The 72,089-nt window shown below is 37.8% G+C and overlaps 1 protein-coding gene across 2 annotated transcripts; it reads right to left on the bottom strand.

Annotated features, from left to right (window-relative positions):
* Window positions 1–18,461: 18,461 nt before the first annotated feature.
* Window positions 18,462–71,405, bottom strand: VN2R644 (vomeronasal 2 receptor 644). Of its 2 annotated transcripts, none has more exon segments than NM_001099586.1 (6): window positions 18,462–19,366; window positions 24,422–24,545; window positions 26,491–26,771; window positions 37,859–38,609; window positions 43,497–43,825; window positions 71,243–71,405. In NM_001099586.1, coding segments are annotated over 6 exon segments (2,553 nt in total).
* Between the last annotated feature and the right edge of the window lie 684 nt (window positions 71,406–72,089).

Raw genomic sequence — 72,089 nt, 5'->3', positions numbered from 1 at the left:
CAGCTGTGGGCCTGAGAGGTAGCTATGAGAATAGTAGCAGTGATTTGGGGAGATTATAGTTCAGAGACAGTAAAAGGATTAAGAAACTACTCACAAAGAGATTATAGAATAGCACTATGCTAATGCCAGGGAAAAACCTATGGACTGTTTGGGAATTTCATTGGAAGTACCCAGTTGTGGGTCCTAGTTCCAGGATGATGAAGAGTGTTTGCAGTTGAAAGGGAACAAGAGAATTAGACACAGGTCCAGGACAGAGAGGAGAGCTGATACTTCTTCCTGAAAGTGAACAAATGATCATGGAATCACCCCTGCCAGGTAAGTTTAGTGCCATACCCATTGAACTGCCCAAAAATTTATTTACTGATTTAGAAAAAACCATAACAAAGTTCATTTGGAATGACAAAGGATCAAGGATATCCAGGGAAAGTTGTGAACTGATCCAACCATTCTGGAGGGCAATTTGGAACTATGCCCAAAGGGTGATAAAAGACTGTCTGCCCTTTGATCCAGCCATAGCACTGCTGGGTTTCTACCCCAAAGAGATAATAAGGAAAAAGACTTGTACAAGAATATTCATAGCTGAGCTCTTTGTGGTGGCCAAAAATTGGAAAATGAGGGGATGTCCATCAATTGGGGAATGGCTGAGCAAATTGTGGTATCTGTTGGTGATGGAATACTATTGTGCTAAAAGGAATAATAAAGTGGAGGAATTCCATGGAGACTGGAACAACCTCTAGGAAGTGATGCAGAGTGAGAGGAGCAGAACCAGAAGAACAATGTACACAGAGACTGATACACTGTGTTACAACCGAAGGTAATGGACTTCTCCATTAGTGTCAATGCAATGTCTCTGAACAATCTGCAGGGATCTAGGAGAAAAACACTATCCACAAGCAGAGGACAAACTGTGGGAGTGGAAACACCAAGGAAAAGCACCTGCTTGACTACAGCATTTGAGGGGACATGTCTGAGGAGAGACTCTAAATGAACACTCTGATGCAAATACTAACAACATGGCAAAGGGTTAGAATCAAGAACACATGTGATGCCCAGTGGAATCACGCGTCAGCTAAGTGGGGGGGGGGGGGAGGAAAAGAAACTGATCTTTGTCTCTAATGAATAATGCTTGGAAATGATCAAATAAAATATTATAAAAAAAAAGAAAGTGAACAAGTGAAGAAAACAACTCCTTTAGAAGTAGAATTGGCCAGATAGAAAAGGAGATACAAAAGCTTAGTTTAAAAGAATCCTTAAAAGTTAGAATTGAACAAGGGGGAAGCTAATGGCTCCATAAGGCATCAAGAGACAATAATACAAAACCAAAAGATTAATAAATAGAAGAAAATGTGAGATATTGTAAGTAAATTAGGAGAATATAGAATAGTTTTGAAAGGAATTGGGGTTGCACTGTGGCCAAATGAACAGTTCCTGGACAAACTGCAAGGCCACAGTTGAGACAGATATCCGGGAAAAACTGTAAGATGTTCTACCCAAGGCCACAGCTGTTGAAGAGGGATATCCTGCTTATCCTCCCTTTAAGCTGCTCTCTCTATATATGCCCTCCCGGTCTTGCCCCTGTGCGGTTTTCCTTGGGTAACCAGCCTAGTGCGCACAAGGAATAATCCTCTCCCTGTTGTCTTACATTGTCTCTGCATGTTCCTTTGCGGGGTTCTTCCACTCGGACCCTAACATATGGGGGCTCATGGGGACAGTAAGACCCGCCCCCTACCCCCCACCCCCAGGAAACACCAGTGCAAAGGGAAAGCTCTCCCAGCTCTTGTGCTGAAACCCTGAAGGTGAGTTGATTGACGAATGAATGTGAGAGTGACTGTGAGAGTGATTGTGTAAGGGGGGACGTGGGCACCGGATTGGCATATGACTTAGTGGACAAATAATAACCGTGTCTCCTGGGCGATATAGGGACCATAATATGTTAAGCCACTGGCTGACCCTGCCTGACCAGGCAGAGGTGACAGCCCACCTCCTCGCCCCTTTCTGAGTAAGGATTGGTGAGGTTTGTATTTCCTGCCTCCTGCAAGGGAACAGAAAATCGGGAAGTGACTTGGCTAGAGGGAGGGAAAGGGTTTCACATGAGCTGAGAAACCAAGAAGTGGAACTTCAGGGTGTTGGAGTCCCCCCCCCCCCCTCCAGAGAGGCCAGGGTTTGAGTCCCTGGTGGGGAAATCTATTCCCCTGGAAGGAGGTCTCAGGGTGGACGCACCCGAGGCCCCTAGAGCAGAAGGACACTGGGCCTTTTTGGCAAGGCACCAGGAAGGGCAGGGAAGAGTCTTGAACAAGCTCCTTCCCCATTCCAAACATTGTTTGGATCAACTAAAAGGATTTTTTATCTGTCTATTTTCTGTGTTATTGGCTTTGGGTTGCCTGCCATTCTCACAAGCAAGGGAACGAAGATGGGTCAGAATCAAACTGCCCCCTAGACCTTGTCCTGAGCCACTACACCGACTTCAAAACTTGGGCGCAGAATTTGGGAGTCTCAGTTAAAAAAAGGGGGGGGGACTACAAACCCTTTGCAATTCAGAATGGCCAAACTTCAGGAGTGGATGGCCCCGGGGAGGGACATTGGAGAAACCCCTCATATCTGCCATCTCAGGCCACATCTTACTTCCTGGCCCAGAAGGGCATCCCGATCAAATGCCTTACATTTTAACGTGGCAAGACCTTGCTTTAAACCCCCCCTCCTGCCTCGGGCTGATTGTGGAGGCATCCAATGTGGGTAATGGTCCACCCCCCCTCCACCTAAGCCTTAGTCTCACAAGTTAATTGGGTACTACATCCTGATGTTAGTCCCGAACCTGACAAAAATCGGGGCTCGCCTGCAGTCTTGCCAATTTAGGATGAGCCTCCCCCAAGATCCTCCCATACCCCCTCTGCCTTCTGCACTAAGATTCCCACCTCCACTTTACCCTCCGCCACTCCCTCAAAATGAGGATAACAAAGCCGCAGTGGCACCTTCCACGGCCCCCCTCTTTCCTTCACCCCCTACCCACCACACCAGAGGCTGCAACCAACGCAACCACCAAGCGCCTGAGGCCCCCTCCTCTACTTCCTCCACTCTCCCAGTATGCATGGTGGGCCCCATGGTCCCAGGTGGCCCTTTGGTCCATCAATACTGACCCTTCACTTCAAGTGATGTCTATAACTGTAAACATCAAAACCTGCCATTTTCCAAACAACCCCCCAAAATTGATAGAAATGTTAGCCAGATCTTACTGAGCACAAAAACTCATGGTTAGAGGTTTGTTTTGCTAAACTTTGTAATGCATGATGGTTTCAGTGAATTTGAGAATTGTCTAAATGTGATTGCTAGCCAGCTTGACACAGAGAGGAATGTTTATTCTATATGGATGGAAATTGTACTGGCTACTTTATAGATGTAAAAGTCATTCAGAAGTTGTTATGTTGTTGAGAAGAACTTATTCTAGAATTTAAAACTGGGAATCCTTCAAATCAGATTTGTTTAATGTATGTGCTGTCAGAATTAACAGCAAGAAATCACATGACACAAGAAGTTTTATGAAGTGGCTAATCTGTGCACGGGATTTAATAAGGTAAGTAATAAGAATTTTGGTATTTTGCAAAGGAGAGAATTTCTAAACGGTGTTGTCTTTGACTAAGGTTATATGACTGCTTTTTAAAAAGAAGAAGGAAAAATTTGCACAATGTATAGAAAGGAATTTATGATCCAGAGATGAACATGTATCCAGATAGAAATTATGTGTGAATTCCTACTAGAGAGAGAATTAAGTTTTACACCTCAATAGGTTAGGGGTATTTGATATGCAAACTGTATGTCCTTAACAAGACAACTTTGACCAGCCCCGAAATCAAGAAGGGCTTGTCATGAGGATTCAATACAATTCAGTATTTTCCTTTCCTTTCCTCTACTTACAATAATGGCAAAGAGGAGGAGCCAGAAGAAATAAGACTAAGGAATAGAGTTACTAGTTGATACTTTGAATTCTGGTGTGAAATAGACACAACAAATTATAAATTGGAATGAGGTTGATGGACTTTAATTAGGAATGTAGCAATGTTTTGAGTTAAAAAGAAACTAATTGAGAAGTTCTGTTATACTTTAGATAGGTTTGAGATGAGTACAGGTAAATACTTTGCACCTCAGTTTGGTTACACTGAAACATTGCTAAAGGACTTAATCAAAATTATTTGGAAGTGTGGAGTTCAAACTGAAATCCACTGAGAGAAAAATATGTGTTTTAATATTGTTTGGATGTGAACAAAAGCTTATTGTAAACATGTGCCCTAGATTTTGTTCAATACTCAGTGGTTACCTCAGTTTACCAATTTGTACTATCAACTGATATTCATAATGGATGAGCACAATGCTAAAAACAAGTGTTTCAATGATGTTTAATGTTGATATTACTTCATTGTCAATTTCTCCTCACCAAGATGCAATTCCCTTCCTCATCTCTTTTAATTAGATCTATCTTTTGCTTTAGGTATATCTGAGAACTAGATTGCTAATCTTGCCTTATTTATACCAGGTTAAAACATTGACTCCAGCCTCACATCTACTCTCTTTCTATATCCCTGCTCAAATGTGTTATTATACAGTACATATCGTAGGATTTCAATTTTAATTCACTTTTTTATCTGCTTCTATATTATTTATGAGTTCATCCCATTCACATTTATCATTTTGATTACAAAATGTGAATTTCCTTCCATCTTATTTTCCAGTTTTGATTCTGCCCTTCTCTCCATTCACTCTTCTTTATCTGGACTATTTGATTTGAACTACTACCTGCCTCATTTCATCCTCCCTTCTTTACTTCTCCCTATTTATCTCTGATCCTTGGTGTGATCTTACTGTGGAATAACCTCCCTCTCACCTCAGTGTAACTCACCCTCTCTGTCTATATTCCCAGATGTTTTCTACAAAAAAATAATAAATAAATAAAGGTTGTTTCACTCTGTTATCATATTGATTGTACTCCACCAGAATTCTTCTTAAGGTCCATTTCAAAATTATTTTGAGAATATGGTCAGAGAGGTTTGAGGTTTCCTTGCCTCTACTCTACCATGTAGGCTCCACTTCTCAGCTGTAACTTCATAAAAGAATATTTCCTTTTATTTAAAATGGAAAAGAAAGTAGCCCAAATTCTCTAAAAATCTTTTAGAAGACTAAATTTTGTCCATATGTCCATATTTGAATTTAGATGCTTAAATTTTGTCATACTCTACTACAGACAATAGTCAAGTCATTTTGTCCTCTTCCAATCTTTCTTTGAGAACAAGAAGTCAGCCAACATTTATTCATCACCTGTTACATATAAAGCACTGTTCTAGACATTGTGAATAAAATGGTTGGTCATGTGTCAATGTAAGTGAAGGTAATCATGGCCTAAGAATGAAATTGTTCCTATGTAGATAATTCAGGATGGGTCACAGCAATGAGTTGTTAGAACATTACAAAGAAAACTCTAATTCTTTAATGAAAAGACTGATATTTTAAAAATAAGTAGTTTTAATATTAATTAATAGTAACAAAATGGGGTTTGTAATAAGGGCCATATAAATGAAACTAGTGTACAGTTCTATATTCCTTATATTCAGGTAAAAAATGCAAGTATACCATATCACGTGATATCTGTAGCAATAAAAGATGAAGTGATAGCATACTCTGTGGTTACATTTCCCTGTATTGAGAAATCAGGGTTTTCTCAAGGTTACGTGGTAGTCCCACAATAAGAAACTGATGGGAAGACTGAAAATAGTGTCTTCCAGAATGGGCAAGTATATCTGGATTATGATCAAAATCTCTGGCAGAAAAAAAAATGATGGTGAGGGTATCATCAATTGTTGAAATTCTTTTTATTACTATTATGAATATATTAATTCAGGGTTGATTTAGTGTATACTTTCACTGGTCAAAGCTTTCTGGTTAATGTTTTCAAGACTAGATTCAACACTGCCTAGGAACTTTGGTCCATGTCATGGAAACTATCACTCTCTCTTCCTGCCTTTTCATCTAAAGCTAGAATCTACCTGATGTAATATCTGAAAATATTGAGCCATTGCAGAGAATTAGTTTGGTGAGAGTAGAAGTATCACTCCAGAAGTCCTTAAGCACTCAATTAAGACAGATAGGACAGCACTTTGGACATCTCAAACCCCAGGGAAGCTGCTAATACTGCAGGGACTGAAACAAGGAAGCAGGTGACCAAACTTATTTTATCACTTGAGTTGTTTAACTCAGGAAGGAGGATGCAGGTGAAGAGTTGCAGGTCAGGACGGTCCCCAATGATCTCACTTTCTGACTCTGGTCAACATGTTTTTTTGACTAACACTCCAGAGGCATAAAGATGAGACCATTTTCACTCCCTATCCATAGGGAACAAAAGGAATAATATCCAGAAGGCAAAAAGTCCGATAAATATACCCTATTTGGCTATCTTTTCTGTTTAACCAAAACAGAGGTCTGTGTCATATCTCCTATTAGGAATTCCCTAATATGAGGGACTGTTCAAAATAGAACAGTCTAAAAGATTATTAGAAAAACAAAACCTTTAGAAACAGAAAATGTGCCGATAAATTCTTGAAAACATATCCGCAATCCTATTATACTTCTCTACTGTTAAATACTTCATAGATTTTGGAATCTGGCCATGGATTTTGGCAAATTAGGGCCATTTTCTCTAGATTACTTGTGATCCTGCTTTTTTAGTTTTCTTTTCCTGAATATCAGAAGGGAGAGCCTCCTTGTCACTTAAAAATGGATTACAGGCCCACGTATAGAAAGGAAGGAGACAGTTATAGGGGCCTTCCTCTCTATGTATCTGAAGTGTGAATTGCTTATTGACAAGTTACTTTTCAAAAAACCTCCTGTAAGGAAAGCTCCAGAAATAGGACAGGTTGTTATTACAGTATTATTTTTCTCATTGGTGAAATGTCATTGATATTCCTGACTACTTGGTCTTTCTGGTAGAATTGGGTTTTTTGTGCCCTCACAGCATTGAGTAAAGAAAAGATTTTGGTTTGATGTTATAAGGAAAAAGGTATTGAGGAAACTGGTAAAATCATAGGCTTTTACATTGTGTATTGTGCAGCAAGCAGCCAGATAGAAAGTATGTATACACGGTATGTGGTAACATAGATAGCGAGAAATGCATCACCATGAATGGAAGCAACTCATTGAGGACAATGATTGAGGAGACATAGCAGGGAGGGAATATACTCAATGTTGGGATCCAAGTGGCAGAATTTGGTTCCCCAAGAATACCCTTATTTGAGAAAAGGCTGCGAGTCCCAAATATAGAAAGACATTCTTATCAGACACATAATTATGGAGACATTTTGGGGATCACTTACTTATATTAGGCTGTTTGGATAAAATTTGCCAGGGGCAGAATCTGAATCTGATGTAACAGACTGAAAGAAGGATCTATCATTGGCTTACTAAGGCATCAGAAAATAGAACTAATTCAGAATTCGACAATCACTCTACAGCTTTATCCAACCAAAACCTTCACATCTCATCTGTCTGAAAGAGATTTAGTGATGGAAAACTACAAAATGTTTATCTTTCCCTACAAGCTTTTATGGGGTTTAGGAGAACTTGGTGAAATTGACTTTCTATGGAGTTTTATCATTATAATATAACAGCAAAAGATAAATAAAATATCAAATAATATTAAGCTTTAAATGACCACAAGTACCATGTGTTTAGATGCCTGAAAAAACTGTCAATTAAGAATATTGCAAAATAAGCTATATTTGGGATTATTTTCTGGTTCAATTATTCCCCTTTTGCACAAGATTGTTTTCTTGGAACCTTTAGAGATTGAATATATATAAAATCCCCTCATTTCTTTTTATAAACCACAATCGCTTTACTCTGATTTCCCAATTTTTCTTTAATACTCTTTTTCAAATTTCTGATGTTTAGGTTTAGGAGAGAAAATAGTGATGTAATCTGATTTGATAATTGCCACCAGATGGTCATCACAATGTCCTCCAAGAAAATGGCATCATGCTGTCTTCTAGGATATATCCAGCCTGAGTTGGGTTAGCTGCATGATATTTCTTATTCCTCCTGCATGGTCAGCAGATGGAATTTTGCTAAAGCCTTGGCATGCAAAATCTCTCACAATTATTTTCCTTCATCTCAGTTAATTCTTCTCCATTACATAGGACAAGATATTATGGCTCCTCATAGTCTTTCTTCCCAGTTGTACTCTTTTTTTAGTCCTTGCCTTCATTGTTGATTGTTTTCTTTTTTGCCAGAATTCCTTCATCTTGTCTTTATGCTGAAAATACAACTCTGAGGATGGAGAAAGTATTTCAGCAATCTCATTAGGTTTTGTTATGACTGAAGAATTTCTTAAAACTAATAACTCTCGGGATTCTCTTTCTTAAAATCTTCAAAGTTAGTTACTGACTACTCTTCTGCATATAATGTGAAGGAGCCCCGTCTTTTCCATCAATGTGTCCCCCAAATGCAGTAACTCAAATCCCACCTTTTCTAAGGGCTTGGTGAAGTACAAGAGAGCAATCCAACCTATTTTCAGATGGCACAAAGCTAGAAGCACTTAATAAAACAATGAATGTAAATTCAGGTCAAAACCCATCTTGTAAGATATGTCAACGGTGGGGGCAGCTGGGTAGCACAGTGGATTGAGAGCCAGGCCTAGAGACGGGAGGTCCTAGGTTCAAATCTGGCCTCAGACACTTCCTGGCTGTGTGACCCTGGGCAAGTCACTTGACCCCCATTGCCTAGCCCTTACCACTCTTCTGCCTTGGAGCCAATACACTGTATTGACTCCAAGATGGAAGGTAAGGGTTTTAAAAAAAAAAGATATGTCAATGGCAAAAGAATGAAGCAAAGAGAACCTTGGCTATGTTATATGCATTCTTTACTTTTTCTTTTAAAATGAACAGCACAAAGCAAAACAACTGACATGGTTGCAATGAGAAAAAAGTATTGAGAGAAATTTTTTTGAAAAATGAAATGATTGAAAGAGAAGAATATTCTTACAGTAAAAAGAATATGAGGGACTCTCAGTATAAAATTCTAGTCACAAAACTTTTGGTTTGTTGTGCTATATTCAACATTGTAGAAAATCGCCAGAAGGTTCAAGAGGATATGGAAACCTAGGGGAAATCTATAAATGTTACTGTGTACAAAAGATGATTGATTTGGACAACTCACTTCATGTTTTATTCTTTTGAATCAAGTCCATAAATAGGAGAGTTAGTTTAAATTTGCCAACACAGAAATTTAGAGTTATTAGAATTAGTGACCTCCTAATGGTTAAAATGATATAAATATTGAATTATTTTTTTTAGAGATTGTGGAATCCTAAACCTTAAAAGAAAGCAGAAGACCTGATGAATTTTAGAAAGATTAGTTATGGTAGGGATGTTTCGGTCTCCACAAAGCTGATAGAATAATATTTGATAATATAAGTGTTTGTGTCCATATTATTCCTTGGTTCCAGGGACAAAGGAACAACAATGGCTCATTTTGGTCTACAGTCCCAAATTAGAGCTCATCTGTTGCAGGTTTACAGCTTGTCAGGCGCTGACTCAAAACTACTCTTCCTTTGAAGGTTTATTGCACAACACTCCTTTTCAATTTATTCACATTGAATCTAAACTCATTTTCTTGCTCTCTTTCATTCCTGAAATCCCAACCCGTTCATGCTATCTAAACACAGGCTGTCTGAAAGACACTCTCAAATCTACTCTGCTGCTCAAACAAATACCTTTTCTTCCTTTAAAGCTCATCATGGACACTACTAACTATGAGGATTTTAATTTGAGTTTTCATGTTATTTTAACACAATTCCTGAAAATTCTTCACAACATTTTTGTGTATCTAATTTTATTACATGCATATATCTATGTTTATAAGCAATTTCCTATGAATCAAATATAAGGAAAAATACACATTAGGACTTAGTTTTCATATTTAGATTACTAGCTCCAAATATGGTGTTTGGCACAGAAAATATATTTTGCAAATAAATATGTAAATAATACATGAAAGTGAAAATTAGGGGAATGGACAAATGGCTAATCTCTTTCTCTGTGATAGGATGATCAATCACTTATTTAAGTATTGTCAGATACCTACACCACATTATTCCTAGTAATTATTGCTTTTCCTCCTACTCAGGTACTATTAAAAAATTGAGAATATCACAAAACCTTGCAGATTGATTTCATTACAGAATTGACAAGTGTATTGTATACTGCTATGAGGAATTACATTTCCTTCTCACAACACCTATTCTAAATCTATCCTTGTCTTCGCAAACTTCCAATATCTCATTATTCTCCTAAACTTCAGCTGTGGTCATTGCCTTAAAATATCCTGAAAACAGAAGTCATTAAGTTTATTTGATAATCCTCAAACTCGATTGCCAAAACACAATTCTTGTAATTGTCTACTCATTATTTGTTGATTTCAAATAATAAATAAATTGGTGAACATAGAATAGCATACCTGTCAGGTCTGTGGGAATGGAAGGAATTTAAGACCAAGCAAAAGATAGAGAAAACTACATAATGTAAAATTAATGAACTTGATTCTATTAAATTAAAAAGTTTCTACACAAACAAAACCAATGCAACCAGAATTACAGGGAAAGTAACATACTGGGAGAACATTTTTATAACAAAACTCTCTGAAAAAGGTTTAATTTCCCAAATATATAAGGAACTAAGTCAAATATACAAAAAATCAAGCTATTTCCTAAATAACAAATGATCAAGGGATATAAATGTGTAGTTTGCAGATGAAGAAATCAAAACTATCAATAAACACATCAAAAAATGTTTTAAATCCCACCTGATTAGAGAAATAAAAATCAAAACAACTCTGAGATACCACCTCACACCTAGAAGAGTGGCCAATATGGTGGCAAAGGAAACTGATAAATGTTGGAGGGAATGTGGCAAAATTGGAACACTAATACACTGCTGGTGGAGTTGTGAATTCATCCAAACATTCTGGAGGAAAATTTGGAATACTGCACAATGGGCTTTTAAAAAAATCCTTTCCTTTTGATCCAGTGATACCACTGCTGGGTTTCTACCACAAAGAGATAATAAAAAGAAAAAACTTGTACAAAAATATTGATATCCAAATTCTTTGTGGTGGCAAAAATGGAAAATGATGGGGTGTTCATCGATTGGAAAGGGGTGAACAAATTGTGGTAACTGATGGTGCTGCAATACTATTGTTTTCAAAGGAATGATGAACTGGAGGATTTCTATGTGAACTGGGAAGACCTCCAGGAATTGATACACAGTGAAATGAGTAGAACCAGGAGTACATTATACCCCAGTAGTGAAACATTGTGGCAAAATCAAATGTAACAGACTTTTCTAAAAGAATAAGATCCAAAAGGAAAAGATAAGATGAGGGGAATATACACGTGGTAGTCATAACTGTGAATGTGAATGGGATGAACTCACTCATAAAGCAAATAGAAGAATGGATTAAAAAAACAGAAACCTACTGTGTGCTGTTTATAAGAAACCCATTTGAGGCAGAGAGATACACACAAACTAAAGATAAGGGACTAGAGCAGAATTTATTGTGAATCACCTAAAGTAAAAAAGCAGGAGTAGGAATCTAAAGTAAGCTAAAGCAAAAATAGATCTCATTAAAAGAGATAAAAAATAAAATTATATCTTACTTTAAAGGTACTATAAACAATGAATTAGTATCAAGACTAAGCATATGTTTTCCAAATGGTATGGCCTCTAAATTTTTAAAGGAGAAAGTAAATGAACTTCAGGAAGAAATAGACAGTTAAGCTATACTAGTAGGGAACCTCAACTTCCCCCTTTCAGATCTAGATAAATCAAACCATAAAATAAATAAGAAAGAAGACAAGGAAGTGAAGTTGCAACATACAAAAGATCAATAGCATTTCTATATATTACCAACAAAAGTCCCCCAGCATGAGTTAGAAAGAGAAATTCCGCTTAAAATCACATTCAAAAATGTAAAATATTTGGAAATATACTTGTCAAGGAAAATACAGGTTTTATGACATAACTAACACAAACTATTTATACAAATTCAGTCAGATCTAAACAATTGGGGAAATATTAATTGCTCATGGGTAGAACAAGCTAATATAATAAAAATTATAATTCTACCTAAATCAACTCATTTATTCAATGCCATACGAAATATATAGTTGAAAAAAATAATAACAAAATTCATTTGGAAGAAAAGATTATTAAGAAAATTAAGGGAACTGATAAAAAATTTAAGGAAAAGACCTAGTATACCACATTTCAAACTGTACTGTAGAGCTATAATCATCAGAACAATCTGATACTGGCTAAGGAATAGAATGATTGATCAATGGAATAGAATAGGTATACAATAAACACTTAGCAACCTATTGTTTGATAAACCACAAAATGCCAGCTTTACAACAAAAACTTCTGGGAAAATTAGAAAACAGAAGCTATGTATAGATCAATATCTCACACTCTACATACTATTTGGCCATACTAAGGTATGGCCAAAATGTATATATATATATATATATATATATATATATATATATATATATATATATATATATATATGTGTGATTTAGATATAAAGAGTGATACCATAACTAAATTAAGGAAAACAAAAGGTACCTGGCAGATCTGAGAAGACAAAAATTTATATCCAAATAAGAGATAGAGAGTATCATAAGATATGAAATGAATAATTTTGATTATATTACATTAAAATGCTTTTATACAAACAAAACTAATCTAATCAAGAATAGAAGAGAAACAACAAACTGGAGAAACACTTTTATAACAAATGTTTCTGAATAATGCCTAATTTCTCAAATTTTTAAGACTACAAACCATTCCCCAACTCAGAAATAGTCAAAGGATGTGAACAATTTTTAGATGAAGAAACTAAAGCCATAAAAAATATATGAAAAAATATTCCAAATCACTTTTGATTAGAGAAATGCAAATTAAAACAATGCTAAGATACCATTTAATGCCTATCAAATTGGCCAATATAACAATAAAGAAAAGTTTTCAATATTAGTGGCAATGTGGCAAAATAGGGTCATTTATTGTAAAAATTGAGATTTTGAACCCTAGAATTCAATCCTCAGAAGTCCTTGGTATTTCCCAGAATTCCCTATAATCTCTCCTGAATCTCCACATTTGTAAGATCACAATTGGTATTTAACTGGAAGTAAAGCCTCCCATGGACTCTTCCATTGCAAAGATGTAGAAAGTACAGTGGTAAGCAAAGCCTGGTGATTCTGAATGGGCTAATCAGCCATAGACATGTGGTTTTTATTTTGTATCTTCTTTATTCCTTGATTCCTAATAATCCTTAATAAACTTCATTAAATATAATATTTTTATTATTAGATATATGATTTATTTTTTACAGTTTTTGCCATCTATAAGTCAGACAAGAACATCTTAATTTTTTTTAAGATAGCCTAGATAATTTTTTTAAGCTACATTTCTACTGCCAAGGCTCTTTGCCCACCCTTGCAAGTAAAGCTGCTTCTCATGATTCAGATCGCTCCTGCTGCTCCAGTCTCCAGCCATCCACTTGACCCTCTTGATTCAGACCGCTCTCAAGGTCTGGCCCAGCCCTGGCCTCAGCTACAGCCTCAGGCCCCAGCAACTCCTAATCTCAGACTTCCCAAGCCAGAATACACCAGGCCAGCCCCAGGACTCAAGCAGCTGGTAGCTGCCCCTGTGTCTTCAGAATCACAAACTAACTGGTTAAAAGATGTGGTATTCTTTCCTTAGGCTACAATTAGCCACCACATGCCAGGGGACCTGGGGGATGGGGGAACAAGGAGAACAAGAGACTTTTCCATACAGGAAATTGATTACAAGTATGGCATGTTCTATGAGAGAGCAGTGCATTGTCTATTTCAAAGGATTTTTTTTTTTAGTGCAGGGATCCTTTTGCTTATTTTACCTGAGATTCAGGAGAAAGATTCATCCCCCTGCAACTCTTTGCCATTTGGGCCTACCCAATTTAGGATACCTAAAACCCATGCTTTTCCTGGATATGAGGCATTCCACAGTACTGGCAAAAGGAATCTCAACAGAAAAGAAAACAAAGCAAAACAAAACAAAAAAAACAAACTTTAAAAAGACTGGAGGTTATATTTTTAAGACTTTTCAGACTCCAATGTTTTATAAAACTCTGTGTTTTATTGCATTTTGCTGTTTTGTTAAAGATTTAATTTTGTTGGTTTTATGTTCATATATTAATGTATTCAATACTATTCTATTACACTGAATCATTTTAATGAACTGGGTTTTAAATACTGTTATATTCTGTTGCTTTTCCCCTATAACTATAATGAACAAATATTATTGAATATGAATAAGCCCATATATTAAAACAGCCTTTTTTTTTTCTATTTTGACTGTATTTCCCAGAATTCCCTATAATCTCTATAATATAGGTACACTAATTTATAATTATTTGTTATCAAAAGTATAGAGAGAGAATCCACCCCGTCAGCCTAAATTACAAACAAGTCTCCAAACTGAGCCATACTTCTTTGGTACCCACTCCTAGTCAGCTGAGGAAGCCTGTTGGAGTCAGCAGACATGATTTTCTATAGATCAGTCAGTCAGATAAGCCTCAGTCTATACTCCCAGCCTGCTATGGCCCCACCACTTTCTTTTCAATATCACCCTGTCACATTCAATAAGGTCAAACGGGCTGGCCAAATAAATAGAGTAGCTCTGGTCCTAGAAGAAAAAAGAGAGACTCTCTTGATTCTCCATCTGTCTTATATAGTTCATCTTTTCCCTTCTTCTTGGAGTCTCTAATTGGTCAGGTTTTACTTCAGTCCTCATCCCAGAGTCCTAAATTCCAGTCACAATACTAATGAAATCTTGCCCTAGTCAAGAACTGAATTGACACGCAGCAATTCAATCACATGCCTCAATGGCATCCTAAATGGTGGAATGAGGGGATACACTTGAAATTATACTCACACACATGGAAGAGAATGCTTTCCCACTTTTTTGTATCTCCCATTTTGAGAACACTGCTCAAAACTTCTTGATTACTGATTCCCTCTCAGAACTTCGTGATAACAGATTCCCTGATGGAACAACAGGACATATTATAAAGTATTGGCTATCTTTGACAAAAAATATATATAGTGTAAATTGGTTGAAAATGTGCAGTAGTTCCTGATCTGTGGGACTTCAAAGAATTCTAGCATGGGCCATAGCCATGACCAGTGTAGATAGCATCCATCTAATGATAGCCAGACCTGTGCTATACTTAGAAATGATCGAATCAGTCCCATACAAGCATGTCAAGAAGTTCTCCACAGCTAGTTTTTTATACTGAGCAACTGGATTCTAAGAATCATGTTGGGAAACAAAAGATATTTCTTGTCTATTTCATTCCAGCATATTGAAAGGAGAAAATGTTGGTAATGTTTTAACATTGACCTAAAGTGACTGGAAGAAAGTAAAGAACCAGGCAAAACTCAACATGCCCAGCAATAGCAACGTGTCAAACTGGATAGGGTGTGGGTCATTAGGGTAATTCTTTCAAGGTCACATAATAGAGGTTACTAAAGCTTAAAATATAGTTAGTAAGTGAGGGAAAAGGGGGGACACATTTAAAAATGTATAGATTGATAAAAATTATGAGTGTACAAGAGATTAGATATTTCTCTTTATATGCCATTGGATTAAAAGAAGATAGAATGTGTAAGTGTGTGAAGAGAAGAGAGAAGGAACAGATCAAACTAATGACTTGTTTTCAAAGCTTATTTTAGGTAATTTCCTCACCTGTGAAAGGGTAGAATGAGATGATATTGGAAGTTTGGAAAGGCAAGTAAAGATTTTGATTGGCTTCAGATACTTAGGAAATATCTTTTGCTTGACGTGACACATCAAAGGTGTATTCTATCACTTCATCTTTCAAAAGGAAAAGAGGAAATGAAGAGAGATAGAGAGTTTAGGTTAAAAATGTAAATGATTATTAAAATGATTTTTAATTGAAAGAAAAAAAACTGCCAGTAACTGAATTTCAAATTTGTATATAAATCAAAAGATTTTTAAAGGAAAGGAAAAGGGGTGGTTCAGGGAATGTAGGAATGTAGATAAGGGATAGAGTGAATTTTATAGATTATCTTTAGGATAAAAAGAGGAGAATTTGGATACAAGCCCTGGTAGAGGATTCTGAAAAGGAGAGAAGAATTGTGGGAGTTTTTGTACTGGAATTAACTATCATTCACTCCCTGCCATGTTTCCATTGAGCTGGAAGGAGGTTTTTCTCTGAAAGATTTTCCCTTAGTTGTCATAATCTGGTGAAGAGAATATTACTCCTTCATTAAGAATCTGCTTTGGAATGAACTGTTTTCCCTGAGGTACAGAGACCATCTATCAGTTATCTAACTACCAGAAATCCTCTTGGCCAAGTTAATCCAAAGATTGTCAACTGGGGCTTTTCTTGTGAGGTGGGCCAGCTTCCCACAGGGGATTGGGTCTTGAGGTGGGATCTTGTCAGCAGAATGATGATTGGGACATAGCTTTTGTATTCAAACCTCAGCACAGATTTCACAGGAAAAACTGCTCCACTTTGGATGACTTGGCTTTATTTTATACCCTCATGGTCACACATTTACATGCACACAGTTTCATTCTCAAAATATGTTTCCATAGATCCCAAAAACAGACAGGAAGCCTAAAAAGATGTTCAACAAACCATTGTTGTTAAGTGAGAGATCAGAAAGTAGAATCAACATGTCCCAGATTTAGGTTGGGGAATTCTGAGCACAGATTTGCCATAAGTTTCATGCCTAGAAAACAGGGTCCTCTCTAAGTGGGTACATAAGAATCCTTAGGTTTAGTCCTATAATAATAATCTTTTGGTGATATTCTCAGGGGATAAAATGGGACATGAGTATTACTGCTGCAAGAACTTTGCTCTCATCTATTTTTCCTGAGGCTAAGTAAGAATAATAATCACAACAATTCCAATAATAAGGGGATGTCAATAAGGGAAGTCACTCAGGGGGCTTTCAGTGGGTGTTCCCATCCTTTCTAGGAGCCACTTTGTGACCTCCTGGTTTTCACAAGTGACCCTCTCAAAATATCTTGTCTTGATGACCCTTAGAAGACTTTGGGTTACCTAGTGCAGCCAACCCCAGGTTTTAGGTAAGGACTCAAATTCACCTGTGAGTCCTTTCCTCTTCCTCTTCTTTGTTACTCCCTATTAGGGACATTAGGTTTGAGTCAGATAGCTTTTGGGTTTCTTAGATTAAAGCAGAAAGATATAAGAAGGGCTTGACAAGAGCAGAAGAGTGAGTCCCAGGAGGGGAGGTAGAGATTGGCAGGAGGGGGAAAGGAGATTTTATTTAAGAGATTTAGGGCTGTATTCATCATTTCCTTACCCTTAATAAACTTGGTTTTACTATTTTTAAGGTTTGTGCTTTAATAACCCTGGGAAGGTTCCTAGGGGGATTGTATCATCTCACATCCATCTAGGAAGGTTTCTTAATTCAAGGGGTTTTAGATGCAGGCCTAGAGTCTCGAAGTTCTGTTTTCAAATATGGCATCAGACACTAACTGATTCAGTGACCCTGAACAAGTCACTTAATATCAATTACTTCACCTTTGCCTCTCTGCCTTGGAACTAATACTTGGTATTGGTTCTGGTACAGAAGGCGAGGGCTTAAAAAAAAGAAAACTGAATAACTATTGATGCACAACCATTTTTGTATTTTTATTATGTCTTATAATAACACATTACTCATATATTCTATATGTTATTCATGAAAAAAGTCAGAAAACAATGAGGATATTATAAAAGATTGTTTATAACAGATCAAGATGCTATAATGGAACAACTGATAATGATTGGAGGTTTACTAACTCCTATTATTTATTGATGACAAATCATCTTAGTTAAATAAATAAATGAAGTGGCCCTAAAATTTTCCTTAACAAATTAACTCCAGTGTATGTTTAATTCATTAAATAATAGTATATAAATATAATGACTCATATAATTCAGTTACACAAATTAGAGACAGCATAAACTTCCAAGTTTGTAAATAAGATATCTTTCAATCAGAATTCTGCAAGGAATCATCCAGGGTTAGAAATATGATAGATAGTAAACATGAATTAGAAGCCAGGCATTCATATTTGTAGTTCATTGATTTTTATACTATTGTTTTTCATCTTCATCTATATATTAAGTGTCTCCTCTATATGAGGTGTTTTATATGATTCCTGCTTTAATTCTGCCTGTATTCAGAAATCAGGAATTTTTTTTTCAATGCTGTTAGATTCAAGTGTAAAAAGAAGATATGAGTGCAAAAATGAAAGCTATAAAAGTCCCATTATTTGAAATCATTGACTAAGAAGTCAGGGGAAATCTCTCTATGATGGGTGAGGAAGAACTTAAGAACACATTGCTCCTCATGGATTAGCTTTGCTTTTCAGAAGGCTCAGAGTATTTCTGTCTGACCTCAGAAAGATCACATAGCATTTGGGAACAAAGATACAGGTGAGAATCCCAGCACCGGAGACCAAGATGGAAAAGATCTCCATGGCCACCATGGCCTTCCTTTTGGTGCTCTGATATGCGGGCAAGAAGGAAATCCAGACACTGCAAAACACCATCATGCTGAATGTCAGGTACTTGGCTTCATTGAAAGTATCTGGCAGTTTCCTTGCCAGGAAAGCCAATGTAAAGCTGACCAAGGACAGAAAGCCCATGTAGCCAAGGACACAGTAGAAGGTAACAAGGGAGCCCTCATTACACTGAATGACAATGAAGGAGAACTCAGAGTGTGTATCCTTCTCAAGGAATGGAGGATAGGTACCCAGCCAGATGCCACAGAGGCACATCTGGATAAGGGTACAAATGAAAATCAGAAAATAAGATACTCTTGTTCCCATCAACCTCCTAAGCTTGCTTACTTGCTTAGTGGCCCTAAAGGCCAGAACCATAGTGATGGTTTTGGCCAAGATGGAAGCAATAGTCACTGTGAACACAATGGCAAACGTGGTTTGTCTTAATAGGCAGGTGGCTGGAGTAGGACGACCAATGAAGAGCAAGGAGGAGAGGAAGCAAAGGGTGAGAGAGGTGAGCAGAGTGTAGCTGAGACTGCGGTTATTTGCTTTGACTATTGGGGTGTCTCTGTGCATCACAAAGATTCCAAGGACCAGAGTAGTCAGGAGGGAGAGGGAGAGAGCTACAGCAGCCAGAGCCATTCCCAGAGTCTCTTCATAAGCCAGATAAGTCACTGTCTTGGGCAGGCATCTATCTTTCTCTTTGCTTGGGTATTGATCTTCAGGGCATTTTAGACACTGCTCTGTATCTGCAAATATAACAAAAATGAATCTCACTAGAGCTTATGAAGAGCATAGTTTTCTTTTTCTAGTAAATAACACTTGTCTTAATTTCCCAAAAAGCTCAGCTTCTTTTTGGACTCTTTCTTCTCAGTCAGAGAAAAAAGAAGTGTAGCTGCTCAATAAACTGAACTCTTTTTTCAGGTTCTCCATATCTCCACATATGGATGAAAATATTTGGTAAATTATTCATTACCTGTAATATGTTTATTAAACAAAAATTATCTATAGCTCATTCCAAAACTAAACCACCCACATTAAGGATTAAGTGATCATTTTAGATATAAAATCATGATTTCTCACAATAATAGTAAGACCTAGAAACAATTTATTTTGTCATTTCTGTTATAGATGAAGACCATATAATGATAAATAGCATGAAAACTCCTTTTAAAATAGGATTCCTTAAAAGCAAGTTCATAATTACAAGACTTCAGGGTTCTTTAGAGTCCCTAATTTTTCTGATGGAAAGCAAACATTCTTCATTTAAAATTGTTATTGAAAATTTTAATATTTTGATTTTTAAATTAGAAACTACATAATGCATCTATGACAATGTCTCCATAGTTTTCTCAGTTTAATAAGTATAGATTTCACACCTCTCTTCTTCCTGATTTTCATTCATCAGGGTGACACAAGTGTATACATTTGCATTACTTCAATAACAGGGGCCATTGCTCTCAGAAAATTTGTTTATTTTATATGTACATTAATATTAAGTTTTTAGGTATATTTTTATCTGAAATATCAATAAATTAAATAATTTTAATTAGGTATTTATTGAAGAGCATGAGATTGTTGGACAATGAAATTCGGAGCTATATAAGTGAAAGCTTTTTTGGAAAAGAAATTTGATTCAATAGCATTTATTTAAACACTGTAGTGGTTTGGAAATGATTCACTTCTCAATAAGAGGAATGATGTCAATTTAGTCATTATGTGGAAATGTTAGGAAATAAAACGCCTTTCTTGTCACCAAAGCTTGAACAAGAATGATTATTTAAGTTTAAAAAAGGTTAATTTTATGGTTGGACTGTATTTAATTGGTGGCTGCCAGGTATTTAATTTCTAACTCCCAAAATGAATTACTAAAATAAAATGTAATTCATAGTAGTTTACTTTTACAATAGAGGGAAGATGTTAAGGAAGACAGAAAAGGGAACAGAGAGATAGAGACAGACAGAGAGACAGAGAGAGAGAGACAGACAGAGAGAGGCAGACAGAGAGAGAGAGACAGAGAGACAGAGACAGAGAGACAGAAGTAGAGACAGAGACAGAGAGAAAGGTCAAGATTCCTCTGAACCAGTTAGAAATTCTAAGACACCACTCAGTGTAAGGGAGTCTCAAGATGATGGGACTTTCTTAGAGGTTCACACCTCCAGAAATGGCAGGGAGCTAAGTCAGGTTTTCCACTAACCACAGTGACTGTCTTAAAGGAAAGCAGTCTGAGGTATCCTACACCAGCTCCTCCAGGGGTCCAGTTCCACAGGCAAGTGTCTTCACTCCAAGTCTGAGTGTCTGTCTTTCAGTCTCTCCTCAAATGATTGTCTTCCCTCCAGGTCTGAGTGAGTCTCCCTCACTCCAACTCTGAGTGACTGTCTTCTATGTGTCTCTGTTTCCACTTTTAAAGGCCTTTTTCTCTTGTGTCACCTCCCCTAAATTTTATGTCTACCAATCACAGCCAGTTCTCTTCTCCAGTACTGCCCACTCTATCACATGTGGGTCATAGACCTCCCACTCAATGTATTAAATGGGTGTTCATACATTTTTGTGGTTAGTTCATGCCTTTTTGTAGTTAAAATCCAAAATGAGTAGATCTACTTTAAGTACTGGGTTTATACTTTGGGGATAAAAATCTAAAAATAGACAGGGGATTACAATTTAATCTTCACAATAAATGAAGAGCTAAGAACCTTCATTGTTACCATCAGGGGAGAGATAAAATCAATCTTCACAATAATCAGTAGAAGGTAGAAAGAAGAGTGACCTTAAATTAATATATATTAGTCTATTAAAGTGATTTCCTTCCCACATTATGGCTGACCACACGGGAGTCTAAAGAATTCTCTCAATAAACTTCTGAAATTCCTCGCCTTTTTACTCTACCATCTCACCACTTAGTCCCTTCATGGTCTCCACAATGTGGGAAGGAAATCACTTTAAAAGACTGATATATATTAATTTAAGGTCGTCAAGGAATTCAGCTATGTAATTCCTAAATGAAAACTCAAGTCAGCAGTCAACCTCTTATGGAGTTTAATTACAAACAGGAGGAAGAAAGGTACTAGAGATAGAGAGAGAGAGGGAGAAAGAAAGGGGAGAGAAGGGAATAGGGCTTAAATACCCCCTCTGTTTAGGCTGGGCCAAAAGGCCCAAGCCCTTAGATAGCTGAGGCAAAGAAATGAGATCAGTCCCTATCACTCACGTGACCAAAATGGAGAAACAGTCTCAGGGGCCTCCACCTCCAGCTTCCTTCAGAGCAAGCTTCTCAGAGCACAACCTCTCCAACCAACCCCCTATAGTCCTCAGACCCCACTATCTTTAAGGAAACCATCCAAGTTCCCTCCCTTCAGTTCTCACATCTACCAATCACTGTCCATGTCTTCCCTGTGCCAATGGTGGCTCTAGCTTAACCCAGGACCGCCCAGAGGTCTGTGGCTTTGCACATGTCTGTTGAAGGTCATATTCTCAAATAATTAAATCTTGATCCTTTACTGCAGCCCTTCCTAAATCCTGTTACCCTGAGTAGGGTGGAGATTGGAATAATTAAATTTTGATCTATGCTGCAGCCCTTTCCATTGTTCAGCAAAAGGTTTCTGTCCTAAAGTAATCTCAAGAATGGAGGAGGAGGAACCTCCCTTGCCAATGGGGTTCTCATTCCAATGGTGAAATTTCCAACATTCACAAGTCTAAGAAATTTTAAGGTTTATACCAGTCACCCTCTGATTTATACATGGAATTCATCCACTCACTATTTCCATTTCACTTCTAGATTAGCAACACAAGATTTATAAGATTTTCATTCTTTTTGCCATTAAGAAATGGAGGCAATCATGGATTCTCAGCAAGTCATGCTCCCATTATTTTATTCAAGAATGGCAACCACAAGGGGAAAAAATATAATATAAGAAAAGCAAACATCCTAAAATATGAGCTTCAGTCTTATATACTCAATCCTATGTATTCACTGGAAATAACAGGGAAATTGACTGGTGTAAGTCAGACAGTTTATTCATAAGTTAAAAATTATTAAGTATTCCTTTAATCTCTCTATTTTAAATGTGAAGTACTTATCAGGGGACTAATGGATTGTTGTTTTTGTTCCTCTTTCTCATCTTTCATTTTAAATGTATGATATCTTGAGTGTTAATACTGTATTTCTATCATCTCTCATGTTTATAAAATTTTAGAAATCTTTCTTTCAGAAATACAGGGAGAAAAAATATATTATTTACTCTACATGTCATTAGATTGCAAATTGAACATTTTACAAAAGTGATAATAGGAATAGATATTTCAGAACTATTGTGTAAATAAAATCTGCTCCCTCCCCCCCCCAATTCATCCCCATCTCACTGCCTGACTGGAAATCACCTGAACCCTCCAAATAGAGGTCTCAGGTGAAGAGCTCTAGGCCTAGAGGAAGGATAAAGTTGTGGTGCAAGACAAGCCTGCTAGCTCTATTTCCTTGGAGGTGGCAGTGGAGCACCATGGCTGAGGGAGACAACCATGTGGTGGACCACGTTGTCAAGGTTAGGCTAGATTAGGCTTAATCTATCTATCTATCTATCTATCTATCTATCTATCTATCTATCTATCTATCTATCTATATATATATATATATGTTTTCTCTATTTCAAGTGATTATTAATAAACTCTATGGAAAATAAGAACCTGGAGTTATTCATTTAAATGTAACAGAGGTTAGAACCCTTAATTCTCTTCTCATGTTGTAGAGCAGTTTATTTGTTCTTTTAAATAGACAAAAGCACAGATTAGCCTCAAGGCCACAGTCTTTGGTCTGATACTGTAAAGCTTTGGAAGCCTGGCTGCCATTTTTCCTGACACTGCCTGAGGGCCCTTGCCAGGACTGCTAAGCCCCTTGCTTTACCTGAAAAGCTGCTGCCCCTGCTTCTTGCCACTTCACTCACTACCTGCTTCTCTCCCTGCTGCTTCCCTTGCCTAGCCTGCTGTGTGGATGGTAAGATTTGTTACAGCCCTTCAACCCCATCCTGGAGCTCTAGCCTTGTGGCCCAGAACCCTGGATTGGTGAGAAAGGGTTGAGTAAACTCTGATCTCCTGACCCAAGAACCAGGTGTAACCCAAACCTCCGCAGTTGGGAGTCCATTTTTTCTTTTTCTCTTTTTTTAAAGGCCTTTTCTGAGCCCCTATGTGCCTCCAGCATTAGCTGAGGTGGGAGGTGGGGCATTGTGGAGAGCAGAAGCAGGATCCCTAAAGCTGCCTCAATAAGGGGGAGGATAAAGGAGGAGGGGTGGTTCCAGGCCCCTGCCACCTCAATTTCTGGTCCATTGACCCTGAGAAGTGTTCAGGGATTAATACATTTAATGAACTATTTTTAAAAGAAAATAATAAATTTACTCTAATAAAGTCAGTTTTCATTGGAAGAAATTTTTGCCTATGATTTGTAAAAATTATGAAAAAGTGTAGGACATGTTAAAGATACAACATTTACAGGATTCAGCTATCAAGTGTTCCCTGTATTTTGAAACCCCAGGATGAGCCCAGCTTTGATTTATATGTTCAGAATTAGTATAAATAAGAAAATAAGAATAAAGAATTTGTATGTGAGGGGAAACAAGAGCATCTAATATTCAAGGTCTAATTTTAGGGAATGAAATTTTGCCTTTTGAGGTAAATGTTCTTAAGACTGCCATGTAACTCACAAACATTACTGTATATTTATGGTAAAAAAGAATTTCAGGTTCAGATTCAAAACTAAAATTAAAAAAAAAAAAGAACTTCAGTGTCTACAATTTGGGAGAACCAGTTGTCTTTGTACCTACCTGACTGATTGGAAATTTCCCCTTCAGGGCAGAGAGTACAGTCAAAGCAACAGATGGGCTGACCTTCCTGGAGCGTTTTCCTGAAGCCGGGGCCACAGCTGGCACTGCATGTAGAACTTGGAGTCTGAGTTTCCATCAAAGCAAGAGAAAAAAATATCATCGTAAGACTGATTGCTGAAAGGTACTTGCACTGAGGCTCTGAGGATTCAGGCCCTTCCTATGGAAGACACTTCAAGCAAGATATTGGAAGTTGTCAAGAGTTATCAAGGCATATTTCTGAATGGAGATTTTCTTCCCATTTTTTCCTATTTCCTTCTAGGTCTTTTTTCCACAAGTCATGAGAATACACAGAAACTCCACCAGACACAATCAAGTTCCTTCACTTTTTAAACATTAATTTTTATTATAATTGTGGCTGGCACATCTTCCACAAAGTCCATTATGTTAGTGTATCTCAAAAGTGCACTTCATCTTTGTAGGAGAAATTTCAAAGTAATTCACTGAGCACAGGAGAGGAAATATTTCCTTATATTATATTGTGTTCACCAAAGAAGTCCTCTCCTCTCTTTGAATGAGATATTCTGAATGTTTCAGAGATGTGACTTTAGAGAGGTTATAATTGAATGAACTGATTAAATACTTGATTTAATCTAGGTAAGAATCAAATGATTTGATTGGTTGATATTCTTTCTTAGGTTAATATTTAGAGGTTCCTCTGGTGATTTGAAGGGGGTTGGACTTAATTTAATCTTATACACTAATGAAATTGAAACAACATCTATGTTCTATTATCCAAAGAGGACATATCCATGGCATTCTAATTTGTTGTTGTCATTTTGTCCCAGGTCCAACTTGTTGGTAATCTATTTGGGATTTTATTGGCAAAGAGACTGGCGTGGTTTATCCCTTCATTTTACAACTGATTCTACAGATATAAAAACCTAAAGCAGAGGATTAAGTTACTTGGCCTGGGTCATAAAGCTAATAAATAACTGAAGCCAGATTTAAACTGGAGGAGAGGTATCTCTGAAAGCACTCATAGATATTCTTGAGAATGGTTAAACTTATTGTTGTACTGAATTGATTTAATTGGTCACCAGGGATTTAATTTCTAAATTCAGAAAAATGAATTACTGAAGTCACCCTTTACACTCACCACATGTATGTTCAATCAGCAGATTCTATCAGCCTCAACTCCAGCAGGCTCCACTCCAAGTTTGTCTCCTTCAAACTCCAAGTGTCCCTCTACACGCCAACTCTCTCTTCACTACAAGTCTCTTTTTATTCCACGTCCAAATGTCTGTCCTTACTCCACGTCTGAGTGTCTGTCCTCTGTGTGTCTCTGTTTCAACATTTAAATACTCTTTTCTTTTGTGTCACTTCCCCTAAATTATATGTCTACGAATCACAGCTGACACTCCATTCCAGGACTTCCCACTCTTTCACACATAGGTCACAGACCTCCCATTCAGTGTATGAAATGGGTGTTCACAACTTTTTGTGGCTAAAATACAAAATGGGTAGATCTCCATACTCAACTTTTAAGTACTGTGTTTATACTTTGGGAATTAAAATCTAAAAATAGACAGAGGATTACAATTTATTCTTCACAATCAAGGAAGAGCTAAGTACATTCTTTGTTTTAATCAAGGGTGAGCCAAATCCAATCATCACACAACACAAATTCAGGATTTAATATTTCTGTAGTTGCAGAATGCCAGATATTAGGAGCCTTTGGAGCCACAGGGGCCCATGAAGGAAAAAAAATTTGTTTCCATTCTCCATCCTATTATTATTCAAATTTGTCCATTGGACCTGGAGAATTTCAAAATTTTCATCATATGGAGAATTCAAATCATTATGTAATTTAGTTGGAAATATTTTTAAAATAAATATCAAGAAAAGGAAATTAGAGAAATCTAGATTCTATCCTGCTCAGAGCAATATGGAAGAGTAAGAAAATGCTTCAGCCTTGTCCCAGTCATTTTCTGGAGCCACTGAAAAGACAACAGTGGATAGGCCTCCAAAAGGCTCATTTATGCAGATTATCTTATTTACCTTCCCCTTACCTGACCAAAATCTTCTGGCCAATCTACATCCTCTTCATGAATATTTAATTCTTTTCCATGATGAATTACTTCTCCAACTTTCACCTGTTTGGCTATATAATCAGGGAAAATTTTAAAGTTCAGTATATCATATCTCTCATCAGCCATCCTGGCAGCATACCCACATAATTCATCCTTGTCATCAAGGTCAGGGTTGACACACCTCAGGAAGTGGTGGAGCTGAAGGCAAGGACAAAAATTGGTTACTCCTTGGGGAAAGGAGTTATTCCCATATACTAAAGCTTCATAATTAGCATATAATGGGCTATGCATTTGGATCTTACAAAAGCCCTCATTCTCTCTTTTCTTAGAGATCTTCCTAGCATTCTGCATTCCATTTCTCCCTTTCCTAGCAAAAAATCAACTACAGAAGAGTAATTGGGCCACTAAATTTACATAAACACTAGGTAATGGACACCTAATCATAACTTTATCTTCCCTCCACCAAATCAGGAATTTCTTTCAGATGTCTCTTATGTCTGATACTCCAAGTTCTTTGGTAAAATCCATATTGACAGACAACTTAAAATTTTCTATAAATGGAAACAGAAGCCTACTATTTCCTCCCTTCTGCATAGTCAGTGCTTTGAAAACTAGAATATTCTTTTGCTTTTCCTCATATCCACAGAATTTATGATACTTTCTAGCATAGAGTAAGGGCTTAAGAAATGTGAATTGATACAAAGTTTTCTAGGAAATATATTCCAACTTGCAAAAGGTCTCTTTAATTAAAAAAATGTCTGTCCAAATTCTGTAGAGAAGATGATAATGTGGATTTAAAATTAAAAGTCAATTTGACATTCATACTTATGAAATTCAAAGTAAAGAAGAAAAAGGGAATGGAAATGATTCAAAATTTTAAAAATTCTATAAAAATTAATGAAACAACATAAAAGACAATGATTCCAATGGAGAAAAAAGGGAAGGAGTTGCTTCATTGTGATCAATTATAAGGAAATTAAGCAATAACACAAATGGAGGAAGATTTGAGAAGCAATGGTTTTAAGTAAATGCAGAAAATAATTTTGACAGAAGCAAGAGCATGAAGGGAGAATTTAACATATAAAAGAGGCACTTAAGAAAGAACTTTTGCACTGTAGAAGAAAATGTAGATGGATAGGCAATTGTTGAACCTCACTCTCACCAGAATTGGTTTGACAAGGGAAGAATACATATACACATTCAATAGGGTACGGATAGTTATCTAACCCAATTGACAAGTTTTAGGAAAGGGAATAAAAGAAAGAAAAATACAGAACAAATAAATAGAAAACAGACATTTAAGGAGAGGATAGACAAAAAGAATATGAAAGATTAACTAGAAAATAGAATGGAGAGAAATGAGTATTGGCAGTAATCATAAATATGAATCTGAATGAATTGGGCTCACCCATGTCACAGAGACAGAGAAGAATAGGTAAGAAATGAATATCTAACCATATGTGATGTACAAGGAAAAATAGTTGAAACAGAAAGACCTAAAATTAAAATATGGTTTGGAGTAGAATGTATACTATTTTAGGAGGTTAAAAATTCAAAGGTATCAATCAAGATCTCTGATAAAATAAAAGCAAAGGGGGCCCTAATTAAAAGAGAGAATCCAGGAAATTATTTCATGCCAAAGATACCAAAGACAAGAAAGTAATATCAGAATATCTGGCAGCAAGGTCTTCTGGTAAAGGCTTCATTTCTGAAATATATACTACATCTAGAACAGAACTAAACTTGTTAAGATAAAAAAACATTTTCCAGATGATAGACGGTCAAAAGACATAAAATGACCATTTTCAGAAGAAGGAATGGAAACTAAAACAGTAATTTGGGAAAAAATGATCTTAGTATAAATTAGAAAAAATGAATTTGGAAACAATTGGGAGGTACAACTTTGGGCTTATCAGAAATTATAAAACTTCAAGGTGATGAGATAAAAATAAATATACTAATTGGTTATTGGCAGAGTAGTGAACTTCTTCCATCATTCTGGAAAACAGTTTGGAACATACAGAAGCCTATTCTCATGAAGCCAGCACACAAATCAGTCATGGAGGCCCAAGCAATAAGTACAAGTACATCAAGCTTCAGTATGCCTCAGTGATTCAGTCCTGCCATCGGATCCTCATGATTGACTGGAGGGAGCATTGGTGCAATTGCTCCAGCTGTTTCATGTGCTTCCGGTACAGTGTCCATGTCTCACAACCGTAGACTAGCGAGCTGAGGACCACTGCGTTGTACACTTTGGGCTTCATCGCAGTGCTTACACCGCTGTGTTGGAGGACTTTGCAGTGCAGCCGCCCAAGTGCCTGGCTGGCTTTTTGGATCCTGGCATTGATCTCGTGGTCTAGGGACCCATCGTTGGCGATGGTGCTGTCCAGGTACTTGAAAGTGTTGATGTTAGAAAGCTGCATGCCGTTGATTGTAGGGCTGGTTCGTTGGCCTCCCTGGTGCAGGTTGGAACAGCACCTCTGTTTTGCTGAGGCTGATTTCAGGCCAAACAGTTTTGTTGCGGTGGAGAACCTGTCCACAATGGTTTGGAGATGATTTTCTTGGTGGGCCATGAGAGCACAGTCATCTGCAAAGAGAGCTTCCAGGATAACTCTCTGTTGTCTTTGTTTTTGCAGTCAGGTGGCAAAGGTCAAATAGTGAGCCATCCAGTCGGTATTTGATGTAGACACCCAGGTCTAGATCCATCACAGCATGTCGTAATACTTGGGTGAAAAATAGCTTGAATAGTACTGGAGCAAGGACAAAGCCTTGTTTCATGCCATTGGAGATGTTGAAGCTATCTGAAGTCTCTCCACCAGATAGGACTTCCCCTGTCATGTCGACATGAAAGAGCTGGATCAGTTTGATAAATTTTGCTGGGCAACCGAGCTTACTAAGGATCACCCACAATGCGTCCCTGTTCACTGTGTCGAACGCCTTTGTCAGGTCTATGAAGACAATGTAGAGACTCAGGTTCTGCTCAAGGCATTTTTCCTGCATTTGCCTCACCATGAAGACCATGTCGATGGTGCTGCGATCTGGTCGGAAACCACATTGTGATTCAGGCAGGTTCTGTTCTGAAATAGATGACAGGAGTCTGTTGAGTATAACACGGGCGAGGATCTTTCCGTCAGTGGAGAGTAGTGAGATGCCTCTGTAGTTGTCACAGGCTGCTCGTGAGCCTTTGTTCTTGTATAGGTCTACGATGAGTTCTGGGGGCATGTCTTCCTCTTCCCATATGCTGGTCAGCACTATGGGGAATGCCTGGAGAGCCTTTATAACATCAACTCAAATTTATAAAGAGCTAAATCATTGTACAAAAAATCAAGCCATTTTCCATTTGATAAATGGCAAGGGACATGAATAGGCAGTTCTCAGATAAAGAAATCAAAACTATTAATAAGCACATGAAGAAGTGTTCGAAATCTCTTATAATCAGAGAGATGCAAATCTCTCTGAGGTATCACCTCACACCAAGCAGACTGGCTAGCATGATAGCAAAGGAAAGTAATGAATGCTGGAGGGGATAGGGGCATTAATTCATTGCTGGTGAAGTTGTGAACTGATCCAACCATTCTGGAGGGCAACTTGGAACTATGCCCAAAGGGCGACAAAAGAATGTCTACCCTTTGATCCAGCCATAGCACTGCTGGGTCTGTACCCCAAAGAGATAATGGACACAAAGACTTGTACAAAAATATTCATAGCTGCACTCTTTGTGGTGGCCAAAAACAGGAAAATGAGGGGATGCCCATCAATTGGGGAATGGCTGAACAAATTGTGGTATATGTTGGTGATGGAATACTATTGTGCTCAAAGGATTAATAAAGTGGAGGAATTCCATGGAGACTGGAAAAACCTCCAGGAAGTGATGCAGAGCGAGAGGAGCAGAACCAGGAGAACATTGTACACAGAGACTAATACACTGTGGTATAATCAAATGTAATGGACTTCTCCATTAGTGGCGGTGTAATGTCCCTGAACAATCTACAGGGATCTAGGAGGAAAAACACTATCCACAAACAGAGGACAAACTGTGGGAGTAGAATCACCCGGGAAAAGCAACTGCCTGTGTACAGTGGTTAAGGGGACTTGACAGAGGAGAGACTCTAAAAGAAAGTCTAATGCAAATATTAACAACATGGAAATGGGTTCGAATCAAGAACACATGTGACACCCAGTGGAATCACTCATTGACTATGGGGGGGGGAGGAAAAGAAAATGATCTTTGTCTTTAATGAATAATGCTTGGAAATGATCAAATTAAATATTATTTTAAAAAAAAGAATATAGAAGGATTCCTGGATATGGGTGCAGACACTAGTTGTATAGCAGGGAAACACTGGCCACCAACGTGGCCCAGCAAAATCAGCCCGTCTACCCTCATAGGTATTGGAAAGAACACTAAGGCAGTTCAGAGTTCTCAGATTCCAACATGGTCAGATGGGAACCTGTCAGGACAGTTCTATCCACACGTGGTCCCTTCTCTCCCTGTCACTATATGGGGATGAGACATACTATCACAAATGAAGGTCTCTTTAGTCACACCAGACGAAGATGCCCAAGCGCCCCCCAATAATGAACCCCTGGATTTTCCAGAGCGGCCATTGCTGAGATAACAGCTGATGCAATCACCAGGAAGTCCGATAAACCAATCTGGATAGAGGAATGGCCCCTAACAGATGAGAAATTACATGCTTTAACAAGAACTAGTACAAGAGCAATTACGTTTGGGACACATAAAGCCAAGTAACAGCCCATGGAACACCCCTGTATTTGTCATCAAGAAAAAGTCAGGCAAGTGCAGGCTCTTACAAGATTTAAGAGCAATCAATAATATTGTGGAAGCTATGGGGAGCCTCCAACCAGGACCTCCCTCCCCAGTAGCCATTCCCAAGGAGTATGACATCATAGCAATTGATCTACAAGGTTGTTTCTTTACCATCCCTTTGTTTACCCCAAGATAGAGTCTGGTTCACCTTTAGGGAGCCCTCAGTAAATTTGAAAAGACCATATCAAAGCTTCCACTGGAAAAGTCTGCCCCAGGGGAGCAAGACAAGCCCCACCCATTGTCAGAAATTTGTTGATCTTGCCCTAAATCATATAAGAATACAATTCCCACATGCATACATAATACACTACATGGATGACATCCTGCTGGCCCACCCTGACCCTGCCAAATTGCAGGAGATTATGTCCAGCACTGTTCAGGCTCTGGCAGAATAAGGGTTAAAAATGGCACCTGATCAAATCCAGACTGAACTCCCTATCGGGTACTTAGGACAGACCATTGGGACTGAAATCTGATCTCTCATCAAAACTTACACCTGAGAGTGGATCATCTCAGCACACTAAATGACTTTCAGCACTGTTAGGGGATATCAATTGGTTTCGCCCATTCTTAAAAATCATCACTGCAGAGCTTCAGCCTCTATTTGAAGTCCTAAGAGGAGACCCTTCCCCTACCTCACCCCGAAATCTTACAGAGGGAGGGAGCAGGGCCTTGACTCTAGTAAATCGAGCAATTAGCCATCAGGAATTGTCCCACTTAGACTCTTCTCAGCCTTGGCCTCTTATAATATTCCCCACCAAGTACAATCCAAGTGGGTGCCTGTGGCAAGATGTGCAGCTTGAATGGCTACAACTGCCTCACTCTACTGGGAAGGTATCTCCTCATTGATTGTCATGTTCATCACAGAATTGATCCTGGAAGGTCATAGGCAAAGCAGGGAACTCTTTGTCATGGACCCCCCTTTCATTATCACCCCTCTAAATGCTGTGCAAGTTGACCATCTGTATTGTCAATGGAGCAACTGGCAAATCACTTTGGCAAACTACTCTGGAGAAGTCCTCTACCACCTTCCTCAAAGTCCTTTGCTGCAGTTCTTAAAGACACAGGCAGTCATGTTTCCCTCCTGGTGTTCCCCAAACCTTCTCCCCCTCCCCCACCCCCGCCCGCCATCATGGTTGTTACAGATGGTTCCTGGAATGGGAAAGCAGGAACAGTGATCAATAACAAGCCATTTATACAAGAAACAGGAGAATGTTCGGCACAGCGTACAGAAATTCTCGCAGACGTTTATGCCTTTCAAAACTGGTTAATGTGCCCGTCAATCTGTTCTCTAATTCCCAATAAGTAGTCAAACTTTTTCCTCATATTGAAACTGCCAGCCTGCCCTCCTCTGAAAGTTCCATTGTCTCCTCCCACTAGAACTCCAAAACCGCACTCAGGCCCGCAACACTCTGTTCCAAATCGGTCATGTCAGGGCCCTTCCTCATTGCCAGGCCCAATCCATGAAGGGAATCAGCTCGCAGACAGCATAACCCGGGTGTTCCTCACGGCAGTCCAGAATGCTGAGGAAAGCCACGAAATTCACCACCAAAATGGCCCCTCACTTGGACAGCAACATCTTGTCACCTGAGAAGCTGCTAGAACCATTGTCAGTAACTGGCCACACTGCCCCTCCCACTCCCATCCCCTGCCCAATGGGTTAACCTCAGGCCTCACCACCTCTGGCAAACAGCCGTGACGCACGTCCCCTCTTTCGGCCGCCTCTCTTATGTCCATGTCTCCATGGATACTTTCTCCCCGGTGATCGTGGCCACAGCACATACAGGGGAGGCCTTCAAAGATGTCTCACAACCCCTGTTTGCAAGTTTCTCTTATATAGGAATGCCAAAAGCACTAAACACAGACAGTGGACCAGCACATACTTCTAATGCCTTTGCAAAACTCGGTGGCTCCTTTCTAATCTCCCATAGCTCGGGCACCCCCTGCAGCCCTCAGGGGCGATTATTGAGCAAGTCCACCAGACCCTAAAAGCACAAACCAAAAAACTACGGGATGGAGATTTCTCACACTCTCCCCCCTCACATCTTAACTCATGCTATGTGTGTACTGAACCATGTGAATCTTAACAGCAATGACCATTCACCCATGGAAAGACCCCGGAACCTGGATTACGCCTTCCGTAAACCCTTTGTAAAATGGAAAGATGTGTCATCCCGTGTCTGGAAAGGTCCTGACCCACTACTAACATCAGGACGAAGTTTTCCTTGTATTTTCCCACAGAATTCGGACCCCGACCGCCTCATCCATCCATACATCCAGGCACCAGCAGAGGCAGCTGTGGCCCCGCCCTGGTACCCCTCCCCAGTATTGCTTCATCTTCCTCTACAACTCCGCCGCCTCCTCCAGATCCTGTGCACAATCTGATGGAATCGGTCCGATGTCTCTCTCTCCATCACCCCTTCACATCCCCACTCAGCCAGTGTTGGCTGTCAACCCAAACCCATCTGATGGTTTCAACTCTCAAGGCTCTCTCACAACAGTCCTGCAATATAGTAACACAGCAGGGCAAAGAAATAACCCCAGATATACTTTTCGTAGCTATGCTTGCTGTACTAGCTTGTCAGGTAACATCCATCTCAGCTACTGCCCACTGGGCAGACTTCCCAGAGCCTCCCATCCTTCATCCTGCTGCTTGCAATAATGATTTTCAGGTTTATACCAATTTCTGATTTTCTGGGAGGTCCAACAATCGCTTATATCTCACACAAGTCCGTTCCTAATTTTACTTATTTTGGCTTGTCCTATTTGCCCCCTCTATGTTTCACAGTGGGCCCAAATCCCTCTCCAGGTTGCCTTCTGACAGACATTAACTCATAACTCATAACTTACTGACTCTCCAGGAAAAGGCAGTGTAAGAAATGTATGGTTACTTCAAATGATGTCACCAGCATTTTCCTTCAACAAGTTTTCTCTTCAAACCTCTCTGATCCTTCCACCAAAAGAGATTCCAGAATGTAAATATCTATCTGGTAATGGAATAATTTAAAAGAAATATGTAATTTTCCTTGATTGTTTATAAGCTCAAAACTTCTCACAGGGTAATGAGAAAATTAAGCCACCTGTGACAAAATCATTTATCTTGTGTGCAACCTTTATTCTGCCTGTAATCACAATATAAGAATATAGAATGTTAATTAAGTGATTTGTTAAAAGTAATGTATCACTTTTCCAATTATCTCTCTTTGATTTTGTGTATCTGCATGCCAAGAAAATGGGTATAAAAAAACCATCAGGCATGGGGATAGTGGAGCAGCTTTGAGATGCAAAGCAATCCCATGGCTGTAATGATTAAGCTGTTTTCCCTTTGTTATTTTTGTTGAGTGGTTGTTCACCACCCCTCAGTATACCCTGGAGTCACAGGCAAGGGTGGACTTTGCCCAGGCCATCTGAGGTCATATTTGGACCTAGGACCTCCCATCTCTAGGTCTGCCTCTATATCCACTGAGCAACCCAGCTACCCCCTAGTATTGCCTTTCTTAATTGTCTTCATTTTGCCTTTCACTTTTCTGTAGCATAAAAAAAACTTGGCTATTTTATTTCCCCTGAGCATTATACTTACCCGGAGCAACGTCCCTTTAAGGTAGAAACCTAGAAAGAAGAGAGTTTTATTCCCCAAATTAAGCTGAGGTAGGAAAGTTTCAAATAGGAGCATTTTACCTGGTTAAGAGGCTTGAAAATAAAATATATTAGTCTGAGAATCTGCAGCAGAGATTCCAGAGGGCTAGTTTGTGTCAAGGTAGTGTCAGAAGAAGTTAGGAAAGGAATGACGGAGCCTAGAACAATAGTTAATGACAGAAGATCATTTACTTTGTACCCTGAGCATGGTCAGAGAATGTCCATCTAGGGGGAAACTGTTGGGAAGATAATTGGGCAAAGAAATGCTATGCAGGAGAACTGGTTATTGATGCAGTCACAAGGAGCATGGAAGGCCTGAGAATGGCTCAGTTAGGTTTGTCAAGTTCTCCAGGTGACTGTCAACTTACACTTGGCATTAATATTCCACATCACTGGAGCTTCGCTTCCTCATTTTAAGTTACTTCCCAATTTTCTCCTGTTATAGGTAATTTTCTGTAATCGTGTGACGAAAAATGCGTCAAGAAATCAAGACCTAGACTATGGGAATTGCGAAGGCAGATAGAAATTTTTAGCCATTGTGAATAAGTAAGCAAGTTCAAAGAGGTTCCTTTTCTTAAAAGGAGGAAGAATTTAGGTCATAAAGAAAACTTGGCAAAACATCAGTGCCAAAATGGGAGGAGGGGAGGAAGCAATACGTATAATTAATGAATTCTAAACAGCATTTTTAACAAAAAAGGTTCCCATAGAACACTGAATTGCTCCCCAGTACCAGGAAAGTTTTTATATTTTGGAGCTTCAAGGAAGGAAACAATGAGATTAGAAAATGCCTTTGTGCCTATGAATACTAATGAAGTCTACAGGTGATCATAGACTAGACCTAAGTCCAATGGTAAAAGAGCCCTTATTGCCAATAAATAGATAGATACTCAGGAAATTGACATGTGTACCCTCAGTCAAATCAGGAGAATTATTTTCACAATAGATTTTATCTACAGACTTTTGTCATTTTCTGACTCAGTTGCCACATCATTTTTTCATACAAAGTAATAGTTAATAGAAGTAAAAAAGTCCAAGCTATTTACGTAGTTAAAGGTGAATGAACACCATTTTTAAAGCCCCAGCATCCTAACTTCCCCAAAGGGGGTGTGTGAGAGTTTTTAAATTTAAGGAAACTATGAAGCATTTTTAATCTTGAGAATTTGGGGAATTAATTTCAGTTTTGAAACTTTTACATTTGACTTTTTGAAGTTGGTTTGAAATTGAAATTGTCATGATGCTTTTTAAAATGATTTTGAGATTTTTGTATAGAATTGCCTTTCTGGCTCTAATTTCAATGTGTTGGTATTTGGGGAGCGCCCCCAAATATAAGTTGTCTATACCTGAACCCCAGAGCTTTCCACCATTAGAAACAGAGTCAAGTCCTATATAGCATCACCCATTTGTCCATTTCCTTTGGCAGCAGAGTCAAGCCTTTCCCCCAAAAGTGGGGTGTCAACATGAAATCTAGAAACCCTCAATTTGTAGCCTCATAAGATCTGATGAAACCCAAGTATTAGAACTATCTTGTAACTTGGAGTCCCCAAAGCTTGTCCGGGTTCCCGGTTCCTGTGAGAATCCACCCTGAAGAGAATCTCAGGCTAGCAGTTTCAGACTGAATAATGTACCCTAAGGTGGGTGGTAATTCTAGTTAGATGGGACTAAGCAAATGCTAAGTACCCTGTCTGTCTTGTGTAGTCTTCATCAGTGTTTCAGAGATCCCAGGAAGATCCACATCTGGGCAGGGACCATCCTTTACTATCCATTGTCAACAGTCCATTCCCTTAGACCCTACACTCTAGTTGTGATTCTTTTCCCAAGCTTAATTGCATTCTGTCAGCATAATTTGAACACTCCCATTTCCTTGTAACTGTGTCAAAGCAGCTTATCCCCTCCTCCTTCCTAAGTAACTTTTCCTGTCTGTCAAATATTCCTGACATACCCCAGTTGAGCCAGGTTTGCCTCAGTGTATGTTCTGCATGTCAATAAAAGTTAAGGTTTGGAGAAAAACCGGTGGAGACTGACTAGAAGACCATGGGAGAAAGATAAGGAGAAGGGACAGAGCGGAAGGTGAGGGGAATGAAGAAGATACATGCAGGCTAGCTAGGCTCTAAGCCAGGATACTTAGGAATGGGTGTCTACCATTCCTAATAAACTTTATAAAATACATATCTCTGGGTATAATGATATATTGATCATTTTAATTATAACAAAACAATTGTAACGTCAATCAATTATATTTCCCAGGCCCTCTGTTTCTCAAATGGTATATAGGTTCCCCAAATTCTTTTGTTCCTTGGAGTTGTCAATCTAGCTTGGTTGGTTCTCCCAGGGATCAGCGTGCAGAGCATCCAGAGTTCAATCCTCATACTCTGTACATTAGCGCAGCTCTGTGTGGAGGCCTACTATTAACCTGAACCCCTGTTCTTTGATTAAAGAGTGTTTTTCTTCTGACTATTTATTAGTTCTGATTTTTTCCATGTCAACTATATATATTTAATTATTCATTTATTTTAAAAATTTATATTTATATTGTTGACTAAATGTATATGCCTCATCATTAATGTGTACAAGCAAGTTCTGCTTTTCTTCCTCGTTGGTATCATTTCTCTTTATAATTATTGAATTGAGTTTCTGGAACTTCCTATTTATCCTGTGATGACTGATTGAATATAATTTCAGTTCATAGCAATGATGCTGCATTCAGGTATTTTCAATATGCTCATTACAAGGCTAGGTGATCTTTCTAGACCCAGATATTTCCTCTTATATTGTACGTTCTTTAAGGGTTCTCTAAGAGATAAATCTAAGGGTTCATGAAAAATATTACCTTCCAAGAAAGAACTGGATTTTTTCCAAATTCTGATGTTGCTTTTGGGTCACTTTCAAGCAGTTGGTGGAAAGCATGAGCCAATAAATAGATTCCATTGTAGATATTATAACTCAGGTCCATTATGGTCTTTTCGAAGTCACTAGAATATACACCTTCAACTAAATCCATTTCAGGGCAAACATAATGCAGGAGTTCTACAGTACCCTTTTTTGAAAGTCTACAATAATAGGTTATCTCCCAGAAACTCTTTAGGAAAATATCCTCAGTGTTTACAGTGGGTTTCACACTTCTTAAGAAATCTGTGAAACCAGGAATTTCCCTTTTGATTTGAGAAATTATTAGTGTACCATGAAAATGATTCATTTCTTTAGTAACATCTATAGAGAAATCCCAGTAAGAGGTGGTGATCAACAATTTTCCATTCAAGTAAAAATCATTCACTAAAATAGAAAATTCAAAAAGGGAGTCTGTATCTCCATAGATGAAAATCACATTGGATGATGATGCAATGATCCTAGAAAAGAGTTTAATGGATTCATCATGTTCAAGATTAATTTTTTTGGGAACTCGTTCCACAAAAGCCAGACACATACCATTCCTGGTCATCTCCTCTTTCAAATTGTTGAAGAATTGTTCCCCTCTCATGTTATCTGAAATAACCAGCCCTATCCAAGTCCAGCCAAAATGCAGCATTAATTTGATCACTGTCAGATGCAGAGTGGATTCCCTGCTGCCCATCTGATAGACATATGGATATTGGACATTATCAGCCAGGAGAAGATCAAATGGGCCATAGGTGACCTATGTAAATATAAAGAAGAAATAATTATAATGGTGACATAGGAAATTTCTGTCCTCTTTAATATTTTTATCTCAAGCAACTATCAGAGGTGAATACATAACATGTATTAATAAATGCTTGTTAATTTGAGTTAACAGATTATAGTTACAATAGATTTAAGGGAAGGCAATTTTTGTAGTGGGTTCAAGTTTCAGGTCACAAAATGGCAGAATAAAGGAGACATTCTGAAGGGAACTCTGAATCTGTACCTGACCAAGAATTCTTTCTCCCAGGTCTCTTTAAGCAATTGAGTCTATGTTTGAAAGGTTATAATGAAGAAAATATTATCATCCTCTAAAAAGACTTTTCTACTTTTACACAACCCATCCTAACAGGGCCTCTTTTCTTACATTTGTAATAAAATCAACCTCTGTGGAATATTTTTTCTTTGCTTCTAATTCTTTCATGTTGATTCAGGGAGAACATGCTGGGCATCTCTTGAATGGACCTCTAGGTTTAATATTTAATCAGAGTCGCAGATCCTTTCTAAGTGATTTCGTTCATCTCTCCTTAACCTCACACATCACCCATTCTTTTATCCAACCTTCCTAGGCCAAGAATTCTATTCACATCAGGATCACAAGGAGGGACTAATGGTCCCAGAGCTGGCTCAGGAAGGAAAAATTCTCTTTTCCAAATTCACTTAGGGGTGTAAGATGGTGACTTCACACCACTGAAATTTAATGTCACAGTTGGCATTACACATTATCCCTACCCTACTAGTAAGAACTCAAGGAGATTACTCTCCTCCACTCCAGCAATCTTTAAGTATCCAAATTCCTAGTCTCTAACACAATACTTATTCCAGCATTAGATCTCAAGTCACCAGATTTCTCCCAGAGATAAGAGAATATTTGACATTATCCTAAAGAGATTTGGGAGAAGGCAAGCCAGGAAAGCTGGATCAACATTCCTGAAAAGAGCTTAGCAAGCCCTTACAGCAGAGGTAATTGTTCTTCCAGAAAATCACATATGCCCCTCTGTCTCTGAATATACTCTCTTTAATTTCCCCAATAATTTCCTGATTTGCTTCTGATTCGTCTTCTTTCCTCTTTTTAGAATTCTCTTAAGATTTTTTATTTTAGGGTCAGAATTTTTTATTTTTCTTAACGCCTTACCTTCCATCTTGCAATCAATAATATGTATTGGTTCCAAGGCAGAAGAGTTGTAAGGGCTGGGCAATGGGGGTTAAGTGACTTGTCCAGGGTCACACAGTTGAGAAGTGTCTGAGGCCAGATTTGAACCTAGGACCTGTCCTGGCTCTCAATCCACTGAGCCACCCAGCAGCCCCCTAGGGTCAGAGTTTTTATCCAACTCTGGTCCTTCCTCAGAAATCCTTGAAGGCCTCTATTTCAGTTTCCAAGTGTTTTTATAAGGAAAATAAATTCTGCCTATTCAGCCAATTAAAAAAGTCTCCCCAGAAAGTAGGCATAAGAATGTATCAAGATCTTTGTGGTAGCAACATTATACCTTTCAGAACTATTTCTGCTTTACATCCAGGATTGAGGCATCTTGGTGGCACCAAAAATAGTGTGTTGGACTTTGAGGCAGGAAAACAAATCTTTGTGAGTTCAAATCTGGTCTCAGGTACTTATTAGCTGTCTGCTCCTAAGAAAGTCCCTCATCACTATTTGCCTAAGTTTCTGTATGTGAAACATGAATTGGAGAAGGAAATCAAAAACTACTCGAGAGTCTTTGCCTAGAAAAATCCCAAATTGGGCAGGAACAACATCTGAAAAGATGGAGCAACAACACAACAGCAGCAGCAGAAACTTTAGAGTGCAAATATTGAACATTTCTGCTGAACTCGTCTCCTGGAGTTGACATGGACAGACAATGTCATCTTCTGGTTCAGTGGCTTAGAGCAAGTTTTCTGTCCAGCTGTAGCATAGCAGGCATGTCAGCATCTTGGAAATATGGTTGATGTTTTGTTATTGTATCCTGTATATTCATTTACCAGACACATGGTCAGATCACTTGGTGATCATTATATGGAAAGGGACAGTCCAAAGGGCTAACAAATTCCTGGGCTGGGAGTGGCCAGCTACAGTGCCCTGGATCTGACAACATTCCTTTACAAAGCTCAGTTGGATTAATCTCCTCCTATTTGATTTTGTCATTGTCAATTCAACCAATGTTAAAACCTATATCTTCTCACTTATTCATTTATCACCCCCTACTTGACATTCCTAAAGTCTCCAATAAAAACTGGTGAAGATGTGTGAGCCACCCTCTTACTTCTCCTGCACTTGCCCTTGCTCTTGCTCCTTGCACCTCCTAATCATTCTTTGGCCTAAAATGGCCTCCTCATGTCTGATGTACGCAGTACAGCTGCTCTACACATCTCCCATTAATCTCTTAGCCGTCTGGCCCATGGGGGATGTCCTGGAGTTCTCAGTTCCACGCATGTTCTCTTGTTTCTCATTCATGTAATTTTTCCATTTGTTTTCTTTTCTAGAGAGGTAATTATGGAGCTCACGACTCCCCATAAGTTTTAACTTGTGATCTCTGAGACTTTATTCTTGCGTATCTTCCTCTGACTGCCTCATCTATCTTACATCCATGTTCCTCTAGCCAAGAATTTCCTTCTACAGGTTCTTTATATAGGAGGTGTTGGCAGATCCTATACCAGCCTCCTCATTTCTCCTTCTTGTAATCATGAAGGTGATGACAATCGTTCTCAAGGGTGTGTGTGTGTGTGTATGTATATATATATATACATACACACACACACACCCTCAGATATACATATATCTGAATAATTTGTGGATGAGCAACCCTGAAAAGGATTCAGCAAACCATAATATTAGAGGTGCTAATCCTTCCTGAAGACCCAATATACCTTTGGTGTCTGCCTACACTCACTCATGGCTCCTGGAAGCCCTCCCATACAAAGTGACTCCACACCAGTAAACCCTTATTTGCCAACAGTCTAAATGGGGTTGAGGATAACTGACAAGTCTCTCACCTGTTAGCCAGAGAGGATATTTTTACCTCAGTCCACAAGGGGCTGCCCCATCAGAATGGGCTGATGGCACCAATTTGTTCCATAGGCCATGAAGGCAGTTAAAGCAAGTGCTACAGAGCAGAGAAAGAGTAGCAATTTGTGAGCAGCATTTATTTGGTGCACCCATCTGTGACTGGAAAGGCCAACAAGAACTACAGAAAGTAATCGGGATCATTTTATGTTTTGGAAATCATCTTTTTCTTGTACTATGCCTATCACATGATACTGCTCAATCAATGTGGTTTGAATGGAATTGTCCCGAATCACATTTCATAATTATGCAATGATTTCTCTGATCCTGACTCATGAAATAAAGGCTAATTTTTATACTACCATTCATCAGACTCAGCCAAAAACAAGTGATGATCGATCACCATGATCTCTCAGGAATCAAAATTGTGAGAATACCAAAGGATAACGAGAGAAACAAGTAAAACATGAATACTTTGTGGCAGAGAAGCATCGTAGAATTGATTGAAATCCATACATTCTTACTTTTCTAACACATATCCCCATCTTTCTTGCTATAGAGGCACTCTTGGGGCTTGCAAGTAAAAGGCATTTTGTTTTAGTATTGAATCAGCTCTTCATTCTGTCTGCTTGCCCTGATGACTCTCTATTGTAGTGTATTTTTATAAATAAAAATCCAATAATAAAATTGTGTTTGAAAAGAATTTCAGGAAAAGAAATATGATATCTCCTTGAATCCAGAAAAATAAACTCTTAGAAGAAAAATGCTTGCAGAAACCTATACTGAATCAAGAAGATACAGAATGAATATTTGGGTGCAATTGATTGAACAGAAGGGGATTTAACATTTATTGTAATTATACACTTTTATGGCAAAGGGGACTGCCCCCTAATTTGCATTTTGTTAATGTGCCTAGCAAATCACTGGTTTTTCTTTCTCTCTTTTCTAATTCCCTCTTATCTATAACCATTGTAAATTCCTGTTAGAAGGTGAACTATTGTATAAATCTGTATTTAGAATGTTTTGGGACTACAACATGATTCTATTAAAAGATCAATGGGGAGACTAGACTCCCAATGAACATGGAGGAATTGTGAAGATTAAATTCTAATCCTCTGATTGTAACAATGAAGGTACTTAGTAATGTAACTTCATTGTTACAATAAGGAGAGAGCTAAATTCCATGTTCACACTATCCAGACCACCAAAACGTTTTATTTTCATCATAATATTCTCTGAGGATCCAGTTAGAAAATGCATATCAGGCACTTGATCAAGTCTAACTAAAATACGTTAAATTGATGGACCAAAAATTTGTGTTCTAAATGATACATTGCACATTTGGCAAAACAAGCCCTAAGTGAGGAAGAAATTTCACAGCTAAAATTTAAATATCACTGTTAACGCAGAATGGATGGTACTTGTTAGCACAGCGTACTGAAGGGTTGGACTAATGCTTCATACATTTTGGGGAAAAATATAAATCAGTTTCCAAATGAAAAGGAACATTGTTCATCCTGGAAGTTTTCTGAAGTGAGAGGGGAAAAAATCTTGCTTCTCTCTAAAATTTTCAGAGTTTTATTCAAATATATAAAGGTGAGCTGAGAGGATAAGACTATTATTTGGGAAGATTATTTACTTGACCCAAAACTATCCCTATAAACAAATAATTTAATATGACATCACCTTATCTGAAGAACACAATGAGTTCATTCATAGAGGGGACTTTTTCCTTGTTTTGTATTTCTAATTTCATGTCTGTGCCTAGAGCTTCTTGATAAGTGTGAACTGGTTCACTGGTGTCAATCAGCTATTTGAAAGAGAAAGAGCATCCTGGCTAAAAATACACAACAGTATTGCCTCTCTTACCTGTGGGACTTTATAGAGTCCTAACATGGTAGCCATGGCCATGGACAGTGTAGAGGACATTCCACCAATGACAGCCACTGATTTGTGCTGCAGTTCACAATTGTAGTTAGGGATGGTTGGACCCATCCCTGACAACCAAATCAAAGAGTTCTCCAAAGCTAGTTTGTTAGAATGGAAGTTACTGAACAACTGGTATCCCAGAGTTATGTTGGGTAGCAAATGGGGGTCCTTGTTGATCTCATGCACAGCAAATTGGAAAATGAGAAAATGTTGGTAATGTTTGATCATGTACCTAAAGTGACAGGAAGAAAATAAATAACTAGACACAACTTGACAGAAACAGCAAAGTTTAATATTAGAAAGGATATAGGTCATTAGTGTTATGCTTTCAAGGCTATATATATAGGGCGTGACTAATACTTAAAGGACAGTCATTGAGTGAAGGGAAAGAAGATGCTGGTGTAAAAGTTTATAAATTGGTTGAGATTAAGAGTGTACAAAAGATTGGGTCCGTTCCTACCAAAGGTGAGACTTTTCAAGATATGTGAAGTCCTCTGCCCTTTCATTTAAGGTCATTCACTACCCTGCAGGCTCTAAAAGGAAATCATTCCATAATGATATCATGAGTATTAGGAGGTATTTTTTTCCATCAACCCTAAAATAATTTACTGGCAAATTTCAACAAACTATCCTAATTATAACTTTCACTTAAAAGTGAAAAAATGAAGTGAGTTTTCAAAAGTAATCATATTTAATGCATTATGATATATTTAATATATTATTTAATATTTAATATATTATAACATATATAACATTTACCCCAGGTTTCTACCATCACCCCAACCTTTTTCAGCATTTTCTACAATCTTGGGCCCAGAAAATAACACAACACATCCAATGTGGCTTGACTAGATTTTTGTACTGAGAGACCCTCACATTTTTGTAATATAGGACAATTCTACTCCTTCCCTCATTCACTAAATTTCTTCAATATTTTTTTCTCTTCGTAACCATATTTCAGCCCTAGTATTCTGGTGTTGTGGATTTTGAAGGCAAAATTAATAATGGATACGACACTGCTAAGTTTCTCCTTCTGTGATTATTTTGCCATCCTCAAACCTTCCAATATTGTACATTGTCCAGAGTTAACATTCATTGTTTTATCAAAGCTTCCTTACCAGATACACCTCATGCATATATTTCACCAAGCTCTGGGATAAGATGGGACTTGAGATATTGCATTCAGGGAACATATTGCTTTATGTGACTGGGGTCCTTCCTGTTGTACACAGAAGAATGACCAGTAACTAACTTTAAAGCTATTAAAAAGAGAATTCCAACAGTTATTAGTTTTAAGGCATACTTTAGGCCTAACAAAACCTCCTGAGATTGTTGAACTATCTTCTCCATTCCAAGTGTTGTATGATCACAATAAAGATGAGATGAAGAAATTCTGGCAGAAAAGAAGAAAATAAACAAAGATGTTTAACAAAAAGAAGGGCTACAAAGAGAAGAACTTTGGAAGAAGAATATGAGGAGCCATAAAATTCTTACCATGCAAGGAGGAGAATTAAAGAAGACCAAGAAAAATAATTTTGCCTTTACATGCCTATACCATGGCAAAATTACACCTGCTGAGAAGCTAAGTCCCACAGGAGGATTAAGGAATATTGTGCATCTCACATATCTCAGTTTGGAGATATCCTAAAAGTCTACACAATTCCATTATCTCTGAGGACATTGAGGTGACCACTTACCGACAATACTAAATTCAGATTCAATCTCTATCTTCTTTCCTCAAATTACACAACTATCAGGAGGTTGAGAAATAATAGGGAAGGAAAGGATGGAAAGCAGAGGAAAATATTGAGTTAATAAGAAATGAGAGGAACTGTTCTAATCCTGATCTAGGAAGGCTCAAAAAGAGCCAGCTCCTTATTCAGAAGATGAATTATTTGCACAACAATGATCATGAATACAGCCAATTTTGCCATAATATTCATTGACAGAGTTCGTGAGGCCAGGATCATTTTTTCCCTTGTTTAATACCTTCCTTATGACCTGCACATAGTGGTTAATTAATTCTGTGGAGTGAAAAGGTCCTCTAGTTTATCTTTCCTAGACACAGAGGTGGTGAAAATTCTATATGATTGAAGAATTGTTTCACACATCTAATATACATTGCATTTGTGGTCATTGTGAACTTAATTGTTTGGTATTTTAGGTATACGTGCCTTATATATTTCTAAGGTAGAGCTCCAATGTGAAGTCATTTGACTAAGTTGTTCTAAGGTCCATAAAATCTTATAGGGAAAGAGAAACATTTTGTACTTTTCCACTGTTAAATCTCTTTCAGGAAATAAGAATTGAAGCTTTTAGCTGGATAAAATTCTGGAGTGATTGGAGGATTCTGAATTGTTTCTCCTTTCTGGTGCCTTAGTTAGTTCATGATGGATCTTTCTCCCAGTTTGCTATATAAATTTTGAGCCTCCTCCTATGAAAATTTCATCCAAACTAGTTTGAAATGTATCCCCAAAACTTCTTTTTCAATATGCACCTGATGAGAAATATACTTTTACATATTTAGAATCTATAACCACTTCTCAAATATGGGCAGTTGGGGAGAATCTGATTTTGTCACCAGAATCCCAAAATTGAGAATATTCCCTCCCTGCTATGTCTCCTTAATCATTGCCCTAGATGAGTTCCTTCCATTTGTGGTGAAATATCCCAGACTATTTCTAGTGCCATATCTAGTGGCAATATAAATATATATTTATATACTATCTTGCTTGCTATGCCATAAAAATAAAAAACTTTGTGATCAGCTTCCTGAATATCCCTTTCCTAGAAATTTCCAAACCCAGATCTTTGCTTTAACCAAAACTGTGAGGCCAAATAAAACACAATTCTGCCCACAAGAACAGTCGATCAGGAACATGGATAATTACATTTCACCAGTCAGAAATATAACACAGAAAAACAACTTACTTTGAATCTGCAGATGTCCAGACTGGAGGAATTCTGAAGGATAATTTGTCCACATAAATACTGGTCTTCAGAAACAGGGAGAAGAAGCCCCCTATAACCAAGTCCCCTTCCTTTCTGTATGTAAGACTATAATCTCTTTTTAAGTGACAAGGATGATCCCCCATTTGGTATGCAGAAAAAGACAACTGACAAAGCAGGATCACAAATAAACTAAAGGAAGACAGCCTCAGTTTACCCAAGCCCATGGTCAATATCTAAAATGTAAAAATATTTAAGGACAAGAGAAGTCCAAGATAATTGGGCAGGTCTTTTCTCATGACTATATGGACATGTTCTCTGTAACTAAAGATTTTTCTTTTCTAATAAATGCTCAACTTTTGAACAATCCCTCATAAACTGGATATTCGAATGTAAGACATTAGATAGGACTCTGTTTAGTATGAAGGAAAAAGATATATAGAATGCGGTATATATATGGGACATTTTTAGCTCCTCGATATTATTCACCTTATTCCCTGTGGGTAGGCAAGGAAAGTCATCATATCATCATATCTCTCCAGTGGTAGTCAAAATAATATGTTGATCAAAGTCTGAGAGTGAGGGCCTCTGGGGACCACTCTGCCCTGCAGCTCTTCACCTGCATTCTCCTTCCTGAGTTAAAAACTCAAGTGACAAAGTACCTTTTAGAACCTGCTTCCCTGCTTTCAATCCCTGGAGCATTAGAAACTTCTCTTGGTTTTGAGTTGTCCAAAAACCTCTATGATCCATTTCAGTACATGGGTTATACTTCTAGAGTAATATTTCCACTCTCACCAAAACACATTTCTGCAATGAGTCATTATTTCCAGATTTCATCAAGCAGAGACCAGTTTGACATGAGAAGGGCAGGAAGTGAGAGTGTTAGTGTCAATGTTGAGGGCCACAAGTTCAGAGACTGAGATGAATTTTACATTTTTAACACTTGATAACATGAAATATAAGTCCTTTGCCAAGTGGAGTAACTTTTAGAACCTGCTTCCCTGCTTTCAATCCCTGGATCATTAGCAGCTTCCCTAGGTTTTGAGATGTCCACAAACCTATTTGATGCATATCAGTACAGTATTTAGACTTCTAGAGTAATGTATCCACTCTGGCCAAACCAAATCTCTGTAATGACTCAATATTTCCATATATTGCATCAAGCAGAGACAAGGTTAACATGAGAAAGGCAGGAAGTTAGAGTGTTAGTGTCAATTTTGAGGGCCACAAATTCTGAGACTGAGATGAATTTTACATTTTTATGAATTTGATAACATGAGCCATAAGTCCTTTGGTGAGTGGAAGTACACACTAAACAATAGCTAAAAGAATACATGATAGTAATTTTTTCTTAATTTCAACAATGGTTATAGATTGATAAATCTCATTCTTTATCAATATGCCTGTTATATCACTAGTGGATACCTTTGGCTCAGTAGAATAAGCGTCTCACAGATAATTAAGAAGTAATCTAGAATTGGCATATATTCTATTGAACTTATAAGAGAAAATAGACTGAATCTCCCAGAGGAAGAAGAAAAGCAGACTCCTCATACTGGAACACCATCTTGAGTGGGGAAAGGGCAAGGAGAGAAATTCAAAGGAAGAACAGAGGAACTGAGAAGATCCAGACAGCTTCATGTTGGGAAGCCTACAAGAGAGGTTGCTCTGAGCAAACCTCTGAACCTGGAGCCCCATTCTGTAAAACCTGATCCCAGTATCCAGTGAAGATGAATCAGAAGAAGATCCTCTAAATCCCTGTAGATAATCCTTTCAACTTGATAATAGCTAGGAAAGCTAAAATTCAGGACAACTCTCACAATTGACCCAGGGGGGTCAGGCAGACAAAACCTGACCCTGCAGGATTTGGGGTGAAGGAGTTCAATTGTTATTATTAGGGACTTCCTATTTCCCTCCTTCCCAATTACCTTATCCCACAACTCACTTTCATTACCTTTTATATATTCTTTAGAATAAATAGCTGTTTATAAGATCAAGTGCCTGCTTCATAGTAATCAAGAAAAGAGATTCAAAATCTGGGGAAGGAATATTATACTTCTCTCCTCAGAGAGGGAGAAGCCATCTGCCCTCTATTTCTATTTCAACCAAAACTATGAGGGAATACTAATCTGTTATTTTGAAGGCAACATGAATGAAGTTCACCAGGGAAAGTGAGAGGAAAAGCCAATCTATCCTCTCTTCCTCCCTTGGCTATATTCCTTCTCTACCTCACTCTGGTCCTGAAATTAGTGGTGAGAGACTCCATGCTTTCTCCCTCCATTACAGTGGCATCCAAGAATACAAAAGAATCCATCACCAACAGTCACTGACTGGCAATTGGAAGTTACTATTTAGGGCAGCCACCTTGGGGACATAGATTCTGAAGACAACTACACACAGGATCAAGGCAGACATCTTGATTTCTATACATCAGAAAGAGAAAAGAGGAATAAATAGAGGATAGAAACAATGTTCCAGAAAATGATGTGGACACTTCTGGTAGTAGCCATATTATCATATTGGTGGACTATTCCATCTTTAGCACCATCACTGGTCTAGTATATGACATAAGTATTACAAAATACTGGGATCAGATATCATTAGAAATATCAATGAAATTGTTATCCCTCCCTGATGGATAAGGTACTCTTGCTGCTCTCTGGAAATTATACAACATTATGAAGAAGGGGATGAAGATAATTCTGGGCAAAAAGAATATAATGAACAACAACATATATAATAGGTTAGAACTTTTGTTCTCCCAAAATGTCAACAATTATAGAGATATGCCAGGAATTCAATATGAAGAAAAATGAGAAACTGTGCAAGGAAAAGGAGCTAGTTACAGGGGAGGATATTAAGGAGGCTGATAATGATACAGACATATATATGTATATACACACACACAAGGACACTGAGACACCTATCATAACAACAGTTATGACAGTGGAGTTTTGCACTGAGAAAATGAGAAAATCAGGGTGGACAAACAAATGCAGAACTTGAGGAAGTCCCAGGGGCACAGAAGATCATGCCTCTCAGAGATAATGTAACCCCAGATTCTGGTATTCTCCATGCAAAAGTATACAAGTCTTTTTCCATTCAGGATTTGGATGCTCTGGAATTGAGAATGACAAAATTTTGTGTAGAACCATTTAGATATTTAAAGGAGCTAAGAAAAGCATTCAAACTATATGATCCTGATTTCCAGGATGTAGAAATCTTATTATCATAACTCTTTAGCCCCCCAGGTACATTCACAATTCATTAAGAAAACGAGAGAAGACAATACACTGACAAGTTGGCCTGAATATTTTGAGGATTTTGATTTTTCAAGACCATCAAATATGACTTTCCTTAAAAAAGATTAGGGAAGATCTATTAGAGGCAAGCATGTCCTTTTGTACAAGACCAAATTCTTGGGGAAATTTGTATAGTTTGAGGCAGGAGCAGACAGATCATCCATCTGTGTACATTGACAGATTGATGGAAAATGTGGAGGTAATTTTGGGATATGGACAGGACAGCCAAGAATGTATTCCCCATATAAAGAGACAATTTTGAAGGGATATTGCCAAAATCTCAGTAACTTCTTCAAGCATTTTGGAATGAATTTTGAATCTCTATCTCTCCAAAATTTGAGATACTCTGTCACATACTTATACAAGATCCATACAGAACAACAAAAAGAGAAAGAAGAATTAAAGCAGAAGCTAGAAGAGACCAAGGAAACCATTAGGCAGAAAGAGTTAGATGAGACCAAGAATCTAGCTACCATTAGGACATTCCCATATCAAAAACTACAATACCAAAATAGGGGTCAAAGAGATAATAAGAAATGCTTTTTATGCCAGAGAGTGAGATACATAGTAAAATTATTCCTGATGAAATAGAAATATGAGCAGGGGTACAACAGAGGTTCACAATAGCAGAACAGAGTTATACAGAACTGAGGGTACAATAACGACACAAAACAATAGATATACCAAGATACATACAAACCCAAATGCTGTGACCACTGCAAGGAGACAACTCCTGATCTCAAAACCATGTAACACCAGCTTACCCAGGGAGTGAAACCCCAAACTGCCAGATTCAGTCTAGGTTTTCTCTCTTACAAACTGCTATATAGCCTCTCAGCCCACTAGAAGCCATAAGATAAGGAAGATAGAGAAAGGATAGAAGTTTTTGATTCCGCAAAGGGTGTGATGGAGCCAAGTTTGAGATGTCAGAAATGAGTCAGAGACCAGGCTTATTAATGATCTTGTAGCCGCAGCCATGCTCCTATCAGTGGACTTCTCAGAAAGGCTAATTTCCGTCCAGAGATCCAAACCAGTCAGAGGATGATGTAGCTTAGTTGGGAGAATAAACAGAGTAGAATTAGAGAGTGCTACGTATTAGCATTGGAAAAGAAAGAGACACCTGGCCGAAGGCCAGGTTTCAGGTGAGAGATAGAGAGAAGAGAAGAGACAGAGTTAAGCAATCCTGAGAGATCTCCAAGAGATCGAGATGGAGATGGCTTCGAGCTCCCTTTTTAATTTCTTTGATACGCAAATGTTCTCAATACATATTGATGAGTTACATAGTGTATTGCCATCGGATAATTGCAAATTACAACAAGGTGAAGGTGGGGTTTTATCCCAGGTGAGAAAGACAAAGGGAAGTAAGCTTTCGCACCCTAACCCTAGCCACACTGGGAACAGAGTTCATTGCCATGTGCAGAATGGCCATGTACCCACACACAATCCTTGCCTCTTAATTATACATATGGGCTGGACTGCTGCATGCTATGTATTTATTGGGGTCCAATTTGGTTCTTTATTCTCATCCTCAATAGACAAAAGTCAAAATTTTATAATCAATTGAACATAAATATTCATCAGGAGCTGATTGATTCTGTATCAAGATTTCTTTACATAAACGACAAGAATCGTAACACACAGAAATAAATAATGTCCTCACTATTAGTTTTTCCTCCATAAATTTTTATCACAAACCAGATATACCCAACCTTTCTGGAAGACTCTTGCCTCAATCTTTCCATCAATTTCCCATCATGGGACCAACACTTACCCTACATGTATTTTCTAATTCCTCAAAACAAGATAATATAACAATGGAGTATGCTAACACTTCATCACTTATTGCTATGCTACCATGTGACTCAACATCCTTATGTTTACACATACATTGTGGAAGGATAATATCTACATTATGTTCCTTCATAGGACCTTCACTATAACAACCCTCCTCTGGTAACACCTATTAAAATAAGATTTCATTTTAAAATCTCACCCTTTTCATTAAGGAATTGGAATTTACTTTATAATGTTGTATTAAAGTCATTGTTGTGACCCAACTTGACAACTACTACAGACCTATTTCATTTTAGTCCAGGCCTTAGAATTGGAGCATGGCCAACCATTTTATTCACAATGTCTAGCACAATGCTTAGAACATTATCAGTGATGAATAAATGCTGACTGACGTCTTACTCTGAAAAAGCAAGATTGGAGAGGGAAAAAGCCAACATGACAGGGTAGCAGCACTTAAAATCTGGAACCACTCTGAGAATTCCCTAAAATCAACCTGAAAAGATAACCTCAAAAAGAATACTTGTGTCACAGAAACAACAAGGGACAATGAAGTGGAGTGAAGTAACTCCCTGAACAAAAAACTCTGGGAAGGTAGGCATAGAGGGGATATTTCATTGGGGAAAGATGGGAGCCAGAAATAAAATCACACAAAGAGGAGTCCAAGCCACCCATCATCTACCTACTTCGCCAGGTTCTTAACCTGGGCACAAGTCAACTTCAAGATCATGAGATCTTTCTTAATCCAACACCAGCCCCTTGAAGTCCCAAGATCTAGCATAAGACTATAGTGAGTCCCCAAGTCCTGAAAGAAAACTACAGTTAGGTCCAAAGCCCATGGCTTTTGGGTTGTTTCTAGCTTGTCATGAAGCCCTAAGACCTAAGGCAAGGTACCTCACAGTGCTTGATACCTCGAAAAACATCAGCAGTCATTAGTGGAGATTGAATCAGCAACAGGTGTTGACTTCAAGAGCTACTAGCCCACAGGCCATCATACCATCATGGAATAACTGAAACTTTAAAAAAATTGGAACTAGAGCTGAGGGTAGCAGTGTGTGATGATACATGAACTCTGTCAAACTGATTGTAATGTATATCATTGGTCTTTGAGAAATTTAAGAAATGGAAAATATCCATTGATTTGAACGCGTCTTCTAAATTAGTTTTCAGATACTTAGGAGCACCACCACCTCTGACTGATCATGGCTTAGTTTTAATTTGTTGGTGAAAAGAGGTCAGTGTCCATTAAGTGGTAGATAAATAGTTGACAAGGTGAAGTGCAATCTCAACATTCTGTTCCCTACCTCCACATTTATTTGTGTCAAGATAAAGCAAAGAAATGCAATGGATAGAACATTTAAAATACGTCTTATACGACTGTTATGGTCTCATCCCAGCTGAAGATAGACTTCCCATGTGGGCTTGAACAGTGCTTTGTAACTCTTCACCTTACTCTACCCTTCCCCAAAGGTGGTATGGTACTTGTGGTTTGGCTTATATCACCTCACCAGTATCTGTACATGCCTGTTATTTCACCAGATGGATAAGTCCATGGCCAGGAATTTAGGTACTTAGTGGCATTCTAGAACCAAAAGGTTGAAAGCTTCATTCAAGATTCAGTTCAAACCATCTCCCAAACATTTAAGACAATCTCTTTCCTATAGGATGAGATTAAATTCTTAGCAAAAATGGTTATAAAAAACTGGCTGTCTCATGACATGCTTATAGCTTCATCAGGAGTTGCATGTGTCCTTATTAATTAATCAATTAATTAATCAATATTCTTGTTCTTACATAGATAGGGAAATTGTGACAAATATCCATGAGCTGCAAAGGTCTTTTAATGACACTCAGCAAATCACTGTAGAGACTTCCATGACATCTGAACCTCTCATGGCTACAAGGAACTGGTTTGTTTGCTACTATAACCAAATGGTTTTTTGTAATCTTGGGAATTGTGATCCACTTTAGAATTTGTATGTGCAGTTGTAGCAAACCTGTTTTATGTAGATAAAGAAGAACAAGGCATAGACTCACTATGAGATAGTGAGATCAAAGCAGTCACATGCAAAACATCAAAGAAAATGGAAATTGTTCTCAATTCTGGAACACATGAAAAAGGAATTCAAAAATCAAATTATAGAGAGAAGAAAAATGTGGAAAAGAAATGAAAATAAACAAGAAGGAAATAATAGTTTAAAAAACAAAATCAATCAAGTAGAAAAAGAAGCACAATAATTGCATGAGAAATGCTACTTTTCTGAAAAAAGGGAAGAAAAGAAATTGAAGGAATTTATGAATGCACTGAAGAAATTAAACTCTTTGCAGGTGATATGATGGTATACTTAAAGAATCTTACAGAATCAACTAAAAACTAGTTGAAATTTAAATAAAAGTTCACAACAATGTCTTCCTCCCTGAGGTGAATAATAACAAACACAGGGATCACTCAGGGATACATGACTGAGTTATGAGGTATATGAATCAATTTGCAAAAGAAAATCAAAAACAGGAAAAAATCCAAATAAAGGTGAAAAAATAACTTGTCAATGAAATACAAAATGTAAAAGTCTTTTGTCTTAAAAAATCTAAGTAAAGGAAAAACAAATATATAATAATTGAATCAGGGCCCAATTAAAATGATTTAAGCAAGTATGCCTTTACCCAATTAGTAGCCAGGACAATAGAAAGTTTGCCACACCATGAAAGACAGAAAAGGAACTACATTATAGGAGCCAGGTAGGAGTCAAATTTGAGATACTAGGTAGAATGTGGGACAAGGAAGACCTGCCTTTAACATGTGTTAAACAGCTGCAAACTCAAACCCCAAATAAGTTCAAGTCCTCTTGTCTTTTATTTAAATTTGAGCAATTTTAGGATAAGAAACTTGCTACCTCCCAGAATCGAGAATGCACCCTGAAGATAGATGACTGCAAAGACCACATGTTGCACCAGAAGATCCAGAGTGGACTTTGGGATGTGAATTGAATTTTAGGGTGTTGAAATGCCTTTGTTTTGAATGTATACTCTTATGTCTAAGGGGACTGCCCCCAAATTGGCTTTTTGTCAACCTAGTAATCATTTGTTTTGTTCTCTTTTCCTTTTATCCACAAATTCTTGTGATTTTTAAGTTGATTATGTTTCCATGATCCTTTGGGGGAAACTGGTTTCCCAATAGGATCATGGGGGTATGTATAAATGGAGATTTTGAGCCTTTGGACTTTATCCCCCAGAAGTCCCTTAGGATTTCCCAAAATTCCCTTTTCCTGTGTCCCCGCATTTTGCATGATTGTATTTAAGTGGCTTTAACTCCTCCCCCCCTCTCTCTTTTTGGACCTGTGACCAGGCTGAAATCAGGCAGTTCTTTTGCCCTAATTATTATTAATAAAACTTTTAAAATATAAAAAAAAACTAGTTGAAATAATTAATAACTTTAGTATATTTGCAGTTTACAAAATAAATCCACATAAATCATTAGTATTTCTATATATTAACAACAGTGTCCAGCAATGAAAGTTAGAAAGTGAAATTCAACTTAAAAACACTCTAAACAAAATATTTGATAATCTACTTGTCAAGTCAAACACAGGAATGATATGAAAGCAATTATAAAACACTTTTCACATAAACAAAATCTGATATAAACAATCAGAAAAACATTAATTGCTAATAGGTAGGGTGAACTAATATAATAAAAATGACAATTCTACCAAAATTATTTGATTTCCTCAGTAAATTCATAATAGATGCTTGTATTAGAGTCCAATGAAAGTTATTTTTATTCTACAAATCTTTGGGAAAAAATTACAGTAATCTTGTATTTACCCATTATAAGTCAGGACTACAGGAAGTTGCCATACTATACCAGAGAAAAAAGAAAAACAAGATTTTCATGTAAAAAAGGAAAGTGTCATTTCCTGGTCTGATATTTTTGTAATTTCTCAGGGATTGGTGAGCCAGACTAATCAATTGATGGGTACTTTCACAGAAAAATATTTTTCAAGGAGTGTGGTTAAAGGAACCCTATGTCTTAACATATGTCAAGAGCCTCAACCTCGAATCTCACACTAGGTTCAAGTCCTTTTATAATGGTGTAGAAGTTCATCAATCCTATATGGATTGATTTCTCTTGACCTATGTGCTCTTTTGGCACTTTTCAGGTTAAATCTGGGCTTCTATGCCACTATGTAGATAAAGTCTCTGCTCCTTTTCTTATTTCCATATCCATAGAATCAGAGACCATCATAAATCACAGTCTCATAATATTTATCCATAAGTGGAAGGTTTCCATAGTCTAAAACTATTATAGTATGCTAAGCAAAAGGATATCTTAGCCCATTGAAAAAATCAAAAATAGTTAAAAAATGTTTTCAATTCAATTACATGTGCTTGAAATCTGGAAAAATTGGGAGAAAGAAAAAAAAAGTAAAATATTGTATGGAACAAATAAAGTTCAATAGTAGAGATCCATCAATAGGGAAGTCTTATCATAATCAATTGTTAGATACCATCCATATAGTCAATTATTCATTATCAACAAAAAGTATAATCAGTCACAGAGATACTGTATTTTTTAAAAATCCATTTTTTTTCTTTTTTGCTACTATTCGGAGGGGAGACAAAACTGAAAAGGGTTGATATGAACAATAAATAATAGAGTTCTAAGGGTCACCACCTTCTGCCCAATATAGAGGAGTAGAAGCACCCTAAGTATTTTTTGGATGAACTCAATTTTTTATATATTGTTTGGTATTTCATTTTGTATGTCCTTTTGTCTCAGTTTGAGCACTGTCATTTTCCCAATTTCTGTTTCTATAATTTTGATTTCTAAAATTTTGATCCCTATAGTCATTATAGTTATTTCTATCACTCCTAAAGTTGTAATTTCTATGATCTTTAGTCATTTCTATAGTTATTATTTCTAAAGTTGTTATTATTTCTTTTTTCCTATAGCCAGTTCTTAAAGACCATCATTACATCGAGTCTTCTTCCACAGTAAAGGAATCTTACTGATTTATCTGTGGATTACTGCAAAGGGGTTATGGTTTCTCCCTAATTTTTCTGTTTTCTTTTTAACATTTCTATTTCTTTCAGTAAAACTTCAACTGATTTACTGTTTTCGGCATGTCTTTTTCTTATGCCCTTATAAATGTGGAGTATATTGGGTGCTCATGGAGGAGTAGTATCTCTGGTATAGAGGGCTTGTCATGCCCTTCTAGGGCAGCTCTCCAACCTCTTACCCTCACCTGACACCCAGCTCTCATTTGTGGCTCCTAGTAGCTGCTACCATGTGGCAGCAGCCACACCCTGGGCAAAGGCTTCGACAGGCTGGCTAAACCTTGTGAGAGTAGCCTTTGGGTCATTGACCCCTGGTGAACCAGGGCTTTGCTCACCCAGCATGTGAAGACTACTTTGGCCGAACAGATGGAAGAAACCAATAAGAAGGTTCAAAGGCTGAGATGGCGACGCAGCAAAGTACTGTGGAGTGCTTAGGGCGTGTTGGAGCACAAAAAACAACATGGCCATCCAATGCAGCTGAGGAAGTCTCCAGGTGTAACAATTTTTCGTGCCACTGGACCCAGGCTTCCAATGCCGAGAGAGTGGGACTGTCTCTGTGCATCGAGTTTTCCACTTAAATCTCCTTCATGCACAAGTGTTTTTGTGCACACTCATCTACATCATAGATGAAAGCGCACAAAGACAATCATCATCCTCGGTTACCAGGAGACTACTACTATAAATGTTGACTGCTACTCTCCTCAATTCTTTAATGTCCATAAAGTCCCATTTAGGGAAGCTTGTTTTAAAGTAGTCTTTTACCAATGAACAATAATTCTTACTGAATTGTTTATGTATTTGTCTAATGTCTCTTTTTCTGGATAGTTCAAAGTGCATATATATTTTCCCCACATCTATGTCTATCCATAAACTGGGATGGAGTCTCATCTATTTCTCGTTTGGTGCTTTCTAATTTAGGCCATGAATCTGGTCTATCAGAGCACACTCTCATGGCTGTCAATAATGTTTCTCTGGGCTGGTTTAGTTTTGTATAATCCTTTTCAAAATTTGGGTTCCAATGTGGAAACTTGGTTGGCCAATAATTTGCTCCCTTAACTTAATTCTTGTTAGCCAAAGAGATGACATTATTTTCCTCTCTTTTTTTCAGAAATTTTTCTAATAAATTTTCAATATATATCCAAGTGGGGTCAAATTTTTGAATATGTTCTCCAATCTATTGAATATTGGATCTTCCTTGAATGTGTGAAGCTCTTCTTTGAATTAATTAAATCCTCAGGACTGAAATGTATATGTTGTCTTATAGATACTAAGTTCCAATTTTTATTGAAAGTTGGAATTTTCTTTAGAAGAAATAAACTTCTATCTGAACTTTTTCTTGTTTTTGTCTCTAGGCTTCTTGCTCCATTTTTAATTAGGTAGGTAAGAGAAGGGGAAGGGGTGGGCAAGCTGAGGGAGGGATGTTGTGAACCCATAGTTCCAGAAAGAAGAGAGGTAGGAGCACTATGGGAAATGTTTTGGGCAGGGTGGGAAGGAGGGCAAAAGGAAGAAGGGGCTAAGGGGAAGATGAAGAGGGGTTGGGACAGGATGAATGGGTTGGGTATGAGGTTAGGGTGGTGTATTTTAATTTAGAATCCAATATTTTTGATTTTTTTTGTTTGAGATTGAATTTCATAAAAATCCAAGATTTTGATTTTTTTTTCTAGAAAAGATCTTCAAGGAAGAAGTTTGATAAACTCCTAAATCCAGAGGAAATCCAGAGAATGAACTGATACAGAAATATGCCAGAAAACCTACCCTACATCAAGAAGATCAAGAATGAACTTTGGATATGGTTGATTGAACTGAAGTTTGATTGAACATTTATTGTAAATGTACATTTTCATGCCAAAAGGGACTGCCTCTAATTTGGCTTTCTGTCAATGCACATAGCAAAACATTGGTTTTTCTTTCTTTTCTACTCCCTCCCTCACTACTTTAATTTCCTCTTAGAAAATTGAATATTGTATGCATGTGTAGTTAGAAGTGCATTTAGGACTACAAGATGATTATGTTAAATGATCAATGGGGAAACTAGTCTCCCAATGATCATCAGGGGGGATTGTGAATCTTAAAAATTCTCAGACCCTACTTCAGAACACTTGGTTAAGACCATTCCCCATTTTAAACAATGAAGGGACTTAGATCAGGAATGTGAGAACTCTGCTCCACCCATACTTAAGCATACTTTAGGGGAAGATAAAGTGGTAAACTCTTTACTGAACAATGAAAAGTACTTAACTCATACTTATAGTGAAGCAAAAGCCTTAAGCTAAGTCTATTTTTAGGAAGGTGCTAAGTACCTATAAGCTATGTCTATTTTTAGGAAGGTACTAAGTACCTATGAAGGTCAGGCAACTTGCAAACTTGCAGGGGGCAAAGAGGTTAGAATTACTCAAAAGTTTAGTCTACTTAGGTGTGAATTAAGACTGGTCTGTCCTTTGGAAAACGTCTACTGTGATTGGTAGATGTGAGAACTTAGGGGAGGTGACATAGGAGAAAATTTTCTTTAAAAGGAAAAAAATTGAGCCTTGGAAGCTGAAGTGGAGCTGAGCTGTACTGCTGGGTGTCTGAACACTAAAATCTTGCTTGGGACAAAAACTTGTGGTGAGTGGATTAAAGACCAACTGATCTCTCTCTTAGGACTTCAGCCTAGGCTGGCCTAGGATGGCCTATGCTGGTCTAGCCCTTTTCTCATTATTTCTTCTTACTCTCTCTCCCATTCATTAATTCCTCATTTGTATTAATTAAAATCTCCATAAAAACCCAGTGACTTGGGTATATTTAATATTTGGGAATTTTCCCTGGCGACCACTTTATATTTTGATTTAACTCAAGACACTGTCTTGAAACCATATTTTCATGGTCACAATTTAAGGAAAAACATTTTTAACTGCCACAGGTCATGGCAACAACTCTTTTAAATGAAACAGTGGTGAGGGTGGGCAGACAGCATTGGTGGGGGAGGAGTGGGTTGGATAGTAGGGGTAGGAATAAGTTGGGTATAGGAGGGTATAGTTTGTGAATTAGGTGCCATATTTTATAGATGGGAGGGGGACAGAGATTCTGATAATTAGGAATTATGGAGAGATAAGTCACTCTGATTCTGGGATGTTATTGAGTCCCTTTTAATGATTTTCATAAAAGCTATGAGCTCCCCAAAACTTTCCTCTATAAATTCAAGCTGAGTATTTAGTTCCACATTTTGTTGAGTAGTAGAAGCAGTAATTGGTTGGTTTGAACAAGAAATGGGGTTTTCAAGAGGAGACTGACCTGAATCTCTTATCTGATTCTCTAGCTTATGTGTAGTATTTTCCAGATCTCTCTTAGAGAAAAACATATATAATCTTAAAGCATCAACAATTAAAATCCCAACCAGGAGCAATGCAGAGTATACATTCTCTTGGATTATGAAATAGACAAAGAACATTTTCCAATTTTGGTCATTTTACTGAAAAGCCAGTTGTTAATAAGTTGTGTGCTGGCTCTAACCACATTTGTACCATGTTTGGGTGTGGTCCTATTCACTGCCTTAATACAATCAATTCTTTTGTGTGAAAAGGTAGAGTAAGGCAGGGCTAAAATTTAATACAATCACTCTCTCTAGCTGGGCCCCTTTCTCCAGGATTTTCTAACTGCTACATAAGAGCAGTCCAGCCAGTTAGTATTGTCAGTGAGGATTGGTTAATTGGGTTGTTTGTTCCCTAAGGCAAAGGAGAATTAGAAACAGCAAACTTACCTCTTCAGCTGATTTGTGTAGATTCAAAATAAGCTATTGAAATCTGTCGTAGGGATAGCCACAGTAAAGGAAAAGTTTAGGAAAGTTTAGAAGATTGAGGATCTTTTGTCACAACCAAAGCAGTCAGCCAAATTAATTGTTAAATTTGTTATGGTTGGACTTAATATTAAATTTGGCAGTCACCAGGGATTTAATTTCTAAATCCCAAAATGTATTATTTAAGTAGAATGGAATTTATGGTAGTTTATTGTACAATAGAGGGAAGATATTAAGGAAGAGAGAAGAGGGGAGAGAGAGAGCAAGCTTCGGCTTCCTCAGAGCCAGGTAGAAATTCTAAGGCCCTATTCAGGGAAAGGAGTCTCAAGACAATGGGCCTTTCTCAGAGGTTCAAACATCCAAAAAGGCAGGGAAACTAAGTCAGCCTTTCACTTACCATGGTGACATTCTAAAAGGAAAACATTCTGAGGTCTCCTGCAGGAGCTCCTCTAGGGGTCCAGTTCCACAGCCAATTGTCTTCACTCCAAGCCTTAATGTCTTTCTTTTAGACTCTCCTCAAGTGTTTGTCTTCCAGACTTCAGACTCTGAGTGACTGATTCTTCTTCTAGTCTAACTCAGCGTCAGAGGATCTATATCTCCAGTCTTTATTTCCTCTATTTAAAGACCTTTTCCTCTTGTGTCACCTGCCCTAAATTTCACATCTACCAATCACAGCAGACGCTCCTTTCTAGGACTGCTCACTCAATGTATGAAATGGGTTTTCACACCTTTTTGGGTTAGATTATACCTTTTTTTGGTTATATCATACCATTTGTAGTTAGTTCCAACCTTTATGAGTTAGTTTGTACCTTTCATAGTCAGTTCACACCTTTTTGTATTTAAAATGGGTAGATCTACTTTAAATACTGAGATAACACTTTTGGGGATTAAAATCTAAAAATAGACTGGGGATTACAATTCAATCTTCCCAATGAAGGAATAGCTAAGCACCGTCATTGTTACAATCATTAAAGAAGTACACAAAATTCTAAATTCAAATCCAGCCTTAAACATTTTCTAGCTTTTTAAACCGGGGTAAATCACGTAACCCCTATTGCCTAGCCAGTAACACTCTTCTGCCTTGGAACTGATATGAATTCTAAGACAGAACATCTGATTTGCAAAAAAATTAATTCTTCATCAAAAATGAGACAGTCTGGGAGCTGGGTTGCTCAGTGGATTGAGAGCAAGTCCTAGAGATGAGAGTTCCTAGGTTCAAATCTGACCTCAGACATTTCCTAGCTGTGTGACCTCTGGCAAGTCGCTTAATCTCCATTGCCTAGCCCTTACCATTCTTCTTCTTTATAACCAATACCCAGTACTCATTCTAAGACAGTAAAGAAGGTGTTTTTTTTTTTAATTTGACAGTCATTTCCTGCAAGAATCTTGGATTTTACTAAATGAAAATGTGTAAATAGATAATTAAAATGAAATATATACAAAATAAATAAAAATACTTTGGAGAAAGTTGAGAGATCAATGCATTAATAAATGTGAGAATGGAGAAATAACTCAGTTTAGGGGTAGAAAAATCATATATTGTAAGAAAATCCCATACTTTGCTTATATATTGTATGTTCAGTTTTGTCTGTGTATTATCTCTCTTACTGGAAGGTGTGCTTCTTGAAGCAGGTTTGTAGGGGATTTCTTTTAGTCTTTGTATCACCAGAGCTTAACACAGTGTCTTGCAAATATTAAGTCCTTAATAAAGAAATAGTAGCAGTCTTTAGGGGACCAAGAATGACTTTCTTTGTGCGTTTTCATCTACGGTGTACCTTCATATGGCTTTGAAGTCCAAAGGCTGAGGCGCAGAGTTTGTGGCACATGGGGCATGGGACACCAGTTGTTAAGGGAGGTGCAGTTGTGGCCTGGTGTCGGCGCTCACGCGCAGCGGCAAGACATCAACATCGCTCATCTTCAAAGGTGGTGGCAGCATGGTTAATGTGGTTCACCTCTGCTTCTGACAGAGGCAGCGAGTTCTAGTTGCTTTGGTGTAATGCCAGCCCACTTCAAGTTGGACTTTAGCTGATCCTTGTATCTTCTCTTTGGCCGGCCTTGTTTCCTGAGTCCAGCTGACAGTTCACCATAGAATACCTGTCTTGGTATTCGCTGTGGGTCCATGCGGATGACGTGTCCAGACCATTACTTCGATGCTGGTGGAGTTGGCTCTGTCGAGGACTTCCTGGTTGGTGATTCAGTCCTGCCATCGGATCCTCATGATTGACTGGAGAGAGCATTGGTGGAATTGCTTCAGCTGTTTCATGTGCTTCTGGTACAGGGTCCATGTCTCACAACCATACAGGAGCGAGCTGAGGACCACTGCGTTGTATACTTTGAGCTTCGTCGCAGTGCTTACACCTCTGTGTTGGAGGAATTTGGAGAGCAGCCGCCCAAGTGCCTGGCTGGCCTTTTGGATGCTGGCATTGATCTCATGGTCTAGGGACCCATCATTGGCGATGCTGCTACCCAGGTACTTGAAAGTGTTGATATTAGAAAGCTGTGTGCCATCAATTGTAATGCACGGCTGGTTAGTTGGCCTCCCTGGTGCAGGTTGGAACAGCACCTCTGTTTTGCTGAGGCTGATAGTCAGGCCAAACAGTTTTGTTGCGGTGGAGAACCTGTCCACAATGGTTTGAAGATGATTTTCTTGGTGGGCCATGAGAGCACAGTCATCTACGAGAGAGCTTCCAGGATGAGTCTCTCTGTTGTCTTTGTTTTTGCAGTCAGGCAGCGAAGGTCAAATAGTGAGCCATCCAGTCGGTATTTGATGTAGACACCCAGGTCTAGATCCATTATAGCATGTCGTAATATTTAGGTGAAGTATAGGTTGAATAGTACTCGGCAAGGACACAGCCTTGTTTCATGCCATTGGAGATGTTGAAGTGATCTGAAGTCTCTCCACCAGATAGGACTTCCCCTGACATGTTGACATGAAGAGTTTTATCAGTTTGACCAATTTTGCTGGGCAGCCAAGCTTGCTAAGGATCACCCACAATGCATCCCTGTTCACTGTGTCGAACGCCTTTGTCAAGTCTATGAAGACAACGTAGAGACTAAGGTTCTGCTCAAGGCATTTTTCCTGCATTTGCCTCACCATGAAGACCATGTCGATGGTGCTACGATCTGGTTGGAAGACACATTGTGATTCAGGGTGTATGGGTGGGGTAGTATCTCTGGTATGGAGGGCTTGTCGTGCCCCCCTAGGTCAGCTCTCCAGCCTCTGACCCCCACCTGACACCCAGCCCTCACTTGTGGCTCCCAGTAGCTGCTAGCATGCGGCAGCGGCCACACCCCGGGCAACGGCTTTGACAGGCTGGCCAAACCTTGTGAGGGTAGCCATTCGGGTGGTCGACCCCTGGTGATCCAGGGCTTTGCTCACCCAGCATGTGAAGATTGTTTCGGTGGAACAGGCGGAAGAAACCAATATGAAGGTTCAATGGCTGAGATGGTGACGCAGCAAAGCACTGTGGAGTGCTTAGGGCATGTTGGAGCACAAAAGACAACAGGGCCATCCAATGCAGCTAAGGAAGTCTCCAGGTGTAACGACTTTTTGTGCCACTGGACCAAGGCTTCCAATGCCGAAAGAGTGTGAGTGTCTCTGTGCACCGACTTTTCCACTCAAATAAAGAAATAGTTTGTTAGAAAAGATACCTGTTAAGTACAATTTCATATCTATCAGACTGACTAATTTTATAAAAGGAAAAATGATGTTTTGCAGAGGATGTGGATAAAAAAAAAAACACTAATACACTGTAATTTGTAACCATGGCCCGAGGGTCATAAAATGTGCATAACCTTTAGCTATAGCAATATCATTGTTAGGTCTGTATGCAAAGACATAAATGACAGGGGGAAAGGGCATATCTAAGCACAAATATTTAGAGCAATTCTTTTTGAGGTGACAAAGAACTAGAAACTTGAGCTGTCCATCAATTGGCGAATGACTGAATAAGTTGTAGTATGTGATTTTAACAGAATAATATTGTGAAGGTAACGATGAGCACAGAAAAGCCTAGAAAAACATATGAAATGATGCAAAGTAGAATGAACAGAATTGGTAAGTTTCAAATAATAACAGTAATAATATCAGATAATCAATGATGAATGAATTAACAGTTATCAACAATGCAAGGATTCATGCCAGCAAAAGCTATCTTGTGGCTAAAAGGAACTGAAGGAATTTGAATGCATTGTTTGCTTAATTTTCTCCATGATTTTTTTTCCAGTGTAACAATCTGTCTTCTTTCACAACACTTACATATTTGTCTTGTTTTCTTTTATTTTGCATTCTTTTCTTTTAATGTTTTTATTTTAACAACAAATTTCTACCTAAGTATTCCAAAGTTATATGACTCATATTGTTTCCCTCCCTTCTTCACTCCCCCCTACCAGAGCTGACAGGCAATTCAATCTGGGTTATACATATATTACCATGCAAAACATTTCCATAGTATTGTGATTAATCTTATAAACCAAAACCGCAAAACGTACCCAAATAAACAAGTGGGAAATCATATGCTTTCATCTGTATTCTTACCCCAACAGTTCTTTCTTTGGAGGTGGAAAGCATTCTTTTTTAGAAGTCCCTCAGAATTGTCCTGGATCACTGTACAAAGGTACCTTGACACACGAGTTTAATTCAGTCCATGGCCAAGCTCATAACTCAATTTGATCAGGTGTCGAATTGAGATTACCCTAAATTTAAATGAATAAAATAGCAATTAATCCTTTCTGTCCCCCCCCAAAAAAACCACACACATTCTTATATGCTTTTACATATGAAAATGCACTTTATGAATAACAAATGAATACATTTATAGATAAAAGCCCCCCCCATTTCGCTCTCCCCCCCCCCCTCTCTCTTCCCCTCTCTGAAAGAATGTAAAGAAATAAACTTGCTTACAAAACGTTATTTACTTTCAATCAGGCAAAGATGCTAGCGAAGAAGTTTCTCATTTCATGCATTATCGCTTAACACAATGCCCTACACAGCACGATGTGTCAAACAAGTGTCCTTACCCGGCTCCATGTCGGGTGGTGACTTATTCTGGGAGTGTCTTTTCAATAAACTGTTTCATTTTTTTTCCCCAAATCTCCACATTTCCTTAATCTTGCTTGCACTGATTTCATCAGCCACCTCGGGCTCCTCCCACTAATTTCCTGCAAGACCTCTTTATGCTGCTGCTGCTACTTGTAACTCCTTCAATTCCTCAGTCATCAAAACCCGTGGATAAAAGTTAAGAAATTTGCCAAAAAAACCTGAAAATAAAGACAAAAATAAAGAGAAAAGCAATTCAATACAGAAGCTCACTCAGCCAGATAAATGCTGAAATAAACAAAGCCTCCTGTAACTAGTGAAACTGTACATTAGGCAGGCTCTCTAGTGGAGGGTGGCAGAAGCTCGTGATTCAAATATCTGGTCAAGACTTAAAGAAAAAAATCTGGATCGTGACTTCTTGTATGTCAAATTGCTCGTGACTTAAGGTGCTCGTGTATCAAGGTACCACTGTATTGCTAGTAGTAACAAAGTCAACCACATTTGATTGTTCAACAGTGTTGCAGTTACTGTCCATGATGTTCTCCTGGTTCTGCTTATTTCACTCTGCGTTAGTTCATGTATGTCTTTCCAGCTTTCTGACATCATTCTGTTCATCATTCCTTATATATATATAGAATATATATATTATAATACACACACACTATCTATTTGAGCATTGACCTAAAGTTTTAAGGAGAAAGGAAAAAAGTAGACAAGACTCAACATGCAGGGAAACATCAAAGTGTCACAGTGGAAGGGACGGTGGGTCATTTGGGAATCTTTTCAAAGCCATATAAAGAGGTGACCAGAGCTTAAAGGGTAGTCGTTAAGTGAGGGGAAAGAAGGGACAAGTTTTATATTGAAGGTTGGCAGAAGTTATGAGTGGGCAAATGATTGGATCCATCTCTTCATCAGCCACTGGATTGAACGAAGAGGGAGAAGGCACAGTTAAAGCTCCTGACATCTGTTTTCTCAGTATATTTTAAGATTAATATCTTCAGCTGAGAATGAAGTGAATGAGGGGATATTGGGAGTTTGCAAATGCAAGTGCAGTTTTGAATTAGCTGTTGTGGAAAGAAGAATAGAAAATCAAGTAGGAAACATTACACACATTGACTAGGAGCACAGAGAACCTGATTGAGATGACATAATATAAAAGTTTTAGTGCACTCAGACGGTATTTTGTGTCTTCTTTTTTCATTTTCTTATTCACTAAATGTGTTTTCAAGAACTCCCCTTTGATATGCCAATCACTATTCTGACTGCCAGGGATCAAAATAGAGAAATGGATATGTCTTGCTTAAATTTGATTGTTGAGAAACAACTTGAACACATACACACACAATAATAATAGAAAATAGAAACACAAAAATAGATACAAAGAAAGTTCTGGGGTTTTGTAACAGTAGCTGGAAGACTCAGCTAAAACTTCTTTTAGCAAGTGGCATTCAAGATTAGCTTTACAGGGGGGCAGCTGGGTGGCTCAATGCATTGAGAGCCAGGCCTAGAGACAGGAGATCCTAGGTTCAAATCTGGCCTCAGACACTTACCAGTTGTGTGACCCTGGGCAAGTCACTTGACCCCCATTGCCTAGCTCTTACCACTCTTCTGCCTTGGAGCCAATACACAGTATTGACTCTAAGATGGAAGGTAAGGGTTACAAAAAAAGATTAGCTTTAAAGGAAGCAAAGGATTTCAGGTGAATGAAGATCCATGAGACCATCTCCTAGATATGATGAACAACCTGTTTAAAGATACCATGAAAAAAATGTGACTCCATGTATGAGATGCAAGGAAATCAATTTGCATTCAATGTCAATTACTTCATGAGGGGTATCTGCAAAAGGCAAGTAGCAAAATTCCACCTGCTATGAAAGTAAGACCCAGGGGAAGAAAAAGAAATAGTGCTCATTTCACATGCCTCAATTTGGAGATATTCTAGAAGAGAGCACAATGGCATTTCATTATCTCTGACATTTTATAACCTCCTACTGACAAATTCAAAATGAGATCTATTATATCCCTTCCTAAAATTTCAAAACCTTCAAAGGATTGAGAAAGAGTAGGAAAGGAAAAATAGAAAGCAGAGTAAAATGATTTATGTTAATAAGGAAAATGAGACAAATTTCTCTAAACCTGATCTCAAAAAGTTAAAAAAGATCAATCGCATTATTCAGAACATGAATTTTCTGCACAAATATACTCTCCAATATAAATCACATAGCTGTGATAGTAAATGACACTCTTTTTGAGATCACAGTCATTTTTTTTTTTGATCCATCATTCATGGTAACACCTCATGGTGAGATTCTTTGATCCAGTGAAATTGTTCTATACACCAAAAAGAGCCCTACAATTTGTAGGACACGTATAGGCATAGAAGTGGTGAAAACTTAATAGAATTCATACATTTTCCAAACAAACTAAAATACAAGGCATTTTTGGTCACAATAAACTTTGTATTATTTGAGATTTTATATACAGGTTGGTGTGGAGATTAAATTTAACTCTCCCCTGCTTGTGAAGATTAAATTAATTCTCCTGTGCCCAATTTTAGATTTAATCAGCTGAAGTGTAAACACCACATTTACACTTGAGTGGGGGAGGTCTGTGACTCACCTGTGTCATAGTAAGTGAGGAATCAGAATCAACTGACTTCCCCCTGGACAGTCCTAAGCAAAGATTTAGCTGTAATTGGTAGACATAAAAGTGGAGGAAGACACAGGAAGTGATGCAAAAGAAGTATCTTTTAAAAATTATCTAGACTATCTTAAAAAAATTGAGAGAATTCCTTGTCCTTTCTGGTCACCAACTATACAAATTAAAATCTCAGTAATAAAAAAAATGTAATTTAAGGGATTTATTAAATGATCATTCGAAATCAAGTAATAAAGAGGACACAAAATAAAACCACGTTTCCAAGGCTTGTTAGTCATTTTAAAAATCCCCATTCACCACCATCACTGCTGATTCTGTATCATACCCAAAGAACAATGAGGAGTCTCAATGCCCACTCCCTTTATTCTCTGTTTACAGGAAGTACATAATGACAGGAAGTCAGTGGATTCTTGGGATATGTAGGTGTTTTTTTTTTTTTAGGGTAACAGATTTTCAATTATACAGCTATCTATTTCCTCCTCTAACTTGTTTCATTTCACCTTTTTAAAATTCTGAGGCTATAGTAGATGTTTAATGTTGATATTCCTTCATTGTCAATTTCCCCTTACCAAGATGTAATTTCCTGCCTTATCTCGTTTAATTAGATCTATTTTTTGCTTTAGGTATATCTGAGAACTAGATTGCTAATCTTGCCTTATTTATACCAGGTGAAAACATTGACTCCAGCCTCTCACATCTACTCTCTTTCTATCTCCCTGCTCAAATGTGTTATTATACAGTACATATCATAGGATTTTGATTTTTAATTCACTTTGCTATCTGCTTCCATATTATTTATAAGTTTATCCCATTCACATTTATCGCTTTGATTACTAAATGTGAATTTCCTTCCATCTTATTTTCCAATTTTGATTCTGCCCTTCTCTCCATTCACTCTTCCTTATCTGGACTATTTGATTTGAACTACTACATCCCTCATTTCATCCTCCCTTCTTTACTTTTCCCTATTTATCTCTGATCTTTGGTGTGATCTTACTTGGAATAACCTCCCTCTCACCTCAGTGTAACTCAACCTCTCTGTCTATATTCCCAGATGTTTTCTACAAAAAAAAAAAAGTTGTTTCACTCTGTTTCCATGTTGATTCTACTCCACCAGAATTCTTTTTCAGGTCCATTTAAAAATTATTTGGAGAATATAGTCAGAGAGGTTTGAGGTTTCCTTGCCTCTACTCTACCATGTAGGCTCCAGTTCTCAGCTTTAACTTTATAAAAAGAATATTTTCTTTTATTTAAAATGGAAAAGAAAGTACCCCAAATTATAGAAGATGGAATTTTTTCCGTATGTCCATATTTGAACTTAGGTGCTTAAATTTTGCCACACTTTATTACAGACTATGGTCAAGTTATTTGGTCAGCTTAAAATCTTGCTTCGAGAACAAGAAGTCAGCCAGGATTTATTCATCACTCATTACATGTAAAGCACTGTTGTAGACATTGTGAATAAAATGGTTGGTCATGTGTCAATGTAACTGAAGGTAATCATGGTCTAAGAATGAAATTATCCCTATGTAGATAATTCAGGAGGGGTCACAGCAATAAGTTGATAGAACATTACAAAGAAAACTCTAATTCTTTAATGAAAAGAGTGATATTTTAAAAATAAATATTTTAATATCAATTAATAATAACAAACTGGTGTTTGTAATAATAATGGCCATATAAAGGAAACTAGTATAGAGTTCTATACTCCTTATATGCAGGTAAAAAAAACCACAAGTAAACTGGATCACATGATATCTGTAACAATAAAAGATGAAGTGATAGCATACTCTGTGGTTACGTTTGCTTGTATTGAGAAATCAGGGATACATGTAGGATATATGGTGGTCTCACAATAAGAAACTGATGGGAAGACTGAGAATATTGTCTTCCAGAATGTACAAGTATATCTGGATTATGATCTAAACATCTGGCAGAAAAAATCATGGTGAGTTTCTCATCAATTGTTGAAATTCTTTTTATTACTATTATTTATATATTAATTCAGGGTTGATTTAGTGTGTACTTCCACTGGCCAAAGCTTTCTGGTTAATGTTTTCAAGGCTAGATTCACAACTGTCTAGGAACTTTGGCTCATGTCATGGAAACTATCATTTTCTTTTCCTGCCTTTTCATCTAAAGCTAGAATCGGCCTGATGTAATATCTGAAAATATTGAGTCATTGCAGAGAATTAGTTTGGTGAGAGTAGAAGTATAATGCCAGAAGTCCTTAAGCACTCAATTAAGACAGATAAGACAGCACTTTGGACATCTCAAACCCCAGGGAACCTGCTAATACTGCAGGGATTGAAACAAGGAAGCGGGTGACCAAACTAATTTTATGACTTTAAGTTTTTTAACTTAGGAAGAAGGATGCAAGTGAAGAGTTGCAGGTCAGAATGGTCCCCAATGATCTCACTTTCTGACTCTGTCAACATGTTTTTCTGACTAACACTCCAGAGGCATAAATATGAGGCAGTTTTCACTCCCTAAATATAGAGAACAAAGTGAATAATATCCACAAGGCAAAAAGTTCCCATAAGTATACCCTATTTGGCTATCTTTTCCATGTAACTTAAAGAAAGGCCTGTTTCATGTGTCCTATTACGATTTCCTTAATATGAGGGACTGGTGAAAATAGTACAATTTAAAAAATTATTAGAAAAGCAAAATCTTTACAAACAGAAAATGTGCCTGTAGATTCCTGAAAACATAACCACAATCCTATTAGATTTCACTACTCTTAATCACTTCATAGATTTTGGAATTTGGCCATAGATTTTGGCAAATTGGGGCCATTTTTACTCAGATTACTTGTGATCTTGCTTTTTCAGTTTTCCTTTCCTGAATGTCAGATGGGAGAGCCTCCTTGTCACTTAAAAAGAGATTACAGCCCTACTTATAGAAAGGAAGGAGACAGTTATAGGGACCTTCCTTTCTATGTATCTGAAGTCTGAATTGCAAATTGAAAAGTTATTTTTCAAAAAACCTCCATTATGGAAAGGTCCAGAAACAGGATGAGTTGTTGTTACTGTATTATTTTTCTCATTGGTGAAATGTCATTGATATTCCTGACTACCTGGTCTTCCAGGTTGAATTGTGTTTTTTGTGCCCTCACAACTTTGAGTAAAGAAAAGATTTTGGTTTGATGTTATAAGAAAAATGGCATTGAGGAAACTGGTAAAATCATAGGTTTTTTCATTGTGTATTATGCAGCAAGCAGACAGATAGAAAGTATGTATACACAGTATGTGGTAACATAGAGAGAAATGCATCACCATGAATGGAAGCAACTCATTGAGGACAATGATTGAGGAGACATAGCAGGGAGGGAATATACTCAATGTTGGGATCCAAATGGCAGAATTAGATTCCCCAAGAATACCCTTATTTGAGAAAAGGCTGCTAGTCCCAAATATAGAAAGTCAGATTTCTTATCAGAAACATACTAATGAACATATTTTGGGGATCACTTCTTATAATCCTTTGTTTGGATAAAATTAGCCAGGGCAAGTCTCTGAATCTGATATAACAGACTGAAAGAAGGATCTATCATTGACTTACTAAGGCATCAGAAAAGAGAACTAATTCAGAATTCTACCATCACTCTACAATTTTATCCAACCTAAAACATCACATCTTATCTGTCTGAAAGAGATTTAGTGGTGGAAAAGTACAAAATGTTTATCTTTCCCTAAAGCATTTATGGGGTTTAGGAGAACTTGTGAAAGTGACTTCCTATTAGAGTTTGATCATTATAATATAACAGTAAATGATAAATAAAATACCAAACAATATTAAGCTTTAAATGACCACAAATGCTATGTATTTAGATGTATGAAAAAACTGTCAATTAATAACATTGCAAAATCAACTATATTGGGGATTATTTTTGGTTCAATTATTCCCCTTTTGAATAATATTGTTCTTTTTGAACCTTTAGAGATTGAGTACATATCATCAAA

Source organism: Monodelphis domestica, chromosome 6 (genome assembly GCF_027887165.1).
Source record: "Monodelphis domestica isolate mMonDom1 chromosome 6, mMonDom1.pri, whole genome shotgun sequence".
NCBI lineage: Eukaryota > Metazoa > Chordata > Mammalia > Didelphimorphia > Didelphidae > Monodelphis > Monodelphis domestica.
This window is presented reverse-complemented; position numbering and strand designations above follow the sequence as displayed.

Bases quoted from the DNA above. Each gene is read 5' to 3' on its own strand.
- VN2R644 (XM_007497306.2), bottom strand. From the start codon at position 46,732: ATGGGCTTGGGTAAACTGAGGCTGTCTTCCTTTAGTTTATTTGTGATC. The intron at 26,710-37,805 runs GTAATATTTTTC...CCTTGCCTTCAG, and splicing joins ATCCAGTTCTTTCTTGGAAG to CTCCACCACTTCCTGAGGTG. The intron at 24,546-26,490 runs GTAAGGGGAAGG...ATGGAAACTCAG, and splicing joins GGCCAGAAGATTTTGGTCAG to ACTCCAAGTTCTACATGCAG.